The 72089-nt window shown below is 39.4% G+C and overlaps 1 protein-coding gene across 1 annotated transcript; it reads right to left on the bottom strand.

Moving 5' to 3' along the window:
- Positions 1-23264: 23264 nt before the first annotated feature.
- valopa (vertebrate ancient long opsin a) lies at positions 23265-46441 on the bottom strand. The gene is made up of 5 exons (XM_038299456.1): positions 46013-46441; positions 37508-37718; positions 30703-30820; positions 29442-29675; positions 23265-24642 (listed from the first exon to the last, which is right to left on the bottom strand). The coding sequence occupies exons 1-5, from the start codon at positions 46374-46376 to the stop codon at positions 24406-24408; spliced, it is 1164 nt and encodes a 387-aa protein (XP_038155384.1). The 5' UTR covers positions 46377-46441; the 3' UTR covers positions 23265-24405.
- Between the last annotated feature and the right edge of the window lie 25648 nt (positions 46442-72089).

The following is a 72089-nucleotide window of genomic DNA, read 5'->3' on the forward strand; positions in this document are numbered from 1 at the left end:
TTCACGGAGTCAGACTCACCTCTGTTGGCAGCTGAAATGTCAATCACTGCCTCACCGTTCTCTGACCGTCCGAGGTCAATGTCAGGGCGTTCGTCTTCGCTCTGGAGTGGCACATCCTCTTCGCTCTGGAGTGGCACATCCTCTTCGCTCTGGAGTGGCACATCCTCTTCGCTCTGGAGTGGCACATCCTCTTCTTGGACGTGAAGACCGGTTTCAGGCTGGAACGGCTCCGCCAAAGGGTTGAGTGGAGTCTGCCTCTGTCTCCCTGGGACATCCCTGAAGTACCACTGGTACGTGTCGCTGTAGTCATCATCTGATGTGTCACTATTTCCTGGATGTTGCTCTGCACATGGACGTCTCAGCTTTTTCTTTGTGACAGGTGAAGCATCTTTTCGGGGCTGAACAGTCTGTGTTGATGGCTTTTCAAGTGGTAGGAAGTCACAGGGCAGTAGGAGATTCCTGTGCACCACCTTGTCTCTCCCTTGTCCAAGTTCAGGGCAGATTCGATACACCGGGCTGTCATCTGCTTTTCTCTCCATCACTTTGTAGATCTGGTTCTCCCAATAAGACTGGATCTTCGCAGGTCCACCTCTGGGAGTGAGGTTTCGGAGGAGAACTCTGTCACCAGGCTGAAGATCTCTCCCTTTAACTCTCCTGTCATAGTATGCTTTTCCCCGAGCAGCTTCCTTGGTAGCCGTGTCGGAAGCTACTGTGTAAGCCTCCTGCATTCTCTTCTTCCAACAGTTAACATAGTCATCATAGTCCATATGAGTTTCATCTTTTCTCAGATTGAAGAGCAGATCGATGGGCAGGCGAGGGGAGCGTCCGAAGATCAGATAATATGGGGCGTAGCCTGTTGCCTCGCTCTTCGTACAGTTGTAAGCATGGACAACTTTAGCCAATGACTCTTTCCAATCCTCCTTTTCCTTGTCCTCCAGGGTCCGTAACATTGACAGCAGGGTACGGTTAAATCTCTCCACCTGTCCATTACCCTGTGGATGGTAGGGGGTCGTATGAGAACCCTGGATACCTGAGAGTTCTTTCAATCTTGCCATGAGTTTGTTGTCAAATTCTTTACCCATGTCATGGTGAAGTCTGGTGGGAAAGCCAAACTTGAGTGCAAAGTCATTAAAGAGCTTGTCAGCGACCGTTTTAGCTGCTTTGTTCTTCGTCGGGTAAGCTTGAGCGAACCTCGTGAAGTGATCCATGACAACCAGTATATACTCGTAGCCATGCTTGCACTTTTCCAGGTGGAGGAAGTCGATGGATACCAGCTGGAACGGGTAAGTTGACTGGATCGAGGTCAGAGGAGCACGGGTCTGCTTACTCGGCTTCTTCTTCTTGAGACACTCGCATTCCTCCATAACAAAGTGTTCAACATCCCTTGCCATCTGCGGCCAGTAAAACCTGTCTCTGATCAGGTCGAGTGTTCTTTCCACCCCTAAGTGGCCCATGTCTTTATGGAGCTCTTTAAAAACCAGGGGAAGATAGGCTTTCGGGACCAATAGCTGCTCTCGGTGGGCTGTTTTGCGGCGCAGGATACCATGTTGGTCGACATGCAGCTTCAACCACTGCCTGAGTAATGTAGCTACTACAGGAGTCTCCGACTTCACCTCGATCCTACTTGGTCTTCTACCCTGTGACTTGTACCAGAGCACTCTTGACAGGACCTCATCTGCTTCCTGGGCTGTACGGATCTCGTCTGGTGTAAAAGGCTGGTTGGTGTTAGAGTCTTTTATCAACTTCAGAGCACTAACATGGATAACACCAATGCCTTGACACGGGTAACTCTGCTCCACCACCACCGACTCCATAGAGGCGCTTATGGCCTCCTGTCCCACTTCAGCTGTACAGCTCTCCATGTAACTGTCAATGTCCAAAGGCATTCGCGACAGCCCGTCTGCGTCCGTGTTGGTCTTGCCTGGATGGTAGCGGATGGTGAAGTTATAGCTGGCCAGCTCCGCGACCCATCTGTGGCCCGTGGCGTTGAGCTTTGCAGTAGTGAGCACATATGTCAGCGGGTTATTATCAGTGTACACCACAAATGATGGTGCATGGTACAGATAATCCCGGAAACGTTCACAAATGGCCCACTTCATTGCCAAAAACTCTAATTTGCCAGAGTGCAGGTGGTACTTTTTCTCTGCTGGGCTCAAGGTGCGGGAGCCATATGCTATAACTCTCATCTTGCCTTGCTGTCGCTGGTACAGAACCGCTCCTAAACCCACTTGAGATGCATCACAATGTAACACAAAGGGCTCTGTAAAGTCGGGGTACCCAAGAACAGGAGGTTTGGTAAGTGCATCTATGAGCAGGCACAATGTGTCCTGGTGGACGCTAGTCCACTGAATGGGTGACCGTGAAGGTAAGTGGCCTCTACTTTTCTTCACCCCCTTCCTGGTCTTGTTGGCTGGTACTGGAACAGAGTTCTCAGAGGAGGGAGGACTAAGCAGGCTATAGAGTGGATGGGCTATGCGGGAGAAGTTGGCGATGAAAGGCCTATAATAAGAGAGAAAACCAAGCATTTGACGTACCTCTCCGACAGTTGCAGGGGTTCTTTCCTTTAAGGCCATCACTGGGGCCAGCTCTGCTGGGTCCATTGTGTAACCCTGGCCTGTAACTAGCTTGCCCAAAAACTTTACACTTCTCCTGAACAGGTCACATTTCTTTGGAGTCAGCTTAACACCATGCTCCCTGTAACGCTGGAGGACCAGGCGGATGTGCTCTAGGTGTTCTTCAAAATTGCTGCTGTGCACCAGATTGTCGTCCAGGTACGGAAGGCAAATGGTGTCTCTGAGACCTGCCATACAATGTTCCATGCTCCTCTGGAACTCAGCAGGTGCAGAGCTCAGGCCAAAGGGAATGCGCACCCATTGGTAGAGCCCCCAGGGTGTGATGAAGGCGGTTAAGGGGCGGCTCTCCTCATCCAAAAAACCCTGGTGGTACGCCTTGCCTTGGTCTAACACTGAAAACCAAGAGCTCCCGCCCAGTGCATCCAACATGTCCTGAATTCTTGGTATTGGATGACGGTCTGGAACTGACTTGCGGTTGAGCTCTCTGAAGTCACAACAAAGCCGAAGAGCACCATCTTTCTTACGGACACACACCACAGGTGATGAATAGGGAGACCTTGATGGTGTGATCCAGCCTTTGTTAAGCAGATCTTGCAAATACTCTTTCACTTCATTGTGAAGAGGCTTTGGGACTGACGTGTAGGTTTTCTTTACAGGACTTGTGTCATGAAGGGTTATATGCATTTTCAGGGAAGGGATGCAGCCCACATCATCGCTGTCATATGCAAATGCCTCACATTCCTCCCGTAACATGTTCTTCACGGCTGTTTGTTGATTTTCGGTCAAATGCTGGATATCCACTGGTGGATCCCATGACTTTGGTCTCTGCTGAATGTTGTCCGACTGTGTGTTATTCAGGATGTGTGACTTTAACTCTGAACTTTTTTTTTTCTCCTGTGTCCACTCATTTACTTTTGTCTGGATGTCTGCTGCATATGCAGTTTTTATTGGTTCAAGACGTCCGATCACTTTACGACTCATTATATAAATGGTGTGGTCTGTGGTGTTAGTCACTGGGATGGGCACATATGGCACTGTTCTGTCTGGAATTTGCACCAGTACATCACTGAACATGACGCCCTCTGGTGGTGAGTATACCGTGTCAGCTAAAAAAAGCATGTCTTGGCCCAGAGCATGTGGACTAACATGCGCCCGGGCATAGACTGTGGTAACTTCACGTGCTCTCAAAGGTACTCTCTTTACTCCAGTCCTTACCACACCTGCATCTGAATCCCGTTTGCTGTTCTGCACCAGTTTGACAACATTATGTGCAGTTTGTACCGTTATTTCAAATGCTTTACTTACATAGTGTGCAAGTTGTTTTCTTCCATCTTTGGTCTTTACTTCTCTTCTGTTGACAACAGCTTCAATAACATTGTAGCCGATGATGGGATCACTGGCCACGGCGGGGTCACTGGCTACCAATATTGGCACTTGCAACTCACTGGTTGGGAAACAATCACTGTCTAATCTGAAGCTGACCTCTATCCAGCCAGTGTAGGGGATCGTTGTGTCATTTGCAGCGAACACTATGAGCGTCTCATCGTTTAACAGTTCTGACACAGGTCTGACAACTGTGTGGGGGAGGTGGTCCTGCCGCCAGTTTTCATTTACAATGCTAGACTGTGCTCCCGTATCCCACAATACTTTGACTGGATGATTGTCCATAAAACAGTTAACAGTACAGCGGTCTCCCACCAGGCTCACTAACCTTGACTTGTGTTGAGGGGGTAGATAACGAACTTCAGTTAAAGCTGAAAAGGCAGCAACTGGCATTTCACTGGAAGATGGTGACGGGCTTGGCTGCTCATTATGGGACCGTGGATTCTGGACTACTGCTGGTCCCACCTCAGTAGCCCTTCCTCGTTTCCCATCAACGGTCTCAATGCTCGGCATCCACGAGAGTAGTGGCCCTCCCGTCCACACCTGAAACAGTGCATACAGTTGTCTCCTTTTCCCTCTTCTCTGCACTTCTTACAGCCTTTTTGTCTTTGTTTTGATGCCATGGTGTGGGAATTGGTTTCCATAGCAGCCACAAACATCTCTTTCATTTCTTTGCGAAGTTCTTCTATGATCTGCTGTGTGTCTGTTTTAGTCTCTTTATTTTTAACTGTTTTCACAGCCACTGTAGTGGGGGATTCTTTGGGTTTTGGGTGGCTTTGAACAGGGGTCAGGGCTGTCTGACTCGCTGTTTGGAGCTCTTGTACCTTGGGAACCTTGATTGCAGTGGACCTTCTTCGTTTCTCCAATCTTTCATTTTCTAGCTTGGAAGCTTCGTTAAGTCTCTCAATCAGTTCTTCATCTGTTATGGTCATCTTACTTAAGAGAGGCAGCAACTGATACTTAATGGAGTCACTGAGTAGCCCAGTTTCAATGGAGCGTAGGAACTTACGCTGAATTGTGGCTCTGCTGTACAGTTCATCAGTCTCCTCATTTGCTGCTTTCCATAGAAGTTTTTCTTTGAGCTCAATAGCACGAAATACAAAATTTAGGGCAGTTTCTTTGGGTTCTTGGGAGATATTGAGAAGCTGATGGTAAAGTTCAGTGGGGCTATCTACTCTGTAGTGTCCCTTTAGTATGGTGAGCAGTTTGCTTAGGGTTAACCCACGTTTTATCTCCAACATGTCTCTTAGGGGCATTCCTGGACTGATGGCCCTAATTACTGCTTCAACGATTTCAGTCCCTGGGTGTCCTTTTTCAATCCCATTTTCAATCTGGCGTACTAAACTGAGGTAGGACAGCTTATCCTTCTGCCCACTCTCTCCAATCTGCCCAGAGATTTTAAATTCCCTCCTCAATGTTACCTCCTGTAGAGTTTGTTTTGGCTCTGCTCGGGTTTTGAGTGGGTAATCTGTTGTCTGGACTGAAGTGGTGCATGGAACAGTATCCTCAAGGTCTATCTGTGGCCCAGACGCTTTAAATTGGGATTCCTCTTCTGACTGACCCAATACTTGACTTAGTCTCTGGATGTATGTGGCTGTTTCTCTATAAAACTGTTCCACCTGATCCCCTTCTTCATTTTTTTCTATCTCGTCAAACATGTCCTCTGCCAACCCGATGAGTGTCCTTTTGGTTTTACCTTGAGGCTCTCCGCTGTCCAGGCTGGAACACTTCAGTCGCCTGCAGACGTCCACCAGAGGCTCTCTTTCCAGCTGCCACAAGGCTGCACTCACTCGATCGCGCAGAAGCTGTGCTGCGTCCATTTTTTTTTTCTGGTTCGTCTCTTGGGAAGGAAGGTGGTTGGTGATGGTGTTAATTCACTAGCGCCACCTCCTGGCTGGCTCGCCAAAATATGTTACACTGCTTGAAATGATGGGCCGGTCACTTCTGGTGTAGCATATTTATTTTGTCCAACTGCAAACACAAAACACAGCGGTTACAGCAGCTGCTCTCAGTACTATCCGCTGTCTGCTCTGCAACGGCTGTCTTCTTCAGCTTGCCAGAACGCTAACCGTTATTGCATGCAGATCCAAGAGCGACACACCGTAAGCACACATTTTAACTATTAACATTACTCCAATACAACTTTCATTAAGTGAAATCAAACAGTACATTTAGCCAAATTACTCCAATACAACTTTCATATAGTGAAATCAAACAATACATTTAGCCAACATTTTCCAGCCCTAAATCAGCTGATCAACCTAACTAACCGAGTTTACATGAGCGCGAGCCGTTAGCCTTTTCACTTTAGCCTGATGCTACCGCCGGCTTCTTATTCAACTCGGTAACTTTGCTTCCCCGAAGCACCTCTCTCTGCCAGACGGTACCTAAAAGAGGCTACCAGCGCTATATCAACTACATCTTTTATTTATCACTTAGCTTACCTGCAAACACAAAACACAGCGGTTACAGCAGCTGCTCTCAGTACTATCCGCTGTCTGCTCTGCAACGGCTGTCTTCTTCAGCTTGCCAGAACGCTAACCGTTATTGCATGTAGCCTGAGCGCCCTCCGCTGGCGAGATTCAGATACTGTCCAAGATAATACATTCAAATTGATCTCTGGCTGTAATCAATCTTTAGCGTTAGAAAAATAAAATGGGGGGAGCTACTATTTTCATGCCTTGTTCTCTTTCATAGTGCCACAATTGCATTGTAAAATGTTCACTCTGAAATGTCGTAAGTGTATAATTTCAAGCTAACAGTTGGTCTATTTGAGAATTAAAACATTCTCATTGGCAGAGGTATCAAAAGCATTAATTATTATTGCTCAAGTAGAAGTATAAATCCTACTGTTTGAAAATCCTTTTGTAGAAGTTAATTCTCCAGCATAAGCTTTTTACCCAAGTCAAAGTGTGAAAGTACCATTTATAAAACTACTTAATATATAAAAGTAAAAGTAATACAGAAGAAAATGTTAAGGACAGATGCTTTACAGTGGTACCCTATTAGAAGGAAAATTTTTCTACCATTCTGGATGATGACTTCCTTACAGTTAATTTTCTTAGTTTATAACTAGTGGTTAGAGTCAAATTTAACTTTGCATCATCTTGAAAATCAATATAGTTTGCTGTGTAGTGAACAATTTGGTTCAGTAACGAGTTCAACCACAAACAAATTAATTGTCTGAACGAAACAAATTATGTTGATGATTTTTATTTTTCTAAATACCAACAGGTCATAACGAGAATGAGCTTAAATGAAACAAAACTAATGACTCAATTTTTAAAATGGAAGGACTAGAACTTAGAGTTAATTAAAAATAAATTTAAGGAGTAGAGGCAAAAATCAGTCTAAAAAAATTATTTCTCCAGTAAAGTATAGCCAAAATGTCTGAGTTAACAAAGTATTTGTACTTTACTTTGACACCTTTGTTCATTGGAAAATTGAAAACAGGAGTTTACTCACCAACATATGTTCTAACCTTTTCTGCATGTGCTAATAGTAAACTCCTGAATAACTTTTATACATGCCTTTGTGGAAATGAAAGGCTAGTCTGTATATTCAATTTGTCAAAATGACAAGAATGTAAACTGACATGTAATTAGAAGAACAAACCTTTTAGAAACATAATGGTAATCAATATTCACTGTTTAAAGATGTAATAAATGATGGGATTTATTCTTCATCACTTCCTTGGCATCTTCAATTTCTATTTCTTTCAAACTTCAGGTGCCAGAACATGCTTGAAAGTACCTAAACTTTGTACAGTGGAGCGGATGCGTATTATGCAATTATTGCACTCACATCAGATTGTGACATTTAAACTGTCATTTGAAACTGCTGCCTCTGTCTTTTTCATTTCTGACACTTCTTAGCTAGGCTCAGCTGTTTCTTGAATGGTATCCTATTTAAGACATGAGATTCAATGTGTTCTGTAAGACATTTACAAGATGCTGTCCCATAGTGCTGCCTGTAAAGGAACCATGGAGCAGAGCTAAATACATAGACACAAACCTGCCATGAAAGCACATATTATCAGACTCATACATGCAAAACTCCAGACAATCAACTAAGTATCCCAATTTGAAATCATGGAGGCAGAAAGACAGAATAAGAGAGAAGTTCCAGAATAAGAGCCTGTACAATTTATTGTTCTGTCATCCTGCTGGTGATTTTTAAGCAACAAGGATAGAGCTCATCTGAAATTAGCTGCAAACTGCTGCCTCAGAAAAAAAGGAAAAGCCTTCAGCTCAGGGTGTTGGAGCACAATTGCTCAGTGAGATCTCTGGGTTCCCAGTGCGAGCATAATGATACTCTCATCAGGAAGTAGTCCTTAAATACAGCTATCTATCTATTGTTAAGGAGGAGCCCTGTAATTAGAGATCAGATAGCCACAACTTGCCTCTAATGCTACGTTCAGACCGCAAGCAGCAAGAGCAGCAAAACGCGTGTGCTGCTTCATTTTTGATGCTTGAACAAGTTTGGTTCTGACGTGCGGCTGAAGCAGCTTTGCTGCTCGAGCTGCGCAGTGGAAAAAGTGGGTCTGATGCGCGTTGGGCGGAGCTACCCTATCCCTTCTTTACCTGTAACAATGGCCGCTATATTTGCTTTGATCATTGGGTAAAAAGTAGTTTTAATATGTTTTTAAGTGAGAAAGTTCACTTTGAAACTTCATCTGTGCAGTCAGTTCATCAAGATTACGATCCTGCCTTTAAATTTTATGTAGCTGTCGGAGCCGCTCAAACCCCACATACCGGCAGTGCGCTGTCACTAGGAATCCCATTCAACAGCAGCCTCAGGCCTGATCGCGTCTGGAAGTAGATGTTAGCGTTTTTCATGTACGTAATCCAAACTGCAGGGACCATCATAATAAAAGTGAACAAGTTTAGCCGGCAGATTTCGACATTAAAAGTTATTTAAATTTAATGCGCTGCTCCTGCTGCTTAAAACGCGCTGCGGGATGTTTTATTGTGCCTTGATGGGCGTCAAACATTGACTTTGCATGCATACTAGCTGCTCCGGCTGCCTCTGCTGCTTTAGGTGTGAACATAGCATCATATTTGAATTCTCCTCAGGCTCTGAGTAATCCACATATCAAAACTTTCCCATCTCCAAAAAATAACTGTCTCATTGGTTGCTCATTGATTTTATTGGCTATCTTCCAGGTTTGGCAGCATCATGTTCAAACCAAAGAATCATATCTAACTAATGTTGATCTCATAAGTCCATGTTATTCTTTACTGCTAGAACCAAACAAACAAATATACATCTTTATGTTCTTGTTAGTACAGAGATAAATCAAAAGATAGCATGATTAGGAAAGGAGATGATTGGGTTTCAAACTTTCTGACCTGCAAAGATTTCTCAAATTGTACAATACAAGACAAGTCGATAGAAGGCAGGGAAGCAAATGTGTGGAACAAGAATTCATGTCAAAATGAATTTTGGATCGAGTCCATTCATCCATCAATCCGATTTCAGTATGTGGGTGTTTCTTTATATATATATATTATATATATATAGAGACAGTCTAAATTAGGGTCGTAGTGGCCTAGTGGCTAGGGCATAGAGCTTTGAATTCTGAAGTTCTAAGTTCGAGCCCCACTCCCACAGACTGCCACTCTGGGTCTCTGAACAAGACCCTTAACCCCACACTGCTCCCCAGGTGCCGCAGAATAGCAGCCCGCTGCTCCCCAAGGGGATGGGTTAAATGCAGAGGTAAATTTCTCCAATGTGAAATCAGTAAAGTTCAATTATTATTATTAAATGCTGTAGATGTTATGTGTGTGTTAGTTGTCTTTAAACCCATTGTAGTAGTTGTGTAACCTTTATCTGACCTATGAAAATTTTTATTATATATAATTTCAGGGCTTTTTTGCATCACAACCACATCAAAACATGCCCAATTCAAAAACTACAGTACCATAATATAATAACAATCACAACAACAAAACTATTATATTCATTATTATTATTATTAAGGCACCGGCCCCACCGTGACCCTTACAAGGAGATAGTGGGAGAAAATTGATGGATGGATGATCATTATTAAATTTTACCCTAACAGCAATAAAAGAAAATGCATAATGCTAAAAGTGGTGTTGATTAGGGTTAAAGCTGAAGTCTGTAAGTTTTTAAAAATAACTTTTTTGTCATATTGGCTAAAACTGTCCCTATGCCCAGACAGCAGTACATGTGATATGTAACCTGTGAAAAAAACTGCTTCAATTGGTACCGCCTACTGCCTGTATTTCAATCTGGAAAGAATAATTCGGGACGAGTCAAAACAACCAATCACAGCCAGAGGGTCTGATGGAGTGTCAATCACAGCTCACACACGCTGAATCCCCCGCCCCCCCCCCCCCCCCCCCCCCCTTCTGGTCGCATGCGGTAGCCGCGCAGACGCTGTGAGAGGGGTGGAGCTTGGAGGTGGGGCATGAGTGAAGCAGAGAGGGTGGGGGAGTGGAGTGAAACCTGTTTTTCTTCAAATTTTCAGTCGAAGTCTGCTCTCTCCTCAATGTTACAGACTGCAGCTTTAAGGCTTAGGTACAAGTTATTAAAAAATGCAAGACTACAAATATTACAAATCTCAATATTACAGTTATTTTCAAACTTTTTTTTATGATGGCATTTCAAGGATTTTCTCAGCTCCTTTTTCGTTCACATGTGCATACAGTAATAGGCTCCTCTCTTGCTGCAAGAAAAGTCATTCAGACGAGTCATATTTGGAATTTTGTAGTTCCTGCTTTAACTGCTTTTACCTCCTTTTGCCTCAGGCACTTCTGCTTTCTAATTTTTAGTAAAAACCTGTTAGTGCTAAATATGCCCAAGGTAGTGAGAAAAGAGATGGAATAGCCCTTTAGCCATTTCCCAAATCGGAAGCTACAATCAGAAGCCAACTTCTAGTGGATAACCAGCCAGCGCATGAGAGTCACCAGCTTCTCTAAAGCTAACACAGGTAAGTACACTTCTTCTCATTTTCTAACTACAACTTCTCGTTTACCAGTGCCGGACCTTCAGTTATAGCCTCCATCTCCAAGGAATTAGGCACCACTGGGTGAGCATTGGTCTTAATCTTGGTGCTCATACCCTGCCATACTCACCAGCCAGAACTACAGGTTATGATCAAAAACTAAATCCTACAGCCATTCCTGATCTTTGCTGCATACCTGATTGCAGCGGTACCAGTGTTTCCCATGTGCTTGATCCCGGTTACCAAACTAACAATGTTATAACTGTTTTCCTGAGGCCGATAAGAGAATGTCTCGGCCACTTTACCAGACAAGACAGATGAGCTGAGGTTGCTGTCCAGAGCCTTCACCTTCATTCCACCCACTTCTTGTCACTATATTCACACAGATGATAAACGATTCCTGTCTATGTTTTTATTAAATGAGAGTTTAAGCACTCTCAGTGATTTATAAGGTTCAAAGTTCCCAATAGGTGAATTATATGCTTCAATGAGATTTTAGCATAAAGACAGAGGACCCTTTTTCCTCTTACACATATTCAATTTAAGTTAAGTATAACCCAGTTTGGGTCATTTTCCACCCATCTATGCTAATATAGCATTGGCCCAGCCTTTGATATTTGACCCAGCAAGTTGAGTTGGTCTAAATTGGTTATAATTTTCTACCCAATGTTTGGGTCATAATATCTGAAAATATGGGTTAGTTCAATCATGTATTTATTATATGCTCTACCAAAATGCTAGATTAGATAAATCCCAATACTGTTTTACCAACCAAATTAATTGGTTTAGTAATGTTTTCAATTATTGCTAAAAGTAATAACCATCCTAGATTAAAAATATAAATATCACAGAACAATATTTTAAAAAATAAATTGCAATACACTACCTAGATCTACAACACTATTCAACTACAAATATATAACAAATACATGCAAGATTTGGTCATTTAAGCATACAACATGCAATAAACACCCACAATACAGGAATCTTGAAATGTATTAATACTTAATATCCACAACTTAAACGTTAGTTGCAGTTAAGTTGATAATGAGGCAGTTTAAATTTAAAACTGTCATCAAAACAGTGTGCAAGCAAGTATGAAAAGCCAGAAGGGGAGTCTAAACTGGTAAAATTTCTTCAAACTATAATGGACTGCACTCCGAAGGAGTTCTTACACAAGTTCACACTCCATCAGTTATTAAATGTCTAAGATGAAGAGTGCCCTGAAACAAACATCCATGGCAGATGTTAGAAGGCATGCTGTAAGGTCGCTTAAAAAATCTTCTGCATAGAGCATTTGAGTGCACATGGATTCTAGTGAAGGTGGTCCTACAGATGTAGGACCAGATGTAGGAGAGGTAATGGTGGAGGGGAACAAATCCACTAAGAAGAAAGGCTGCTATCAATAATCAAATTTTGTGCACTTCTTTGATGTCCTTGATCTACAGAACAGAAATGCACATTATCTTTCACTTCTCCCAATGGCATAATGCTATAATTATAAACCCGGGAAATCATTTATATTAGTTTTTAAGGAAGAAAATGAAGGGAAACAAATAGCTTTCAAATAAGGTAAGAAAATTCATATCAGTCAAAAATTTCACATTAATATTTATCAATTTCTGAGAAAGGGATCACTCAAACTTTTAAAAATGTCTAATCAAGAAGATACAAAACTGGCATTTTAATAAGGTTTCTGTGTTAGAACTGCAAAGTCATGCATAGTGTGCGTGTGAAACTCAAGTAAAAGGATCCAATGTTGGATTTTTTTTACAAATAAAAATGTAATAATTCTTTATTGTCACTTGGCAGTGAAGACAGAAGCCTTTAGACCACCATAAGAATTCAAATCCCGACAAAATACAAAAGTTGCAGGTCTGAGCACAGTCTCATGGTTTTTTTTCCAAAATACAGAAGTTTAGTAGAAGTCAAATAACGTTAAGGGAATGCAGGGTAATCCACGCCACAGATTGTTAGGTGGTAGGTTGAGATCAAACAGGGGTTTGAATAGAAAGCTGGACATTATATAGCAATAAGTTTCATTAAGCTAGCAGAAAGCTGTTGCTAAAGAGTGCCCAAATACGGCTGTGAACAGATGTAAGGCATGAGCGCAATTGCATCAGTGGTGCTGGTAAGTATAGCAAACATGAACAGGCAGAGAGAAGTTGCAACATATGGTTTGTGCTTATATTAGATTTATGCAAGGTCTGGGATTTTATGAGATAACCCCTGATTGTATGCTTGATGGGAGAAAATTCTAGTGAAAACAGTAATTCAAGCCGTTTTCATGGGTATATGGTAGATGTAAGAAGTTTCTATATTTTCTTTCCTAAAGTTTCCTAAAGTAATCCTCATGTGTGTGGTTTAATTTATCCTCTAATCAGCTTAGAAATAGAAAGATGCTCCTCATGTCTTGCTGGGCTTCTCACCCATTACATCAACTTCTTTCATTTGAGACAGAGAGCTCGGGAACTGTGTTTTGTGTGTCCTGCTTTTTCTCCTTGTTTTGTCTTTGTCTATAGCTGACACTTTCATCTCAGCTGTCAGTTGGGTTTGACAGTCTTTGTAAATATTTATTATATCCTCCATGATTGATACGAAGCCACTGGAGTCATTGTTGCTTCAAAGGATAGATGGATATTTTCTAGTAGATAAAGAGGAAGAGAACCACTGAAATGCTGCTCAACAAAGAAAAGGCTGAATTTAAAACCTACAACTTCAACTTTTTACCCCTACTGGCCCATATTTCTCTTTTTTTCCTTTGCTTTTGTTAAGTCATTGATTCGGCAGGGTGTATTTTTTAATTTTGAGAGTTTAGGAGCATGCTTTAATGTTCTCCAGGAGAATTCACGATTTTGCATACATACTAAACATGAATTAATCTAAATGATCTAGTAAAATTGTTCTTAATTCACCTTCCTATGCTGCCACAATTCAGCAACTTTAAGCCCTTTTCGATTTTTAATTATAGTGCTGATGAACATCTGCAGAAATATATATTTCTTTTTTGAGAACAGGGTAGGGACCTTGAAAACATACATTTAAGACAAAATGTTATCAAAGAAAACAAATTAAGAAGCATTTGAAAAGCCCCGACTTTTGGAAAGCCTGGGACTTTTTAAAAGTTCAAATTTGCCCATCTAGTTTTTTTCTCCGGGCTTTACTTTGCCAGGACTTTGATTCCTCCTTAGAGGTATAGGAAAACTTTTACTGGGTCAAGGTTTCACTTATATCCTGCTGGGCTGTGTTTTCACTATAACTGTTGCTATAATATTTTCCAGCCAGTCAGTTCTTTCCCATCCAATAATTTGTCAGAGAAAATAGTTTACGTATTTATTTAAGTGGAATTTTAAGTACTGACCTGCAAAATCACTGTTAAAAATAATAAATAAGCATTCTATTTTGATACCTATTCTATTTTCTTTAATGAAATAGTTTTATATGAAAGTTAACAGATTCTGTCCCATTTAACGTACTGAAGCATTAAACACTTACAAGCCGGCAAGAAATAGAAGTTCTCATCAAATTGGTTCATTTTGTTGTTAAAAAGCGTTACCTAATGTAAGGATTTGTTTGTGGATTGTGGACCCAAATGTAGAGGCAGGTTGGTTGATTTAATGAAGAGAACTGAAAAACAATGTCCAAAACCACAGGCAACAGGAATCCAAAATCCAAATGAAACCAAAGTCCAAAAACAAACGAGAAAACAGGAGTCCAAAAATTCAAAGAAAGAAAACACAAGTGAAAACTTTACCAAAAACCTAGGAGTCATCAGGGGACGAACTGTAACCAGGAGGAAGGCTCAGAGAGACAAGTAGTAAGAAGACTGATGAGACTGAAACAAAGAGAGGGTTAACGAGGAGATTAGGAGCAGGTGTGAGCAGAGCAGAAACAAGGAGCAAGAGAAAAAAGGAGAACTCAAAAGGGCAGCAGAGGGCAACAAATAAAAACTTGAGAACTGAAAATAACTCGAAAGAACAAAATAAGAATTAAACCACCAAGACTATAAAACATGGAGTGAAGCAAAACTGAACACTAAAAAGAAAAACATAACAGAGCCAAGACTGATACAGAAACTAAGAATAAACAAGAGAACACAGCAAAATAAAAATAAAACCACTAACACTAGAAAACAAGGAGTAAAGCAAAGCTGAACACTAAAAAAGAAAATATAACAGAACCAAGACTGAGACAGCAATTGAGAAAAACCCAAGGAACACAACAAAATAGGAATTAAATCATAAAAACCCATAAAACAAAGAGAAAAGCAAAACTGAATAAATGACTACAGTATCAGAAATATCGAAATTTGGTGTCTGGTGTCCGCTGTCGCATTGTGGGGGCATTGTTTTTTTTTTTTTTTTTTTTTTTTTTTTCTTCTTCCTTTGGGGGGTTTGGCATGTCTGTTTTCTCGGGGGGCGGGCGGGCCTGCTGGGTGGGGGTCCTGCTGGCGGCGCGCCGCTGGTGTGTGGGGGGCCGGGCGGCTCCGGGGGGGGTGGTGTTGGGGGGCCGGTCTGGGCGGGCTGGCTGCGCTGGCTAGGTATTCGGGTGGGTTTTCCCTCCTGGAGGCATGGCGGGGCTGCTCTGTTCCCGCTGATCGCGGCGGGTGGGGCTGCGGGGCGGGTGGGGGCCTGGAGTGGCTATGGCCGGCGCGTGGTGGGGGGCCGGGGCGGCGGAGCTGCTCTGGCCGCGTGTCAGGGCCTGGTGCGGGCGGCGGGGGGGGCGGCGGACGTGGCTGGGCTGCTTTGGCTTCGTCCGGTGGGGGGGCGGCGCGGTTCGCTCCGCTCTGGCTTTGTGCTGCCCCTCGGGCTGCTGGGGGGGGTGGTTGCGCCGGCTGCGGTCTGCTCTTCTTGCGGTTTTGCGCCGGGCGGCTTTTCTGCTCTTGGGCTGATTCTGTGCGCGGTGTGTTTCGTTGCGCGCTGTTGGCATCGGTCTTGGTGGGGTGGGGCTGCGCTTTTGGCCGGGGGGGCGTTTTGGGGGGGTCCCGCGGCGCTCGTGGCCGGTTCGCGGCGGATGCGCATGGGCCCCGGCCGGGGGCGGGGCCGCCTGAGTGTTTTCCTGGGTGGTGCGGTCGCGGTGGGTGTTGCGGCCGGTCGCCGGGGCTTGGTGCTGGGGGGCGGGGCGTGTTTCGGTGCTCTGTGGGGCTGGGGCGTTTCGGTCGGCGCCGTGGGGGGGCTGGTGTTCGGTGCCCGGCCCTACTTCGGGGTGGCCGGCTGCCGGCGGGGCCCGCGGACTCGTCCCCGCGGCTCCCCGGGGCGCCGGCATGGCGGTGGCTGGGGGGCTTCTTCGTGGCTGTCTCTCCTCCTGCCTTGGTGGGGTCTGGTTTCCGGGGCTGGCCCGCCTTGGTGCCTTCGCTTCTGGGGTCCCCTTGGGCGCCTGGGGCTTTGGGTCTCCCGGCGCTGGACTCAGTGCTCTGGGGGGTGTGCCTCTCCGGCTCTCCACAACCACTATTGAGCATTTTTTCTATGGTTAAAACTTTACATGCACAAGTTCACCCTCACAAACAACTACAGGTGCTAGGCTTCAGGTACTTAGAGATTCACTTCCAAACAGAAACCCCACATTCATATCTTCAGGTAACACAGAGTACATGTCAGACTTAATAATATTACGTTAGCGATAGTTTCAAGGTGTTTGCTTTATTGTATATCTCGTACCATGTTTTTTGGTTGTGCTGTTCTTTTTTTTTTTTTTTTTTTTTTTTTTTTTCCATCTCATTACAGGTGTTGAAGCAGACTGAAAATGTTTTGTCATTGTCTCCTTCCTATCTCCTCTTTCTTTCATCTTTTGTCCTGTTTTTTTTCTTTTTCTTTTTCCTTCTTCTTCTTCTGTTTTTCTGCTCTACTTACATTGCAGTGTCCATATGAACTGTAAAACTCCCTGCATAATTATAATAAAGCAATTTATATACATGAAACAAGTGGAGCAGTATGGCAATTGCCATACCGCTACACTTGTGAAAGTAAAATCTGTTGGGCTCCTTTTGGCATCAAGACAATTATTCTTATTGCCACCACAGGACACTGTAGAAAAAAAAAAAAAAGAAATATCGAAATTTGAATTTGAAAATCGATTTTAGAGCCCAATGTTGTGGTATTTATCTATATTTTAGTATTGCTTCGCACATCACTAGTATGTGCATGCATTTGTTTAAGATTGAGAACATTTGACGTGCTGCTTGTGAGTCAGTCCACTTGATGAAATGCATGTGTCGCAGTCAATGCTTGAGAGTTGAGTTGCCCCATCGTTAAGCTAGAGAGAGAGCACCTCAAACCTTCATCCATGCGAGTTGTTCATCAAGATTATGAACCTACTTTTAAGTATGCCTTAAGAATTATATTAGAGCGGCAAAGATCAGCAGACAGGCCTGTCTGCCTGCTTATCCAGAAAGAACGAATCCTGAAAAGGCAATAATTCAAAGCAGTCAACTGGGTCTCGAGGGAAACCTTGTAGATTTTTGACCAGTCTGTCTTAATTGAATTGTCTTTGCAAAGTGCCTTTACTGTAGATGACATGTTGTGCATTACTGATTTATACATGATTACTTTTTTTATTTTTCATAGTTTTATGGTGACAGCTTGGTAAGACGAGAGACCACAATTTTAATAGAACCTCCCTACTGCCAAGATCCTCATTTTGAGTCTTGACATCTTTGACTCTCTGTTCTACAATTTCAACTTAGTAATATAATAATTTTTATAGAATTAGATAGTCATGGTATCAGTTAGTTTTTCCTCTGAAATGACACAAATAAACACAATTTTGACTAAAATATTTTCTGTTTCTGTACATATCTGATATGAGATTTACCTGATTGTTACTATAATGAAAGAAAATAAGTATTATTCCGTTTTTGCTATTTTGAATTAATCATGCAGGTATGAAACAAAAAATCCGGCCTGCTTTAGGATGATAAAAAAGTAGTAATTTTAAAATTTTCTGCTTATGGTTCCAGTGCAACCTTATAATGGAAAACATTGTTCAGCTGAATCACTCTATAGCTGGTCATCCACTGTTTATCAGCTGAAACGAGATCATCAAGGAAATAGGTTATTTTGAAGGGAGTATACAAAGTTTTATAATTAAACTGCACAATAATGGATGTAAAATGTGAAACCAGTTCTGCATTGTTATTACTTTCACTTGCTGAAATGAATGTGGAATGCATTTTTTCTCAAGCTAATTTAAACAAATATCCTGGGGCCTTTCAGAATAATAGGAACAGCCAGAATTCCCCGGGATTTGTTTTTTCCTTGTAAAGCAAATCCTGAGGTTTAAATTCCATGGCATTCAGGAGAAAATGGCTTTTGTAGCGCAAGAGACATGTCAACCTTTTTTTAATAAGTTACCTTTTTAGCTTTTCTTTTTTCGTTTCCAGAGGCTGAATAACTGTCAGATTCAATATTGAGTTTTGCATTTACCTCCATTACAAACATTGCCAAAGCCTTGGACCTTAATTCAAAACATACCACTAAGAAGCAAAAAGATCTTATTTAAATGGTGTACTACTTAAACTGACATTGATAATATTGTAATGCAGGACCTTGTTTTTCTTTGGAGGATCAGAAGCATGTTCAGAATTCTTGATACATGGTTATACTGTACATGGTAATGGTTGCTGCCTAAATTCATAGTTACAATATAGATCCTAATTGTGTGGTGTGGTTGTATCCAACCTAATGCCCATGGGCAAAATCTTACCCATCACAGCAATCATCACATCATGAAGGTGTACAAACTAACTTTACCTACAAAATTTATTAAATAAAAGTTTTAATACCAGAGCAGTATCCTCTTGAATGAGTAAATGAATAAAATGATAAAATCACAAATGTTAATTATACAGCTTCAACTGGTCCTTTTAAAGACTTAATGATGCCAAAGATGGGACGGTATAAAAATAAGTTTGTCAGCCCTGATCTAGAGTATGTGTGCTTATATAGGTAAAGATAGATATTTAACAAATTGTTAAAGTATACCGGAATGCAGAAAATCATCTACCTCTTTCTTTATTTATTTCATTTGTATCCTGTATTTCTGGAAATACATAGATCCAAGGATACCTGCAGCAACAATAAAAACAAAAGATATAGGATCAAAGCAGAACTCCCCCCTGCAAAGGTGGCGTTGGATGCAGGAGTTCAAGCTTCTCAAAGGCAAAACACTTTACCTGCATTGCCTACTGATGGTGATCAGAGGGCCCGGTGGTGCCTGTGTATTTTCACCTTTCCACCATCAGTGTGTCAGTGAATGTGTAAATTACTGAATGTAATGTAACGTACTTTGGTCAAATCTCCAAACTAGATAATGCATTATATAAATACAGGCCATTTACCATTTTACAATTTTGCAAGCAACATGAACGGTCGCAAGATTTGTGAATTTGCAAAATACATTTTGCCAGGAGCCAACAGATGCATTGGCCCTGATGCAGAAATGTTTTGGAACACTGAAATACAGTGACGTGTATGATGTCAATACATCAACCAGAAGTGGAAGGCCCAAGCAAAACAAACAGGGCTTCTAGCAAGAATCTCATCTAGTATTACTTACTATATTTTAAATGAGCTAAAGAATGGAATTTTTTCCTTCGTAGATGAGTGGTTGCATGTTTCTCCTGACTGGATTTGTTAAGAGTTGGAATTGTTTGTTAAATCCCATAGTTTTGAAAGTAAACTATGGGATACCGCTGATTGGCTAAAAGCTCGACATGGAGCTCCTTACTCAATAAGCTTTAAGAATTGCAATGAATGTCCCTCCCTTTAGTGAACACTTTCCCCCAAAGCCCTACTAGACTAATGGTCCATGTACGAGGTGGCCATTCAATTTCAGTTTTGTAATGAAAAATCCAAAATCAGAAAATAAACCATTTCAAATAAATGAAGAAAAAAAATAAATAGAAAAAACAAAAAGACGAGACCATTTTTGTGGTTTTATTTTGAGAACTCAAATCAGAAACAAAAACCTGACCTGTTACCTGTTTCTCAATTCCAAAATGAAATTAAAAATAATTAATGACTTCCTTTTCTCCTATTTCAGCTCCCTTCTTCCCTCTCTGTTTTTTTTTTTTTTTTGTGTATTTTCGTAGTGTCCCAGAGGAATAGAGCACCCTTGCACCATTTATTTTTGTAAAAACTATTTCATTTATAGTTTATATTGCTAGTTTGCGAATTACTTGTAAATACACAGTTTTCTTTCGTGAATTTGGATTTCCAATTTCAAATCAAACATGTACCGAGACCATTGATGCCGTGTAGAATTCAAATTGAACTACACGGATTAGTCTTGCTTTTGCCAGGTTAAAATAAATTTGAATAAAAACCATTACACTAAAGACCATAGGGTGGAGGTTTCAAACATGATCCAAACCTTATTGGTTATTTAAATGTAAAATTTTTATATTTCAATGTATTCCTCAGTCTTGGAATACATTAAGTTTTGTCTGCTTTTATTTACTAGTGCTTATGTTCCATAGAGTTTAGTGTCTGCATGGTTATTAGAATTAGTATTATTACAATAATACTGTGTGTGATTATGAGCAAAAAAGGTCTCATTGTGTTTTAACCTGTGGTATTTTTTGGTGATTTTATGCAGTGAAGGATTTATCACTCAGGTCAGATCCACCCTCCTTTTGGGTCACAACTGAATAAATAGAGACAATTTCTTAGGATGGTGATTAATAACTCTGCTGATAGCATTGGTTTAAATTAATAAATTGATGAAGGCAACTGGACCTTAAAAGCCAGTACAGCAGTCCAACATTTATGCAAAATACAAAGAACCCTGTGGTGTAAGCAAATTACAGTTATAATCATTTAACTAATAACCATTAATTGGTTTCACCCCAATTCTACTTATTTAATCCTTTCATAATATTCTGGTAAAATTGAACAAGGGCTTCAAGCTGGATGTACCCCGCTTGCTGTTAGATGTAATCAATACTTCTAAAGCTAGCTGGTCATTCTATGTAACTGGTTCTGAAATGGAAATAACCAAAATCCCTTTGAATGACTGTTTATAGTCAGTTATCAAATAGTGTTTATTTCCCTTTATTTCGTATAAACTAAACCCATTGCATAATTGTGTCCTGGGTTAATGTTACTTATAGTGAAACATGGAAACATACTGATATATTGTGCTTCTTGTGATGCTGCAGCTTGAGTGCAACTGGGTGTAGGATAATTTAAGTGTAATTTCAAAACCAACACAGAAACTCAGGCAGGCATCAAAAAGAGAGAAACAACTTACAGCATGACCAAATTGTTATTTAAGAATGTAAAACATGATGCCAACAGTGTATTTCCATATCGGTCTGTCTCTTAACATGAACATTATACAACATTTCTGTTGGGCAAACTGGTATTACCCTGTTACAAAGAGGTCCAGGAGGAAAACTCAGACATCTTGCTTTTTGGAAACATTTTTTTGCTCACTTTGGGAAATCCCAAGTGATTCCCTGACAAGAAAATATATATATACACATTTATCTGGTTAGGGATCTGAACAAACAGTTGGACATGTCTGGAAGATCTCCAAATGGAGAGGACCAAAATGCCTCCTAAAATCAAAATCTCCTCTGCTCACTTCTTTAAATACAAAGGAACAGCAGCTATACTCTGAGCCTTTCCTGGATGATGGAGTTCCTTCTCTTATTTCTAAATCTGACTCCAGCCATCCTAAGGAGGATGCTCATTTCAAACACTTACATATGATCACATATACAAAAATAAAATTTCATTAGTTAAAACATTGTATTGATGAGTGCTTTAACTCATTTTGAAAGAAAAAAAAAGTGACATTGCATTGATTATTTGAAATGTCATTAGAACTAACAGCTATGATCAACATTGCCCCATACTGTTATAACACCAATGTATCACAATTAATATGGCACAGATGTATGTTGTTATCCACATACAGTATTGGGACTTAATACAGAACAGCCAGGCTTGACTGAGACACACAGACACCACAGTGTTATATTGTTCATACATAGAGTATCATTGTGCAGCAAATAACAATGATTAGATGGATACCAAATAACAGTAAACAAACATGCAACACAAAGTCCAGCATTATGAAAATGTTAACACTTCACCTATTGCAGCTAAAGCTTCTGTGGTATATTGTTGGAAATTATGTAGCTTCCGTATTGCTATTTAGTTTTGTGTTACATGAAAATACACATTACTTTTGCACATGGTAAATTATCAAAGCCACCCTGGTCAACTACATTTAGTAATTTCAGCAGCTTATTTCAAGGTTCTTGTTCTTTTTGTCATGATCCTGTTTCTGTGGATGAGGGAAGGAACATAGACTGACCAATAAATCACAAGCTTTGCCTTGTGGTTCAGCAGGTTCTTCACCACTACATAATGGTGCAGGATCCACATTATTGCAGCAGCAGGCTGCTATGTCTAACCGTTCTGATTTTCAAAGCGATGGGTGTATAAAAATAATGCTCTGCACACTTGATTAGGACATTGTTCCACCAGGGTTCAAATTTTGCTATCTTAATCTCAACATGTTTTAATTCTGCAGTATTTGGTCTAAAACTATCATTGCTTCCCTCTGTATCTTAAAATGCAGCTGCATAAAATGGTACAGTTTGGTACATATCTATGTCCTGTGTTCAGGTACTATGGAACTTGGGCTTTATTTATGAAGTTGGACCTCTAAGTGACATAGTCTCCAAGGTGCTAGCATTTATGTTTTCCTGCTTGTAGACGTTTGTATTCTTCATTATTTGTATATCGCCTTTATGGTCACTCTTACAGCCATAACAATGACAAAAACACAGTTTGACATGGTATTCTGATTTCTGAATACAAATTATATGCAGCATCTCACTTTCCCTTGTCCTGTCCTTAGCCCTGCTTAACCCCCTCTGTTCATTTCCACAATTCCTCAATGTCTTGGAACTGTCCACCTTTTTAAAATTTGTTTCTGCCCAGGATTATGTTTTTACATCTAGATTACTCCATATCTTCCCGCCCTCCGATTCTCAGTTAGAGTTTCTGAAAGTTTTTGCACCCTATCCAAATGTTAAAATACACTGAGTTTTTTGGCTATTTTATTGGCTGAATGGCAGTTATTGTTAACACTGTTTGGGTAAAAAACTAAAAATTGTGTTCAAGTGTTAAGGATGGAGGGACTCACATCATAACAAATATTATGACACAGTGAGGAGATCAAAATGTCTTTTCCAGTGATAACTGGTCACACTACATAACCCAAGCTAAGTAGCTGTCTTAACTAAGTGAAATACACCCCTTTCTTTAGAGATCCTAATCTAGATCAGGTGTCAGGCAATCAATTTACTGCCTTAGTAGAAAAACATGAACCCAGATCTATACCCTACTGCTGGTTTCTGACTGTGTCTTAGTCGTGTTTCTTTCCCCTCTTTCCTCTCTTACTAATCCCAAAAAAAAAAGGACACAATTTTACCCAGAGAGTCCACTAGAGAGGCGTCCTGCTCGATGGTTCTTAAGCTAGTTGGCCAAAATACTATTTGGACATTTGTCCCTATTAAAGTGGCCAACAAGGTTAACTGCTTGTCCTATTTGACAAGCTGCTGTCTCTGTCTATATGTGGTTTTAAATATGTGCACAGCAGTCTTTACAATTGCCTTTGGTCCCCTGCTGACTGCTCATTAATACTTCCAATCCAAATCTGCAATGGAGACAGTGCTAGAATGCTGCCTCAGAAATAAACTTGACTATAGTCGCTAAAGATTAAAGTTTGACCCCACTCCAAACTAGTCTGTACAGGACAAACTAAAATCGAGAAAAAAAATCCCCAATTCAAAGATTGCTTTGTGCTTTTGACATGGAAAGTTGATGGAAGCTTGCTGCCAAAGAAAACACTGAAAACAGCATAGGAAAACAGTATTTCCTCTGCAGACACTATCATGGGGCTTCAAAGGAGAAGGCAAGGACAAGATGAAAGACTGGATTCATTGTGGTATTTGAAATACACTGACCAACCCCTAACTTCTGATGTCAAGATTTCACAATCCACTGATACACTGGGATTTGAAGGCAGGCAGTATAAAGTTGAAATGAAGCACCCTCTAATATGATTCACAACATGAAGCTCTTTAGGAGTAAGAAGAACAACTCAGACATTCTCGATTAACAAGATGGAGAAGTACTTAGTAGTTACAGATGACCTGCAGGGTTAAGGCTGAAGCATATCTATTGATTCTTTTTTCTTCCTCTATTATTAATCTATTTATTAAACACACATAAACAAACTAACAAAACAGGTGAAAGCACAAAACCTTTCCTCAGTTCTACACATAAATTTAATTTCCTCAAAAGTGCCCAATGCCTTCAAAGTGTTGCAAAGACTTTGATAATCATTCCATCTTCTCTTAAAGTCCACAAAGTTTCTGAAGCACACTGTAGCTGAATGAGGAAAGTTAATATTCACTCTCAAGGAGGAACATCACATCTATTGGAAGGAGGCTTGCAGTTACAGTGGACACACTTTGTTCTCTGGGATGGGAAGCTGAGCAAATGAGCCACAATCAGTTTGAGAGTCATCTGATTTGGGAGACATGGTGCTGCCTACAGGGATGCGCGCTGCAATGGCAGACAATTCTCCTGTTTGACTCTCAGCAGTAATTCCAGGTCGCTCTGAGGTCTGATTCAGGTTGCTTTCTGGGATTGTTCCCATGCCTGTAAAGTGCTGAATCAGGCACTTCCTGAACTGCAACAAAAGCACATGGGAAAAAAAGTAAAAATATAGTTAGATAAAAACTGTTTTCAAATTATAATAATTAAACTACATATACATATATATATACATATATATATATATATATATATATATATATATATATATATATATATGTATGTATGTATACAAAGGATATGTTTTAGACCAAGTATTTTATCATACAACCAACTGGGTGTAGCAGTCTCTCTAGAAGGACGTTGTTTTACTATTCAGAGAAATATCAGCAATACCTACCGCACTTTGAAATTAGGAATAGCAGCAAAGCTGGAAACCAATATTTAAGACTTTAGAAGATGTTCCAGTCATGGTAAAATAGATTCATCCTCTCTAGCTCTTTTTTAGGTTTTATACAAATATGTATTTCAAATTTCAAACAAACCATCAGACTTTAAGTAATTTCCCTCTGCGATTATTAAAGTATTTCTGATTCTGAAACTTCAATCTTCCATTATTTGTGGTACATTGATGAAGAAGGAAATGGAAAACCTGTGAAAGAAATATGTATATCCCATGATTCTGTAGCATATTGAATGGTCATTAGCAGTAATATCTGTTAGTAATGGTTTTAGAAATTCACTTTAGCACAGCTATATGAAAGACCCACCATAATACATATTTGTGGTCTAAACTTAAAATATTACAACTTTAGGCAATCTTTCCAAACATCCTATACTTATTAACAGATGTCTCAAAAGTATTAATGTTTATTATTTAAGTAGAAGTATAAATCCTACTGTTTAAAACACTTTTGTAGAAATGAGATTATTAACTTAAGCTTTTTACTCAAGTAAAAGTATAAAAGTAACATTTTTAAAACCACTTAAAGTATAAAAGTAATGCAGGAAAAAATGTGATGGACAAATGCTTTACACCTCATACTGGTTACTGCACTACCCTAAAGAAACAGTCTTCTACAATTCTGGATTATAATTTCCATTTACTTAATTTTCTGCAGCGTCAAGTTTAACTTTGCATCATCTTGAAAAGCTATTTATTTTGGTATGTGGTAAACAACAAGCTGGTGCAGTACCGAGTCCAACCACAGATAAATTAATTGTCTGGATGAAAAAATTATTTGTTTGGTTTTTATTTTGTTTAATACCAACAGGCCGAAACGAAAATGAGCTAAAATGAAATAAAACAAACAGTATTTTTAAATGTATGTATGATATAGAAAGGAGAGATAATTGTAAAAAAAAAAAAATTAAAAGTAGAGGCAAAAATAAAAAAAAGTCTAAAAAATAATTACACTAGTAAAGTGTAGATACTGTAGATAAAATTTCTAGATTATTTGTACTTTGTTACTTGACACCTCTGCTTATTGACTCATTTTTTAATAATACATTAAGTTATAACAACTAACAAGCTAGGTTGGACTGCTATATTACTTCCTGGCATTGTTTTAACACACACTTCAGTACTAAATTAGCAAACTGCAAAATGTTCTTCTTTAAACAGTTAATACCAACTATGCAGTGTCATGAATATGCAGAAAAAAATAGTAAATAAAAATGACAAAAGCTTTAGGCTCTAAACCCTCCTGTTGACTGTTTTTGGACTAACTGCTTGTCAAGGTTAAAAACCTGAAGAATTTTAGATAATTTCTCCAATAGTCAACCTCTTAATATGACATCAAGGATTTTTTTTTAATAAAAAGGTAACTTTAATAATGCAGACTTGCCCAAAAAACAGAGGAATCAGCTTTTGAAGATTTCACTTATGCTTTAAAAACACATTTTTAGATTTGTTTCTACTATCTTTGAATCTTATCTCTAGAGTAAAAACACAAGCTGCAGAACCTCTTCTTTTATTTCAATATAAAAAATTTCTTCCAGTAAAAATCTGCCATTTTTCTGCTATTCTTACATTGCTTGTTGTGCCAGTAATGCCCTGCAAATGCAGCTTATTGGAAAAATATGAGTAATTGTATAATAATTTAAAAACCCCTTTTGCACATGAATTTAAATTAAAAAAAAGTCTAGTATTCAGGATCTAAGCTCTTATACCAAAAGCAGGAAGATGTTCTGCTGTGGTATACCACATGTATACATGGAAAGAAGGTAAGGCAGTACAGTGCTTACTGCACACTAACCCTTGATCTAAAAGTAAAACTATATTTTAAGTTTTATATTTACTTAAGAAATTAAATCGATGGAGGTCTATGCGACCTTGATTGTGTTCATGTTTGTCTGAGAATGTAGATGGGAATTGTATTAGCATGCAGTTTTCTAGTGTAAAACTCGTTGTTGCATAACATATTTTTCAAAGTTGCTGAACAGTATAAACTAAAAATACTACTACCATAACACGCTTGAGGGAGTGAGGTCATCAAATGTCCCCTTAAAGGCAAGCAAGTATATAATTCTGACCAAAATCACATGTCTTCTCATGCAATAAAGATAAACTAATTAAAACATCTAAACGTTAAAAATATTTGGGGTTTTTTTTGTTTTGTTTTTTGCCAGATAGGAATTATTTGATTAGCAATCTAAAAAAAATAATTGCTGACTGACTTGACAAGAGATCTTGTCATCTTATGTGAAATGGATTTGCCTCATTTGAAAGTGATACGGTTGATGGATGTTTTGTGGTAAAAGACTTTTGACCTTTGAGTTGGCTTGAGGCATTTAAACTACAAGCAGTTAGTCATGCATTATAGAAATCCCGAGTCTGTGTTTGAGCTCTCTTTATTTACCTCTGTGAGAGTAAAAAAAACTAGCCCTTTGAGGTCAGCTGGATTTAAATACAGTCAATAAAAAAAAACTACAACAACTTGTATCCTTTTAATATGTTTGAAAAAATTAAATTGAATATCAGTGTGAAAGACAGTGTGAAAAGAAGAAGACATTATTAAAGATCCAAAGATGAGGATTCAGAGGGTCATTCTGGAAAATGTGAAACCATCAGTGAAATAAATCCAAGCTGAGGGAAACGTTAAACTTTAAAATATGAACATATATATATTAATTCTACAAAGGTCCAGCTGAGAATTTGTAAGTGGAAAGTCCTAAGATGATTGAAAGTGATCTTGTCTCACTGAGACCCTGTTGAAACAAACTGTACGTTGAAGAAAACCTCTCGAACATGTCAAAGCTGAGGGTCAGGACTATGAGAAACTCTCCTCAGACCAAAGTTCAAGGCTGGTAGATGGCTAGCACAGGCTTCTTTTTTAACCCTATAACTTTTAGTGTATCATATATGTTGCATCTTTTTTTGAAAGACCATACAATCAAAAACGTAGTGAAAAGAAAATACATAATGAATAACCCTGAAATGCTTAATGTATCACAAATGATGCAAATTGCAGATTGTAACTAAATTATTGTAACTCTTAAAATGTGGTATTTTTGTTTTCTCATCTGTCAGAATGTTCAGGGATATATAATTTACTGACTGATTCTATGGTTGGCTGTGCAGAGCTGTTTCAGCTAAAGGAAGTAATACCGTTCTTAATAGTTCTTACTTAGAGGTAATGAGACCTTAGCTAATCACACAACCATCCAGATGTGTTGTTGTTATTTAGCAAGAGATGCTTGGATTAGTATCTTTAAAACTGTTAGTAGAAGGGTAATTCAGTTTCAATTCAGTTTATTTATACAGTGCTAATTCACAACACATGTCATCTCAAGGCACTTTTCAGTTCACCAGATCATACAGTAAAATTGACTCTAAAGAGACTGTTATTTTAAACTTCAACAATACTACATAACAATAAATAACCTTCCAATTTATTTCTGATTAATTGTTTCAGATTGCTCTAGTTGTTACACAAAATGTGCCTTGTCAACTTTAAAGTCAAAGCGAATTTCTGAATTCTCCTGAGTGGTGCCCGACTTTACACGAGTGAATAAAGTGAATGTGATTTGTCATTTATCAAGGGGGCGGGATTTTTGTGGCAGAAGGTTGGCAAGCAAGTTTGGTTGTGGCCGGTTTGTCGGAAGCATCTTGCTAACCAGTTAGCGACTTTCCCAATGGGAAATTACATTGGGACCAAGTAGCATTTAGGAACGACACTGTCAAGGAACTCTATGGACAGTGAAAACACGCAAGAGGAGGAGAGTATTGTGTCGGAGGTCGTGGATGAGTCTCCTCCGTCATACATTTTTTGTGTAGAGGAGGAGAGTGGGGACAAAGTTATTGTGGAAGAAGACGCCAGGGTAGCAGAAGCTTGGTTTGGTGTAGAAGTCTTACAGCCGTACATGTTTGAGCCCTTGCCTCGCAACTCTGACATTTCTGTTAGCTGTACGCCTGCTGAAGACACAGACGTCCATCCCCGTGAACACTGGGACGTAACTCATTGGTAAAGTAAATGATTCTTATTTCAACCGTTGCTATATAAGCTGCGACATATGAATAAGATGCTATGACCGAAAAAATTTACTGACAGACGACCTTTGATATATAATTGACAGAGTTTAGGTGTACAACCTGACGTATAACTGACTGGCCTGCATAAGATAACGGAAAAAAAAAAACCCACAGAATTTTAAACCGGTTTTCTTTTAAAATATACATTTTTTAACTTCTGATTAAAAGTAAATTTCTACATGTTTAAGCAAGAATGATTGGACATTTAAATATGACTTCCCTACAACCTTAACATTCTTGTGAGGTGACCCACAGATTTAAACTTCCCGTTGAGTTAAATGTACCTTAAAGATACCTAGCCAAGGAAACTGTATAAAAAAAGACCTCAGTGTGGATCATGTTTTCATGAAGACAAGCTAAGAGGAATCCCATGAAGCTTTGGCTCTAAACATCAGCCTTACCTTTTTGTTCATAAAGACGTAGATGATTGGATTGTACACAGCCGCTGTCTTGGAGAAGAAAGCCGGGATGGCAGCCGCCCTTGGATCAAGTTCAATGGTGGGATAAGCTGTGACCAGTATAGAGAAGGCTGCGTAAGGGGTCCAACCCACCATGAATGCCACAATCATTACTACAACCATACGGGTCACCTGCCGCTCTGGCTTTCTGGCAGTTGCAAGACGACCATGAGATACCTCAAGGAAACAGAAAGAGAAAACATCAATGCACTGGTAAATGACATTGCCAACATACTATAAAAGTTAGGTATTTTCTTTATTTTATATGCAAAATATCAGTAAAAACTATGAGAAATACTTTCTGGCCTTAGAGGGAAGTAATCTTAAAGAGTAATTAAATCTGGCACTTCCTGGCATTAAGATATTAATCTGGCAGTAGCCAGATTGATATGTGTAGAACTGAGTTGAGTTATACGTTATCAATCTGGGATGGCTGACGTTCAGTCTGTCCATGAAAAGGAGGGACTTTAGTACAATACTTGACCTGATAGGGTGATGTACCAGCAAGTACCCGCTTTCCATGATACACTTTTTGCAAATCGTAGCAGTTAATCCTGATTTTTTAGACTTAATAGCTTCTGCAACTTGGTCGTCCATGAGAGCCACCAACGGACATACACAAAGACATCTTTCCCATCTACAAATGTAAAAAGTGCTTCTCTTTGCTCCTTTTTTAGACAAGAAATTGTCGCTATTTTAACTAAAATCAAGTCCATTGTGGTATTGACAGGTGAGTCCTCCAGCGTAGCCATGTTCGTAATGCCCCGACAAGGCCCTTCTGACTGGCGTCATTCCCACATGTCCCGCCCCAAAAAACAATGCTGGTATGTGATTGGTCCAACCTGCTAGTGGTTACGAGGCGGACGTATTATCGGAAGTCTTTCAAGATGGTTTTGTTGTGACTGAAAACTCATATGTCGCGACACTCTAGCTTGCAGCGCAAAGTTACCTGAGGCCAGGGCTACAACCCTATTATGATGACAATGTGCTAGCATGCTAGAGGCATAATCATGTATTGATGACAATTCCACTAAAGGTTTTCCAAAATTGTTTAAAAGAAACATCAGAATACATTTTTATTCACTTTATGACTGCATATTTGCCATCCAGCCATAAAGCTGGAAATCATACAAACACAAATGCATTAAACAGCATAAATGTCCAGAATGATTCCTCGTGCGTTTAGTGCTGTGAAGTAACTGACCTTTCTCAGCTTCCTGAGGAGCTTTCCATAGCAGAAGAATATCACTCCGAGTGGGAAAATAAAACAGGTAGTGAAGAAAGTGATAATATAGCTGTGGTCTGTTATGTTGGTTGAGTACCTGTTGAAAGGTAGATAAAACAAACCATCAATAATCAATATGAACAATAACCATTACTCAACTTCCTGTAAGGTAATAAGCTTGTGATTGGATCAGCTGTTACACTAAGTTATTGTCACTTTAAGACCAAATAGACAAACAAACAATTCCCAGCTATGAGGCGACGTGAAAATCAGGACCTTTTATACGACTCAAGAGAAACAACATAGTTTGGTTCCTCATTTGAGCTTTAGTTAAATGGAAATTTCACAGCTGAGACAAACCTCGGTGAACACTTAGGGGCCTCAGGACACCTATTTAGACTAATTAAGCTGTTTCCATAAGAACATCTACAATTCTCTAATGAAACAACCTTCAGATTAATTACTGGGGAGCCACCTGACAGATAAGGCAGAAAGACCAGGTACCTGTGTGTGGGTGTGATGTGTTTGTGGTGGTTCCTGCACATTTACGCTTAATCTGAACTGAACAAAAGAAGGGTTGTAAGGCCCAGATTTGCTTAACTAATGATATAACTGTAAGAATTCACAATGTACTAAATTGAGCTGAAAGCTCACATTTACTGTAGACCAGGGGTGTCAAACTGGTTCTAGAAAGGGCCATGTGGCTGCAGGTTTTCTTTCCAACCAAACAATAGCACACCAGACTCCAGTCATCTCATCAAGGGAGTCAAATCTGAACAAGATGACTTGATGAGATGAATGGAGTCTGGTATGCTATTGTTTGGTTGGAAAGAAAACCTGCAGCCACATGGCCCTTTCTGGAACCGTTTGACACCTGTGCTGTAGACAAACCACTGTAGGAGAGGTATTTAAATGCAGCGAAAAGATGCAGCTGTTGACAGTATGACAACACCTTAAAGATAGCTATCTTTGACTAGCTGGGATACACAACTATTAGTTTTATTTTTCATTATTATATTTAAGTAAAACAAACATTGCTTGTTCTTTGTCCATGTGCTGCATGTAATGCTGCAAACAAAAGTACCTTTACTTTACCTACTTTTAATGCAGTAAACGGTAGGAAATAGTCTTTAGAGAAAGCAGTAATTCTTTAAAATTATTTACTTATTGAATTGTGGTTCAAATTCTTAAGAGCAAAAACTTCTTTACCATAGGTTGACATTTCCTCATAAATCATTTTGTCCAACTTTTGGATGATATTTTCAAAAGATTAGATCACAAATAAATAAAGAAGCAAGATGATACATTTTAAACATTTCATTAACTACTAATATAAGTTTAAAAGAGTATATGATTATTTGAAATTATAACTGCACTGTACTTTTAACTTCTGCTGAAGTAATATATTTTGATGTAATGCCTATCTTTAGTACAGTCTCTGGCCTCTCTACCCACCTCTGGCAGTGTGCAACCAAGAGGTGAGCCTGGTAATCCATGTGCCTGGAATCTCCAATGTGAGATCTATTAATCATCTGGAATGAACCATTTTTTTCTCCCCATGTCTTGGTTTCAGAAATGATTCTCCTTCTGGGCTTAAGGTCAACACTCAGTTTTTATATCCGCATGCCTTTGATCAAAACAGCTAAACAGCCTTATCCAGATGGCTCCCTGAGGGCTGAGGTTACAGCAGACATGCTTTTTGGCCTCCTTTAGAAAAATGCACTCATGTGAGCTCATATGGCTGAGGAAACCCTGCAGACTTGAGCCTCTGGGCAGTAGGTAGAATGTCTATGATCTTTATCTGTTTGTTTGTCAAGAGTATGTTGTAGAAGGTATGTTGTTTAAAAAAAATTGACAGATTACGCTGATGTTTCGTTTCCCCTATAAATAAACAATTGTTTATTTGTTACTATCTACGTATGAATGTAGATGCTGTTCATTTAAAAAAAAATACACAAAATGAGAAACTGTTTCTTTTTGTGAGCAATCACCGGGAATATAGTATATAATATACTCTTGTATGTAAAGCTGATACAATATATAATGTGCAATAATATCACTGCCACTGCTGCAGATCTGATCTACTCTACTTCAATGCTAGTGGCGGCAGCTGCTCTCTGAAACAACAAAGGCTTAATGGTGTTAATTAAATACAAACGTCATGTATTGCATTACCAATTTTGAAACACTTATCTCTTATCCTGTACACATTGTATATGTTATGGTTCCAGTTTGTGGGGGTTGTTTTTGTTCTCTTTCAGTTTTTCCTTGCATCCACCAGATGGAGCCATTGGTTCTCTGTTGGCCTGGAGGGCCTCTTCCTTCTCTCAACTACTCACACCTGCAGCTCGTTGGTCATCGCCGTCTGAGGGGTATATGAGCAGCAGACTGTCATCATCTCCTCGCCAGAGTGTTTGACAGTATTGGGTACTCTAGCCCCTCTGAGTTTTGCTGAGTCAATACTTTGAGTTTTTGTTTTTCTAAGAACTCAAGTTCTTACCCAGTTTTTCTCTTGTGAATCTTTGGCACGATTTCTACAGATCCACTAGATAAAGCTGGTCCTTCAAGCCTTGGAAGGAATCCTCTCCTCTCGCTGAGAAAGAAACGTTTCACTTTATTAGAATGCCACCCTTTTCAGGAAAACTAGTGACAGTCTGCTCCGCTGCTCCTCAGGACCACCATAAGTCTGCCTGTCCGCCCTCCAGCTAAGAAATCTCCAAAACAGTTGAAGCTTCCGCAAACAGGAACCCTGGAGCAACCTCAAAACCACAACAATGAGTCCAAGCCAGTTTATATTAAAGTCATTGGCTTGTTTTCCCACCGACCTTGAACTCACCATTTGTTATCTCTTCCTAGAGCTTCCGCTTCCGGGTTACCAGACTGCTGGATCCCCTCCTAGCTGAGAAACCAGTTGTTTTGTTGTTTTGCTTTGTTCAACTTTGTTCAAATAAACTGTGAATCTTCTTTCTGACTCTGAGTGTTTCTGCATGTGGGCAAAACATATAAGACCCACCGTGACAGTATATTGAAAATAGTTGGTATTTAACCTAAATATTTCTTTGATTCAATAAATTGGGATTTTATGTGGTAGACGCATTCCTCATCACAGATTGCAACTGTTTATATTTGAGGACAGGAAAGAAAGACATGAAGTCTTCAATTTTTTGTAAATATATACAAAAATAAAATGAAAAGTGTGGTGGTATTTGTGTTACTATACTCTGATAACCATAAAAATCTAAAATGTAACTAAGTAAAGGTCTGCACAGCTGGTAGAGACACACACCAGAAGACTTTCAGCTAAGATTGCAGCGAAGTTGGATTTACAGATTATTGCTGATGAAGTCAGATACGTGCAACACTTCAGATCTCTACAAGCTTAAAAATTCTGAAAGCCCATTAATCCTTTTTCTACCACTTCACAATCTCCCACTATGGTCTTTTGCACAAAATCCAGTTTAAATACAATAAAGTTGGTCATTGGGACAAAGAAAAAATGTTGAGGGTTTGAATATAAGTGTATGATAATACATTAATGGGTTTAGTCATAAAAAATATGTTTTTTTGTTTGTGTGAATAATGACTAAAGGGCAAACACAGCCAGCATGGCAAGCAATTATATTTAAGGCTTTTGTTTAGCTCAGATTTGCAAAAAAAAACTTAATCTCAATATGATAACTTTGATTTAACACTAGACGCACTGAAAACTGGTATTTTTATAGGGTTTTATCAAACCTTTGACAAGAAAGTCAAATTGGAATTTTATCCTCATGGGTTTTGTATAACTTTATGAGGGGAATGTAATGCTTGTTTGTCTTTGTTTTTTGACAATAAAAAGAACCACCAACTTTTCTTTTAGAGATGTACAAAGTCACACTTTTTAGTAGGAATACCATAAAAAGTTTGAAATGCATAGCAGATCCAGAATATACCACAGACAGATTATTTGCAGAGATATTGGACCTTGTTCCATTTACCATCTGGCAGGTAATATCGCCAGGTTTCATTGTAAGAGAAAATTTTCTACTTAAATCAAGTAAGTATAAAACTGATGGGTTTTACAGAAGCATTTCTCAGCTTCCTGATGCAGTGGTCTTGTGAAACTGCCCTGAAATATATTTTGCTCACATGCAAGAGATTAGCCGAGATGAAACACAAACTGTTAGACCTGCAAACTAAAAAATCATGGCTTTCTAATGACTCAGTGCTGCATTTGATGATACTTAATTCAAAATCTACAATATGTAAACCTTTGAGAGATAGAACAGATTGTTGTCGACTGATAACAGGTTAATAAAACCACAATTTCAGTCTTTTAAAATCTTGATTATATTAGATAATACAGAATACAAGTGTTAAAGTTTTAAGTACAACCAAGACTCATTGATCTGTCAAAACTACAATAAATAGAGGGATTAAGCCTAGACTACATTATTTTGCATCGAATCATGTTTGTGAATTTCTTACTAAACTTTTATTTTTTAAATCATAGAAAGAATTGAAAAATACTCATTCTATGTGGCATTAGAAAATTATGAATTTGCAATCATGTTACTTTCAACTCTCTGTGTTATCGGTAACAACTAGGGCTTTATTATCTATCTCAGGTTTGGTGATGTACTGCACCCTTTCTGAATATATTACGGCAAAGAAAACTCGGATATCCAAATACATTGGACTTTATATCTCACAATGGTATTTTGAACAGTCCTTTTCAATATTGATAATGCACACACCTCTATTTTGTTACAATACAACTGAATTTTAATTAGAATTAAATTTGATAAATAAACTGGAAGACACACAGAGCGGTAAAGAGGAAGGAAAATGTATGAGGTTTATAATTTATTTTACAACTAAAGATCTAAAAATAAGATAGGCATTTAAGTTCAGGGTGTTTTTCCTTCCCTAAAGAAAATTGATTTCTGTTAGAAATCACAGTTAGTAGTTAAACTTTGTGGATTTCAAGTTCAGTTTAAAGCAAAATGTTTTCCGAAGGCCTCTAAGGTTTGTTGTCAGTAGACGCACAGCATTACAAAGAACAAAGAACTCAGAGAGGTCAGGAAGAACATTTTCAAGCAGTGAAGCTTTCAAACAGCATTCTAGGCTCTTAACATCCTATGGAGCACGCCAACTCAATCATATCAAAATGAAAAGAGTATGGCACAACTCCAAAGCTACTAATACCTTTTCAAGTTTAGAGTGACTTTGTAACAAGAATTGGCCAAAAAGAAAAAAAAAATGTTGCAGCCATTATCTTAGAAAATGGAATGATCCATTCTAGTAGGATGGATTGAAAAAATGCATGTCACAGCTTTCAGATTTCTAATTGTACATTCTGAGAATATATTAGATGAAAAAACTACTCATCTGTTACAATGGTAACAGAAGGTTTACTGATCTTTACTGTATGGCTGTAGTCAAGTCTAGTGTGTTATTTTGGACCTAGAGAATATTTACAATGATGTGTATACATATACAGCATTCAACCCTTTGTCATCATCTGGCCTGTTTGCTCTCCCTTAATTGGTAATTTCTTTCACCTGCCGTTTTCCCTCCCTGCCTCAATTATAATTTATTCCTCTCACCTGTTTCTCCTGGGTTATATTCAGTTCAGCCTGAGCATTTCTGTAACAATCTTGGTTCTGTTGTTTTTCTCTAAGTTTTCAGTTTCAAGTTCATCCAGGTTTTTCCTTGTTTTCCAGCTTAATTGGTGTGTCTGGATTAATTCTGTCAAGAATTGGTTTTAAGGTTTTTGTCAGGACCCAAAAGCAGAAGCTGAGAGGCAGGGGTGAGATCTTTGAAGGTTTAATTAAGGATGACAGGAAGCCAAACAGTAATCCAAAAATCCAACTTAAAAATGTAAATCAAAACAGGAATCCAAAAAACCAACATAAGAATTTAACACAAACCAGGACCATGGAGACATCAGGGGAAACAGTCATGAGGAGCCAGGGTAGGATGAAGTAAGGCGAGAAACCAGCAAAGAGGGACTGCAGAGGGAGTGTATTTATGGCTGACTGAACAAAGGCAGGACTAACGAGCTGATAAGGAGCAGGTGTGAGTAGAGCTGATGAGGAAGCCAAGGGAAAAGAAAACACAAGGGGGCAACAGAGGACAGACAAAGAAAAACCTAGGAAACTTAAATGAATCCAGACACACCAATAAAGCTAGAAAACAAGGAAAAACCTGGATGAACTTGACACTGAAAACTTAGAGAAAAAAAACAGAGCCAAGATCATTACATCCTTGGTAGTTGACCTTGGTTGTGACATAACTTCATTGCAAATACTAGTATTGCATTCCAAGCCTTGTTAGGTGTAACAGTGTTGTTGAATGACAGTGTTTCCCCTGCACCTGAAGGGTTGCTGGTTCAAGTCCTTGCACTAGTTTTCAATGTTATTTCACAAATTGACCAATATTTTCGTGAAATTTACCAAATAGTATTTCTTTTCCCTCTCACCAATAAAGATTGGTTAAAAAACACTGCCATATTAGATTGGTTGTTTAAACCAAAAAGTGTGGTTGGACTCATAACTACCAACCAGTTTGGTAAAATCAACCAATAGTGACCAATCTTTTTTAGGCGTTATATTAAAAGCCATATATTTTTTGTGTACTAATAAATTTTGGTTTATCACAACAAATCCAAATAGAATACTTGAAGTTTTTTCTGGGTTTCAAAATGTAAAATTTCTGAAGATGAGTACTTTGTTTTACTAGTTGTTCATATAGAAATGTTCATACAGCTGCCACTGCCTGCAGCGGCATCATAATGTCTTACCAGTCAGGCTCGCAGGTGGTTCCGATCTTGCTCACAGTGTATCTATTCCAGCCCAGAACAGGAGGGAAGGTCCAGATGAAGGAAAACGTCCACACGAATAGCAGACCCAGGATGGCATGCTTGGCTTGCAATCTAATGTTCCCCAGGGGCCGGCAGATCACAAAGAAGCGCTCAAAGGACAGGACAGCCAGGGACCACAGTGCCACAATACCTGAGGAAATCAGTAGGAAGCAGTGGAGGCTGGTGAAAAATATTTTTGGTGGGGCTGATATAGCCTAGTGTATGTCTCCAACTAATCCGGAATAAGAATTCAAATAAACAATTGGACAATACATACAATTTAACAGTAATGATTTAATTTACTATATAATAACAGTAACAGTGATGATTTGGGTCACTGTGACGGGGTTCTTTGGCCTCCAAGAATCCAGTCTCAGTCGGGTTACCGGTGTTGGTGATTTATTGACCTCAAAAACTCAAAACAGGGTGCAAAAGAAACTAAACATACAAGATACTCTGGGCCTCAGCCTCCCTCCGGTTACCAGCAATGTAACAAAGAAACAGAAAACAAAAATTGCCGCTTTTCTTCCCACAGCCCTCATTAAATAGTTTAAGCCCCTCACATCAGGCTCTCTTATTTCTGATTTCTTCTCATTAATCAGTTTTGTCCATATATTACCTCCACAAACAATTGATGTACAAAAACAAATAATTTTTACAACTTAATTCTGTTACACAGATTCATTGACTTATTCAATTACACCAAACTGGGTTTGAACCCAGCAAAGACGCAGCCAGACTGAAGATGACAAGTCCCCGTAGCATAAACACGTACACCCCCCCCCCCACACACACACACACACACACGGCTAACCCCACTGAAATATTAAGTGTGCACCCTCAATATGCCAGCAGGTAACCAGGAACAGCTTGTGTGTTTTAAGTTCATGGAGCTACTGGTCTCAGCGCGAGTGTATTGGTCCTCACAAACACAGTATAACAGGAATGTGTGTGTGGCGCGCAAAGTTAGAGAGGTTGTTTTAAGCGACGAGGTGGATTCGTCACAGTCACAATAACCATGACATGAAATGTTCATATCCTACAACAGGGATATTCTTCTGGCAAACGGGTAGATAAATAAGGATCTCACCGAATTTGGTGGAAGCTGCATCTCGGTCGTTACATTCGCCATCCTTCCTCTAACTGTCTGCACCTGCGCTTGGGTTCAGAAGCCTGTTAAAGCGCAGTATTTTCAGCGCCCCAAGACCATAAAGTTCCGAGACGCTGATTGGCCATTAAATTCACCTAGCAATAGTACATGATGATGGTGATATATTAGAACTGGAGCATCATCACCATCTTCACTTAATGCTTTCACTACCTGCCTGGAGGAGATAAGGAAGTGGATGACTCAGAATTTCCTTCAGTTGAACTGCTCCAAAACTGAGGCCATGCTGATCGGAACACCTCACCAGGTTCAATCTTCAACTATGACGACTGTTTCCTTTTCTGGACAAGACATCCCATTTTCCACCATAGTTACAAATCTTGGAGTTAGAATGGATTCTCAATTTACTTTTGAAAATCACATTAAGCATCTGTCTAAAATCTGTTTCCTTCATCTTCGTAATATCTCCAAAATTCGTCCGTTCCTTTCTTTTTCTGATGCTGAGACTCTCGTTCATGCATTTGTCTCCTCCAGGTTAGACTACTGCAACTCTCTGTTTGTTGGAATCCATAAAAAACATCTTCAGAAGCTCCAATACATTCAAAACAGCGCAGCCAGGATTCTCTTGAGGGCCCGCAAATTTGCCCATATTACACCTATTCTGCATGACCTTCACTGGCGTCCCATCACCTGCAGAGTTCAATACAAAATCGCGCTCATCACCCATCAGTGTTTAAACGGATCCTCACCGGATTATCTGAAGGACCTTCTCACTCCACATTCATCCACCAGATCTCTTCGATCACAAGACTGCAACTTCCTTCACCTTCCTCGCTCCAGATTAAGGTCCATGGGAGATCGGGCCTTCGCTGTCGCTGCCCCCCGTCTCTGGAACTCTCTCCCAGATCATCTGAGAGCTCCACAACCATTGAATGATTTTAAAAGAGGCTTGAAGACTTTTTTATTTAAGCAAGCCTATTCTGCCTCCACATGATTTTTATGTTGTTTATTTTTATCTTTGATTTTATTGACCACATGATTTTTATGTTGTTTATTTTTATCTTTGATTTTATTGACCACATGATTTTTATGGTTGATTTTTATCTTTGATTTTATTTGCACTGTGTAGCACTTTGAGATTTTTCTTAATGAAAAGTGCGGTACAAAATTGGATTTATTATTATTATTATTACATGATTGACAGATTCTCTGCAAATGTGGGTCAGTCTGATCAACGCCCCCAGAACAGAGACGGTAGGAGTCTGTCTGTGGAAATCCACAAATTAATGACAGTAGATAGGGAAATGTAGTTTATATAATTTGTTTTGCTTATAGGTACACAGTCTAGTCTAGAGAGTAAAACTGACATTTGTGAGTTAATTTCTAAAAATATATTTTACGTTTCTCTCTTCTTATCAGGGAGGGCGGTGCCCCAGCGCCCCCTATGGGCCGGCCGCCACTGGTAGGAAGCACAGGACTGATAAATGTGTATAATTCACATTTAGAAGTATTTTTTCTAGGGTTTTGTTAGTCCCTAACACACACGCTTGTGAATGTTTAAGCACACATCCAAGGGGTCAGCATAATTATGCTGTTGCTGGAAATACTGTAATGATCTGGATTGGGTGCGTTCAGTTGCCTGCTAATGGGACTAAAAAAGGAACCCTCTAATTGTGGTAATAAGTCACTCTCACAGACTGGAGTTAATTACTTATCCCTGCATAGTCAGTTACTCTTTTGTGTGTGCCTGATAGACTTACTGCAAAGGAAAAGGAAGACAGGTGGAAACAGGCTGTTTAATTACCCCCGTCTTTTTAACAAGAAGATCTGGCATAAAGATTCCCACTTAGACCGACCACCACAACCACCCAGTGCTGGTTTTACAGCTCCAATACATTTAAAACTGACCACTTACAAGGAGTTTCATTAAACTGTGAAACCTGTTTCAAGTTTTTACTTTTTCACAGCTCTGTGCTCAGTTCTTGCTAATTCAAAATTACCTAAGTTATATACGAACCACATTTTTGTCAAAGACCAAATATGTCAGATTAAATCAGAATCTTATTTGGATTTTGATATCTTTCTGACATAACAAGGAGTAATTTGATGAAATTTAGAGTAGGAGTTCTATTTCTGTGAACACTAAGTGGGGTTATCAAAAAATGTGTTTTAATTCCCCCACAGTATAAGAAAGAAAAGACTTTTGCATGAACCTTTCAGTTTCCCCCATTACTCCTGACTGCACATATTCTCATCACATTCCCATGATTCTCGTTTTGGAGCTCCGTAAAGTATTCAGAACAAAACCGTTGAATTAAATAACCTGGTGATCTCGGGGATGGTAACCTACTTATGGCAAGTCATGCAATGCAGTGTGTGAGGAAGCTCCTGTAGGACACTGCAACTGCTGCTAAAATAAAATCAGCATAGCTGTGACTCCCTCAAAGGAGAATTATGAATCTGATCCCATTTCTGTTTTCCTAGACCCATGTACAAAGGAAAATACTTCACAGGTATATCAAAAATGAAGAAAGGTGATGTACTGATACTAACAAAAATAGCTTATTCAGCATTTCACACACTGCTTGTATAGCAACAAACAGCATGTGTGGAATCCTACAATTAAGAACCTCACAAAATAATGTTTTTAAAACATTACATAATAACTTTATAAAAATTGGATGTTGAAATTGCATTGATGCCATACACTCTCCAATAATCAAAACCATATTTTTTTTTACCAATTTTACATTTTTAACACAAAATGTGAAAATACATTTTAAAAACATTTTAAGCCGATGCACTTTTTTTTTTGGGAGAAATAAGTCCCTTCTGTCGGCTTCTACATTCTACCACAGGAAAACCACATTGGCTGTGTTTCTATAGACCAACAAATTACAAAATTTCTAATTACAAAAATAAATTTAAATGAAACCGCAGCAGCTTTCACAATGGAACAATGGAAACACTTTTTTTGCAACACACAAGTCACTTGATTTGCAACTGGACCTTACTGTCTTGGAGAAAATGAAGACCTAGTTGGATGATAATGGTGCCCTCTAAAGCCATGTCTGAAATATGGACATTTGTCCAGCATGCTTACCCCAGCTGGGGTCGCGCGGGGTGCTGGTGCCTATCTCCAGCTGTCACCCTGGACATGTCACTAGACCAGGCATCCCCAAACTCGGTCCTCAAGGCCCCTTGTCCTGCAGGTTTTAGAGGTTTCCTTGCTCCAGCACAGCTGATTTTAATTGAAAGCTGATTAACAGGCTTTTGGTCTACTGCAATCATTATAACCAGCTGTGCTGAAGCAGAGAAACCTCTAAAACCTGCAGGACAGGGAGCCTTGAGGACCGAGTGTGGGGATGCCTGCACTAGACTATCTGAGGGCAACACAGAGACAAACAGCACAAACATCCATTCATGCACACACTCACACCTAAGGAGAAATTAGAGAAGCCAATTAACCTCAGAGTCATGTTTTTGGACTGTGGGAGGAAGCCGGAGGACCTGGAGAGAACCCACACATACACAGGGAGAAAGTGCAAACTCCATGCAGAAAGACTCTGGGCCAGAAATCCAAACCAGAATCTTCTTGCTGCGAGGCAACAGTGCTACCCACTGCACCACTGAAATATGGACATATTAATTGATTGATTGATGGACTTTATTGATCTCACAGTAGAGTAATTTACTCGTTTACATCAGCTCAAATAGTCAGAAAGAAGAAGGAATCAGAAATAGACATATCACACGTATGGAGCTTCCATGTGGTTTTCATGACTTATCGCTTGAACAAACATATTCACAGGCAATTTTTATTGTATTTCTTATTTAATGGAAATACAGCAATTGCCAAAATTTGTATTTAGGAGAATATTGACATAGTATTTTGCACATTTGTTAATTACTTACTAGCCATGAGAGTCTGGTGGGTTTTTTTGTCTTAGAAATAGACCAATGATTTAGCCAGATTTTTTCCTCTTTAAAGGTATAGTGGAGGATATGGTGGAGCATTATGGGATTTGCTGGCACAGTGGCCCTCTGTCGCCATAGGCTGCTGCTACCTGACAACGGCGCCTAATAACAAAGATGGCGCAGGCAGCGCACAGTGGAGGAGCTGTCCGAATGGTCAGTTCGCTGAGTTCGCTATGAAGTCCACTATATAGTCCTCGCTCTATAAAGTGATTGGGGGATTTAGGGTGGATGTTCTGACACAGTAAGCATGTATGAGTTATGAGAACAGCAACTTCTAAACAGAGCGTGCATGAGAAGAAATGGGCTTGTGCATGCTCTCGCACACATTTAATAGGTGTTCCCACTCGGGAGTGGTTACTGGGTTGTGCATGTGAATTTTGAAGAAGCTAAATGGCCTTTTTAACAACTTGATAAAGGATGGTAACACAATTTTGATGCATAAATAAACAAATATTCAAATATTTCAATATATGTTGTATTAATGACTAATATCTATATAAAAGAACCTTAGTACTTTGTTTTTTCTTGTTTTGTTGAGATAATTCTTAACAAACAATAGACACAGCAGGTAGGACTTTACCAAAAACTAGAAATCCTGGAAACACCTTACTGGTGCATCTCTAATCCCTCCGATGTGACTCAATTCAGATTTTCATATTTAAACGATAACCTTTTCAAAGCTGAGTAAAGTTGCTGCATTTAGAAGGTCAATGTTATTATTATGACATTTGTCACAGACATTTTTTTTCTCTTTAGATTCTCTTCCAAGAACTGCCTATTCATTACCAGGTGTAGAAGTCAGATTTAATTGAATTCTTGGAATCTGTGGAGTTGTTAAAGTAATCACACTCATCTATTGTTCATAAAGAGTGAAAGAAATCTCAGGTTTTGAGACTATTGTAGAGTGTGTTTATTTATCTTTATGGTTCATGTAGCCAAAATAAACTATTTTCAAGAAACTTGCAGCATATTTATTTCCATTGTGTTGTGCAATATACCACATGCATTTACTAACCATCAAGAAAATGTATCTTTATTCCTGTATCTCTTTATTATAAAGAAACCAGAATCAAATCAACTTCCTTTTAAATACTTGGTCAAGATTTAATGTGATTTTATTTTCCTTATTAAGATCTCCTACAATTTAAGTCTACAAACTATAGTGGCAGATAGATGAAAATGCAAATCAAACATAGAGATGCGCCAGAAACTGCAAACCTGCCTTAAACACATGAATGATGTAAATGCAAAACCACAAAGAGGTGCATTAAAAAAATGCTTCAATCACAGAAAATTAGAGGTGCGCCAAACCTCTAGGGGTAGTTAAAACACCAAGTGATGTCGGAGGAAACCGTCAGTAAGGACATCAACAGGATGCCCAGAAGAAGGTTGGAGGGAAGGTAGAAAGGGGAATCTTTTTTCTACATTATTTTTCAAATTGTGACTGTATCTGTTTCAGTATAAATCAGTAGCAAAATACCAGCTGACATGTTGCTTGACTCCCCCTAGTGGTCTGGTGATGCGTTTTGTGGAACTATAGTTTTCCCCTTATTTACTATTGTTGTTTTTTAATTTGCATTTTCCTTTGACCCTGTAAATTGTTGTTGTTTTTTATGCTGGATTATTTCTTAGCTTTTTTGTTCAGGATTTTGCATCCTTAATGTCTTTGGAGGAGTTTTCCTCTTTGCAAAGCATTTGGCACCTTTCAGCAACCATCACAAATCCATTAACAGCATGCACAATGGGGAACTTTTTTGGTAAAAGTCAGAAGGGCTCGGACTAAAGGCACTTTTTAATACATGGGGGTCATCTTGTAATACCTTTATTTTAAGTTGACAATTAAAAATAAACAACTACCATTATTGATACTTTTGCTCTCTTTTATTGTTGTTGGTATAAAAACAACAATAAAGTTATGACAATGTTATAAATCTTCGATAAGTGGGATCAATCAGCGATTAAATCAACATGTCTCAAAGAAACAGAAAATCAGTATCAAGTAAAAAAATGAAAAAACCTGATTTTCATCTGATCTTTGGAGCTAGATGTAATAGGAACAAAAGATTCTATATTTAAGACATTCATCTGTTCAATTCATGACTGCTCTAAGGCTGTATAGAAAATTTCAGTTGCATTAACTGATTTCTCTTTTAACCTTTTTCCACAAATTCCATATTCACTAGAAGTGCTACATTAGTATTTAAAGGATTTCTGGCCATTTACATAGATATAGCAAACTAACCAAAGTTATTTATTTGGTATTCTGACACCTATACATTGGATGAATTTATTTATCAATCTCCTCAGTAGCTCTTAAATACTTAATCTTGCACATGGTAACATAGATCCTTTCACTGTTCTCCCTGAACTCCCTTAAATTTTAGTTTTTCAAACAATAAAACAATTGATTAAAACAACTTTAGCTATTTGTTTACACATTAAAAACTTCAAAATCAGTCAGTTATTTTTTTTACTTTATTAATGGGAATCACCACTCAATCAACCAGACATCAGAATTGTCAAAATGTCCTTTGATCAGCAGGCCAAATTTAGTCAAACCTAATTCTTTTCCACTCATTAAAAACTCAAAACTCAGACATCCCATCATTTCTGTTCTTTAAATGCCTTTGCACAAAATATCTACTCTAATGCACTTTTTTACACCTTAAAGGTTACAGGAATATTCTATGATGAACACGTGAGGAATGTTGCTCTAAATTCATTAGTTGAGGTGAATCTAAACATTATAAGTGAAGCATGTTGGATACACCTAAAATATGTGCCAACTTTACTCAACAACATATAATACTTCTTAATTCTTTTACTCTTTATCATACAGATGCACCAGTTAATTCTATTTCTAGTAAAAAGCACATTTTAGGGTTATATGTTTGGGGTTTTTTTGTATGCATAAATGTTATTATACTATAACCTAATTCCTTTATTTGGGATAAATCAATAACTTATTCAGATGAAGAAATCCTCAACATTTCAATTTTTTTATGAATAGGGACCAAATAAAAAATAGAAAATTGGTATAATCCAGAAAACCCTTATCAGTGCTTCATTAGTGTGTTATTTGTAAAGTTTTGTATGATTTCCAAAGTTTTCAGTGCATGCCTGTTAAAAAGGGGCTGTGCATACTTCCCTAAAATATTAATTTTATTACTCTGTCATTCTATCACGGTAATGTATGTCTTGGTCTAAAGGAAATCTGCGCTTCTTGGCATCTGTAGTTTTTTAATCAACCATTCTCATCTGAAAACTATGCGTATATTCTGATAGCTACAGCTGTAGAGCTTTCCATTAGCTTGTCTATTCAAAAACTCCATAAGTCCAAGACAGAAACTTAAACCTACCAAAGAAAGTGACGGCAAAGCCTTCCAAGACACAAGCCCACCGCCCCAGGAAGAAGTAGCCCCGGGCGTTTGTCAGGAAACTTATCAGCCCTCCGGTGAGGGACACCAGAAAGTCTGCGATGGCCAGATTAACTATGATGTAGTTCAGGGGCTGTCTAAGTTGCTTGAATTTGAAAGTGACAAACATGACCAAGAGATTTTCGGTCAGAGACAGCGAGGTAACCACGAACATGACGACAGCCAGGACCGTGAAGTTCCACGGCGCGATGTTTCTGATGGGTCCGCTGAACGGGTCGTCGGTGGTGGGGATCTCCGCTGCCACGGTGTAGGACACCGCGTTCACTGACAGGCTCAGGGTGTCCATTGTGCACGCCCGGGGATGTGAAACTTTAAAGGAGAAAAAATCCTAATTGCTCTCTTTTTCCCGTAGTCAAAAAAAAAAAAATCCCCCCGGGATTACCCCTGGAGACTCTGGCTGCGCCGCGCGTCCTGTGCGCCCTGGCGCTCCATCTCCACAAAGTTCTTCTGGGGAAATCCGAACATCGCAAATGCTCTAGAGAAATCTGCAGGACTTGTTCGACTTCTGTAGCGGCGGCTGTAAAAGTGAGGCTTTATACATGAAGGTGCGAGGTGCAGTCAATGGCGATGAGGATGCGCGAAGAAACAATCAGGGAGGCATCTTGGAGGCTCTTATATATGCAGCTCCCGCATCACTGCTGCTGCCCTGAGGAGAAGCGACAAGGCAGCTGCTTCCAGCCCATGCGCGCTTCTGAAACTCCTGGCAAAATCCTACATATAGAACCTAAGTATATATTTTTTTTATTGGTTGTCTAACACCTGAAAAATGAAATATATTACATTTATTCATCAGAAATATTTTAACAATATATATTTTAAAACAAAGACTTGTATAACAAAGTTTGACCCTCCTGTTAATCTGTAAAAGAGCAACAATTTTTCACACTTTTTTTCCAAAAATCTTTTTTGTTTTGTGTTTGTAAATACAAATAAAAAGAAAAGCAAAAGTCTTTTGTTGATCCTCTTTGCATTTTGGACTGCTTGAATGCTTTGTGGTTATACATTTATGAATAAAATCAATATCAGTTATGCGTCAGTATTCTTCAATGGTAGGTGAGGAGTTCTGCATGATGGACTCTTGTCATTGCACCATTTATTTTTATTGTCTGTGAAACATGGGTTGATATTTTGGTCTCTAATTATCTGTTCCTGTCACAAGTCGGCAGCAATGCAATATTCCTGAGGGGAATTTGTGAACTGGGGCTATGGCCATGCAGTTTGATCTAGTTGCATCAAGGGCTTTGTATAATAGAACAAGGCTCTTCTGATATAAATGGATGCCAGTACAGAGCTGCTTTATCTGAACTCATGCTTTTCCTGTTATGTAGAAGTAACAAGAAGATTTGGAAAAGAGACAATGTACACTGCATAGGAAGAGACTGTTAATGGGTTAGGGTTACCAGCTAGCCTAAGAAACGTAGAGACGTGATAGAAATGTGGAAAAAGAAAACAATATTTACCAGATTGAAGTGATGCTTTGCTGCCAATTAGTCTGTAGAACGGTTGATACATTTATAAGTGATGTTGATGTCCCTACTATCATGGCGAAGGTTATTGATGTTCAAAAACTTTTTCCAAACCTGGGATGTGGAGTTGGGAAGTTGCATCAGAATAACTTATGATATATCAGAGATAACCCTTAAAAAATAAATAAATAAATAAATAAAACTAAAGTACATACATATTCCCAAAATCCACATCTCTATGTTTAGAAAAACAAAACAGCTCACATACACTGACAAGCATGGCAGAAGAGGCCACAGGACCGCAAACAATACTCTGTCACTAGGTCTAATACTTACATTTTAGTTTAGAGCCTTTCAGATATTTTGCCAAAAAAAAGGGTCAAAACACAGGAAATAGAATCCTTGAATCATTTTGATTAACCAACATATAGATTTGTGTCTTATGCATATATCTGGAAAGACCTTTGTGCATTTGCATAACATTTTTTAGAGAGGAAGTGTTTATACTAAAAATATTAATGGACCAAGCTAATTCCAAGTGCAGCCCCAAACAACCTAACAGTGTGTATGTGAGACGTCTCCCAGACTGAAACTAACCCTATTCCTTTCTGTTTCAGTTCTTCTCAGTAACTGAATAATTTTTCTCACGAGAAGTGAATGTTGTTATAGAAAATGTCTTTGCTATCTGCATATTACCATAATGACTGGGAGACTAGTTGTTCATACTGCTGCAGGCTCACGGTATTTCCAGGCTTCAATAAGGATTTTTAAAAATTGGCTAGCGATGTTTCTCCCATAGCTGTGCTCCATTTTTTATTGTCTTTTTGGTAAGCAATATATTATTCATGGGTAATTAAGCACCTCTGCAGACCAATTGGTCACACTGGACATGTAGTATTAATCCAAATTAGGTCCATTTGGACCTATACTCTCATACTCTGTTATGGACCCAACACACATAAACACTAAAATGATGTGAGTGATGAGTGAAATATTCAGTGGCATTCAGTTCTATCCTCTCATCATAAGCACGAATCTCATACTTGCATAATGTCTTTTTTAACCGTTCCGATTTCATACAACACGGATAGACCAAGGCACAGACTGGAAACTGGGTGGAAACTTTTGAACCAGATGAACATCGAGCTGTGAATTAACAAAGCAAACATGAAAAAAGCAACTTAAATACGAGGTGAAGTGAAATGCTATATGGAAAACAAATGAGTGCCAAGCCGTCCACTTTTAAAACTCTTCTAAATAGGCATCTTTTCCCTTGGCGTTTTTATTACACTTATATTGTTTCCTTATTGTAGCTTTAATACATTCTGCTGAGTTTTTTTCCTTTTATTTTATGTTTTAGGTGTACCTTTTTCAGAGATGGGAAGTAACGAAGTAAAAATACTTCGTTACTGTACTCAAGTAGATTTTTCTGATATTTTTACTTTACTTTACTACTTATTTTTATGGTGACTTTTTACTTCTACTCCTTACATTTTTACACGAATATCTGTACTTTCTACTCCTTACATTTTTAAAAATTGGCTCGTTACTTTAGTCTTGAATCATTTCAGTGGAGTTACCGTTATTATTTTTCACGTCATCAATACCAAATTCAGTCTAATTGGATGCGAATCTACGTTGCATTTGACGCAGCACTACAAGATGAATCGACAGATTCGACGGTATTCATTCGCGGCAAATCATTGCGGCTTGGTGGCGGTGGCGTTAGCATAGTAGTATGGACGACGAGATGATTGAAAATGAACACAACGGAGATCTAGTCCTATTGGCAGACATCCATTTAAAATGTAGGCAACGGCATGAAAAAAGTGGTTTCTACTTTTACTTTTATACTTTAAGTAAATTTACAAGCCTGTACTTTGTTACTTTTACTTGAGTAAAGAAGTTTAATCAGTACTTCCACTTTTACCAGAGTATTTTTTAACACAAGTATCTGTACTTTTACTCAAGTACGGAAAGTGAGTACTTTTGCCATCTCTGACCTTTTTTAAAGGCACACTATGCAACATTTTTCAGTTAATTAATGTGTTCCATAACGTTTTGGATGATTAAATGAGTCATTTCAGGTTGAACAAAGGTATTCTCTGCCGCCCTGGTGGTCTGTGGGGGAAATACTGCACTTGCAATTGCAGGAGCACCGACCCGCACCCACAGGCTCAGAAGTCTCGTGAGAGTCAGTCTTGCTTTACGGCCGAGAACTGCTACAACCCCCAGTTAAAAGCATTCTCGTTGCTAGCACAGTGGCGATCCTTGTGCAGTTATGCTACTTTCACGCAGCAAAACCAGCAAAATCGTGTCTGCTGCTTCATTTTTGCTGCTTGAACCAGTTAGTTCTGACGCTCTGTCTGTGCAGTGCAAAAGTGTGTCTGACGCGCGTTGGGCGGAGCTTCACTATCCTTTCTCTGCCTTGCAGCTATATTTGCTGTGATCATTTGGAATAAAGTAGTTTTAATATGTATTTAAATGAGAAAATACACCTGAAAACGTAATCAGTGCCGTCAGTTCATTCAGATTATTATCCTGCCTTCAATATTTTTTCTGTCGGAGCCGCTCAGACCCCCACATACCAGCGGTGCGCCGACAGAAGGAACCCCTTCATCAGCAGCCTCTGGCCAGGTCACGTCCTCGCGGTTCACCGCGGCAGCTGGTTGGTGTTTTTCATCTAAATAATCCAAACTGCTTATTCTGCCGGCAGATTTCTGCATTTTAAGTTAATTTAGGCGTCAATAAACTGTTTAAGAGGAGAGAGATCATAGCCTCTGATCATCAGCGCTGTGTCTCTCTCCCTGCTTCAGCTGCTCAGACGCGCTGGGCCTGCTGCTCCTTTGCTGCGCCTTGACGCGCGTCAACCATTGACTTTGCATGTAAACTCGCTGCTTCTGTCGCGCCAGCTGCGGTGTGAACGCAGCATTAGTCATTCGTTGCGTTCGCCTGTCTGCTAAGCTCAAAACAACCGCGCCTGGCTTGACGGAGAAACCAGGAGAACAGCTGTGCATATTTACGACAGTGCACTTTTACTTTCGCCCTCTGGGGGGAGTCTCGCTGGAAAATCAACACCGGTTGCATAGTGTACCTTTAATGTGTAGCCCTTTGTTGGAGCTGTGGTTGAAAATTTCTCTAAATAAAGGAAGTTGTAGTTGGTTTATAATGTGTTTTACTTCTTGAATCAAGCAAGTAAATTAACTTTCCCATATTGAATATGACCCCACTTAGCAAAATTTTCCATCACAAGGTTTTTTTTTCTAATTTTGACTAATTAACCCTATAATGCCAAATGTATCGTATTTGATACATAAGGTTTCTGAAATGTTTTGCATCTGACACCTTTGCATGATTTAATGGTAAAAAGCTCAAAATCCTATTGTACACAATCAGATATGCCTGATAACTGTTGGGATCTGGAGGCTTTGTCCACTTTCTCCACCAGAGGGCGCACCAGATCTCCTGGGGGCATGAGCTGACTGCAACACCTGTCTTCCATCTGCTCATCAGGAAGCCCTATTTAAGGAGGAGGAGGCTAACACTTCCCTGCCAGAGTGTTTGCCAGTAATGGTAGAGCTAAACCTGAGCCAAACAACCAGATCTGAATCTCTCACTTTGTGAACCTGCCTGACCCTGTTTCTCTTGAGTCCTGTCTGAAGACCTGAAATCCTGGAGAGTAATCTCTGTCTGGAATCTGCCTGCCTGCACTCAGTTAAGCCTCTGCCCTCAGCCCTCTGCCTGCCGACTAGCCTCTGGACCCTCAAGGTTCCCCCCCTGCAGCTCCGTTCCACCCTTGAGAAAGTATTAACTCCAACATCAGAAAACCTGCAGTTAACCTGGATCAACACTAACCTCTCTGTCCTCCTCAGTGGTCTTCCCCTCGTGACCTGTCTGCCGAACCAAGGACCAGTTCATACTTATAGTATATTTTGTAAATAAACCTTTGAACTTTTTCCCTGTCTCACGAGTGTTTCTGCATGTGGGTTAGACGCCTTGAACCCAACATGACAATAACAGCCAGTAGAAGACTACACAAAAAATAATCTTGACTTAAGGCATAGTAATAAATTATTAACATCAAAAATGTATTTCTGTTTTTTCTTGTTACATATTTTGTTAAATGGGCAAATAAGGAATTCAAACCAAAAAAAAAGTAATTTTCTGTTTTGTTTTATTCTTGGATCGGGCTTTAAAGGGTTAAAGTTTCAACATAGGTTTAGGCCTTAGTTATTCAATTCTAAAAACTTAATGTTAACCCGCTCTATCCATTCCAAAACCATCTTGTTGTATATGTTTGGGTTTAATCCCACTTGAAATGCCTATATTCATCTACAGCAGCTTATTTGAGAAGAACAAGCAATTTTGAGCTGGGTTTGTCTCTGTTACTCCATCTGCTTTTTCTGATGCACCGCTGGTTGTGAAACAGCCCCACAATATGATGCCTGCTATTTAGTTTACCTATATCACTGTGGCTCATAACAGATGTTTACCCTCTATCTCACCAATCGCCCACTGAGATGCTGTAGGCCCCAGGACTCCATTTACAGTAGATTCAGAAGACTAGAAAAAGAAGAGGAATCGCAGGCTCAGAGATGCAGCAGGCATAACATCTGCAGAGGCTACCATCCTCACTGCACTTGTCCCCAAGTTTAAATCCCGCCCTTTGACAAATTGCTGCAAATATTCTGCGTCTTTCTCTACCCTTTTTCCTGTCCAGCTATGATTTAATAAGGGCCACTAGTGCAATAAAACCCTTAAAAAATAATGGGTGATGGATGGATGTATTCAAGTCAAAGAAAAATCTGTTGCATAGGTAGATTTGACTTTATTTACAAACTAACTTGTACCCAGTTATAGTGCATTCAAAATGAAAACAAAACTTCCAAAAAGTGGCCAGTCTTGTATGCTTTTGCTTGCCTGGCTAGCAAAAGTAATTTGCATGGCGAGAAGCTCCACTATGTCATCGAGTCACCTGGTTTTTGGCTTCACCTCAACATGGCAGACATAGATTTTACTGATCAAGTTGCTTTGCTTTTTATTAAATTGGAAAGCCCAACAAAGGAGGTGGTGATATCACCTCTGAGACGTGGTAATATTCTCCCCACTGATATACCAGTAGGTATTCTCCTTACTGGTAGATTAGAGAAGCCTGCTGGGCACATAGGGCGCTACATCGGGATAGAGGCGGTGGCTTGCTGGTGCAAGCCCAGGAGGGGCTTGCACCAGGAGAAGTCCACCAGGCAGACATAGCGCCAGAGCAAGGGAGAGGTAGAAGCTGCCACGTGCCAGCCAACCCTAAACCTGCCGAGCAGACAAAGCGCCAGGGCAGAATGAAGGTAGCAGCTAGCCTAGTCTGCGCTGGAGCTAAAGGAGGATGCCCAAAATCTCCTTCAACATTACTTTCTCCTTCTTTTTCTTTTATTGAAAAAGCTTGTCCCTGCTATGCTCCTCTGTACATAAATGCTGCTCTCCCGCCACTGAATTTGCAAAAAACTACATACTGTTAGTAGAAGCAGTGGCTCTTTCAATAGCTGTGTTCAATAATAACAAGATTAAACAAAAGAAACAAAAAAAAAGACAAAAGGTTACATTTATCATATATTTTAAGAGAGAATGTGGAGATATTTGCAGCAATGATCTAACTAATGGATCCCTTCAGTAAGATGTATTATCCAAACAAAAGCTGGGTGTCCATCCAAAGTATTTTGAGAAATCTTTTAAAATATTGAAAATAAAGTGCCAATTAGTCTTTCCATTCACTGAAGGCAATGGAAATCACTTAGCCAAGGTAGCACTGACCACATTGATGGACTGAGCTTTTTATTAATATGTTGCAATCATGTAAGTTTTGTCATAGTTTTGGTTCTGTTCAAGTTTTTAAGTTTAAAGTTTTCATTGGTCTTATTTCCTTTTGTATTCTATTTATTTTTGATTGTATATGAGTTCTCAGATATTTCTTGTTTGCCCTCTTGTGTCAGTCTCCCTTTCCCTAGCTCCCTTCTTGTCTCCTCTATTCACACCTGCTCCCAATCTGCTAATTAGCCTGGTCTTTGTTTCTCTCTCCCATATATTCTCCTCCTGTTCAGTCACTCTTTGCTGGTTTGTTGTCATTTCTTTGCCCCCTTGTTGTAAGTATTCCTGGTTCTCTATTTTTGTCGATTCTGAGGATTTCAGATTTTTGGTTTTTGCTTCTGTTACCCTTTGTTATTAAACCTTAGAGTAACCACCTCAAGCTTTTGTGTCTGCATTTGGGTCCTGTCAAACCTCCACCCCCACTTGACAAGTTGTACTTACTTGATCATATTAGCTAGTATTAGCAATGGTTAAAAACCACCTGAAAACATAGAAAAAGAAGTGCAATTTCGGTGCTTGCATTCAGGAACACCTGTTGAATCAGTTGATTCAAATATTGATGTTTTCATTGAGCTATTCTAATGCAACCTTTCAATGCATATCGGAAAACCTTAAGAGAATACATCAAACCAAATAGGAGTAAGAATATTAGGTAAACCAAAGCAACATTTGCATATAATTCATTAATGGAGAGTAGCAGGAGAGAGTAGAAGAGTGAAGAAAATTGCTTTGTTTGTACTCTAGCAGCCATGGTCCATAAAATCATGACTACAGAAGTAACAGTGAATAACCAAAGCTGGATGTGTTGCCAAACAATTAAGTCTCATTTATAGTGATACTAGCAGACTGGATGCCTGCATGGTGTGAGGCATGGTTTCACAGGAAAGGAATTTAACAACTAAAATAATAGATGTTAATATGGCAATAACAAACTTGCGAGTTTTAGTCAGTCATCAGTGTCAAACAAATTATTTTGTTTCATTCGGATATGGTTATAGATTAGTCATCAATAGGTTTTTGTTACAACAGATCCTTAAAGTAATACATTTTAAAAGATTTAAAACACGCTAGTACTGCAAACCTTTGATGTCTTTGTCAGATTTACAAGCTTGTGAAATTTGTTTAACACTCATCTCTATAAAATTATTCTGCAACTTAAATAATTAATTTGGTTGGTGATGATTAGTGTCCATAATCAGTCTTGAGGAATAATTTCCCCGAGTAATTTGTTGGAAAAACTCAGATCCAAAAGTAGCTCCAAATCATTCCAAAACTTTAACAAAAATAAAGATTTCACTTTGGTTTCCACCTTAAGATGAAGAACTTCAAGGTCAACTCTGCAAAGAACCTTTCCACTGAGGTGAATCTCCATCCCGCCTTCTCCATCTCTGCCCAGTCTTTGATCTAGTTCCCCTTGTGGAAGCCAGCTTGTCACACCTCAGTGACCATCACGTAAATGAGGATTTATTGCCTGTTCTGTCTGTCAAGACCTCTGTATGAGAGCTTTTGTTTGGCAGCTGTTTTAAAGCACCGCTGCCAAGTTCAACCTTGTGCTTTTCTCAAAGAGTCAAAAAAGGAGTTGCTTCAATTAGTCAAACTTTCACTAAAACACTTTCCATGACTTTTTATAAAACTTCCAAGATGTTCTCTAAGGCACTACTGATTGGATTATAGCTGCTTTGGGGATGTAATACAAACACCTGCCTAAACTCATCTCATCATTCCTCTTTATCACATGTTTTCAAGCCCAACATTAGGGCAGCAGCTCTTTAAAGTAGTAGGCTACTGTTTGAGATGCATTTATTTGTAAAATAGTAAGGATTCTCTACCTGTTCCCTGTGAGCTGAGTATATCTTTAAACCCCTGCCTATTGCATATGATATTTCAGCCGTGGTGGCACATAAAGACAGTTGCCTAAATCTAATGTAAATCTTTGGCCCTGAAGGGAGACCCCTGTTAAGGGCAATTGCTTAAGTTAGCATGCTAAATGTTAAAATACAACAGTAAAATTACAATAAATAGGACTTGTCTAGAAAGGTAAAAGGAGAAATAAGTTTATATCTTAATGAACCACAAGGTTAAAATACAAAAATATTTGTTGCACAGACCAGAAATATTATATCAACTTATATCAAAGGATTTGGGGGGCCTACTTTTCCGCCACAGGACCTTGATCTTTTGCAAAAGCTAAACCACCTATAAGCGCCTTTGTATATCAAATTATTCGACATTCAAATGTGAAGTCATTAGTCCAACAGAGGAAGGTTCACTTAATCTAGTTAATCAACAGAACAACAATCTAAAAAAACACTACAGCTAATCTAAAATGCCTACAAATTTATCAAAGCTTTAGAAGATCTAAAGGAGTTTACCTTAGAAAAGCAGCACAATGACAAATTAATTTAGATGCCTCGGAACAACCGTCTGTCAGTTTCTTAACATCTGGTTGTGCCTTTTATTAGATGCAGTTTTACAGTTTGGAGAAACACAAACTCCTCATATAAGTGACCCCAATCAAAGGCCATGCAAGGTGGCAGAAGGGTGTTGATTGGGGTCTATTTTTCCCTGGGCATCTTTCATTGACTGACCATAGATTCATGCAGGGCAGGGTTATTGCTGCTAAAGCTGTCTCCAAGCTTTTGAGACAGAGCTTACTTTTACACAGCGTAAGACGAATATGCTTTCTGTCTTTGGAAGATACAATCTGAATTGTACTCAACAAGAAAAGGCAGGTTTTCTTTTCTAATTTGCATGCTAGGTAATGATGCAGTTGGAGTTTCCATAGTGGCCTCCACTTACCTTACTTCAGATTACCCAAAGTGTAAAGAAACGCAGACTTTTTTTTTTTTTTGGTGCACCAGTCTGTGCAAGTAAATTTGTGATTACAGTTGTTGGATAGGTTGTTTTTCAGATTTCTCTCACAGAGCCGTACGCTTATCCAAAATGAAATAAGTCAAATGGATTTTGTGTTCAGTAGTTTTAAAGCCAGTATGTGATAACCATCAAAGAAAAACTTCAGGCTTCACTCAGAGCCAACCTCCACACCTACCACAGTTACTGCATAAAGAAAAAAGAAAAGAAAAACAATACAAGATGTGATTGTTGAATAAGGATTACGGCTCAAATGTAACTCAAGGTTGTATTTTTCTCATTTTGAATCAAATATAGAAGAGAGGTACTGTGTTTGGTTTACATGGTGGCTCTTTCAACCACTAGGAAATGACATTTTTCACACAACAGCTCAAGCGGGAAACAGTGGAGCTATAGAAACTCAATATTATTTAATTCTCTGATTTTCTTTCTTTATTTAGCACCAGCACTGAAGTTTAAGAAAATAAATGTTAATAATGAGAACTATTTACATCCATTCTGAAGACGCTCCTTAACTCAAAGATACTTCTGACTGCTTGTGCTTACTGCATCTAATTGGTGGTTTTAAGAAGATAGAAAGCCAAAGTAACTTCCCTATTACCTGTTGTTGTCAGGTATGAACAGATTAGAGGTTTGGTATCACAGAGTGGGGAAATGTTCTGCTCTGAGGTCTGGGCTCATGGGTTCACAAGGGAAATGATCAGATAAATGCTCTGCTTTGTCAGTAGGGTTCATTGCTGGCCGTTGAAAACGAAATTAGTTGGCTTCTGGTAAATCAAAATGAAATTCTTCCAAAAGGTGCAAAGATTAGCCATATGTTTGTTTTCTCCTCTTATTTTGTTACTTTTTGATACAATGAACAACAACATATCATAGTGCATAACTTAAATGCACTACGGTATAGTATTCATCCATTACTCATTACAATACAGCTCAAAACCAGCATTGGATAAAAGGATCTGTCAACATGAGTGTTTAGGTTTTAGAACAGGTTCTCAGTTAGATCCAGGTCTGGAATTTTATTGATTTGATTGGTTCATTATAACAATTTAATATATTCAATTTAATTCAAAGATACTTTATTAATCACAAAAGGAAATCAGATATTATAGCATCTCATCTACTTTTTCAAATAGTTGTTGTAGAGCTTGAGATCTATATATCTGCCGTAGCACTCTGTCTTGCACCAGATTGGGAAAAATGTAACTGAAGACATTCTGCAGCTGATTAACAGTCTGCTTAAGAGAATTCTCACAGTTTTTATAATGTTCTTCAATTTGTGAAGAATTTTATGAATACTGTGACATAAGACACTTAACTAAAGTTCTGTATGTTAAATTTGTATTACTTTATTCTTATTATTATATTGTTATTTCACTTTAAGTCCGTTTATTTATTGTGTGCCAATTTATAACACATCTCAAGGCACTTTGCAAAATCGGTTCAGTCAAATCCTACCTACAACGGTATTTAACTTCCCTTTGGAGAAAGGTGGTTGATTTTTGGTCTTCATGAAACTGTTGGTCATTAATGTTCTTTAACAAATTCATTTTCAATTCAACTTATTTATATAGCGGCAATTCAAAACAGATGTAATCTCAAGGTACTTTAAAGAGACAAATACCCGCGCCGGCCACCTGGTTGGGTGGCCGGCGCGGGATGGGTGGGCCCCGGTCCCGGGGGGGGCTCTTGCTGGGGGTGGTCCGGTCCGTGTGCGGGGTGGGGGGCCGGGCTTGAAGCAGGAAAGAGATGGGTTGGTGTGGCGGTGTCGCCGCTCCCCTCCCCTCACATCCGGATTTTAGGTTCACTTATGGGGTCATCCGATAGTCCCGGGACCGACCACCGGTGTCACCGGGTTTTTGGTCCTGGTATTATTGGATGTGAGTGTTATGTGTGAATGTGTGTCCGCGTTGTTATTTTCTTTATTTATTATTATTATTATTTTATTCAATTTTTTTTTTTTTTTTTTTTTTTTTTTTTCCTGTGGTACGAGTGGGGGCACTAGGGAGGGAAGGCATGATTGAGATGGTGTGTTTTTTTTTTTTTTTTTTTTCTCCCAGGTTGGGGTCTCAACCGCACCCTCTCCCAAATACATCTCAAGTCTCCGCTAAGTGCGGAGCCCATTCCCCCCGTCCTGCTCTCCCTCCGCACATACAGTTAGTCACAGCTAAAGCAGAGCCATAGCTATGTCTAGGAGAGAAACAGGACTATACACTAAAAATACATGCCCAACTCTACCATCTATGATCAAAGATGTTGATGGCAGTAGCCCAGCCAGTAAACCTTCTGTGATGAGAAAAGACGAGAGAAGGAAACTTCAAATATCACAGAGTGAGAGAAAAAAAAAATTAAACACAGAAATTAAATGACTTCTGAAAGCAAATATGTTTAGGGGCATTAAAGTAAATGGGGGATTATTATTTTTCTCCTAGTTAATAAATACAGCATATGATGGCTGTTGTTGGTTCATAAAGCATAAAAAAGTGTAGTGAATAATTTTGTGGGAAATAATCTCATTTGCAGGCATAAATGTTCTACTAGAAGGTCACTTGGGTCTGGCTGAGGGCCGTGACCTGTTTAAAACATGCTGGAGGCAGGATATGAAGCAGTGTTTTGGGATTGTGATGTTGTGACTCATATTTTAGATGTGAATAACCAGGTCATCCTCAAATGTTCTTAGATGTCCCTAATTATAGAGACAGTGGTGTCTGTTCAAACATTTCGCCAACTTTAATGAGATCTGTGAATTTAAGTCTTACATGTTTGTGTTCTTTCCTATGAAGTATCAGCAGGGATATGGGCTGTTCTCATGTTGCTTTCAACTAGTGGTGTTATGAGATGAGACAAAACTTCGAGGCCAAAAGATTGGTTGAACACAACTTCCAACCGGATTAAACCAAAAAATGTGGAAAAACTATTATGTTTGAATAAAAAGGACTAACACGTTTCATTTTGCTCATCACTGCCCAATTTACACAAACACTTTCACCGTCTGCTTGAGTTTATTTCACTACAATGGCAAACTGTAGTTCTGCACTACACCAGTAGGTGGTGACATGTTCAAGTGGAGCTTCATGAACTGTGGGGATCATTGAAGCAATTTGGCCAAATGGTTCAATGCCTCATGAGGCCTCCTCTCACCATCACTACTTTAAACATTTTTCCCTTTAACATACTGCTATAACTTGTTACCAAAACATTTCAGACTTTAAGAAATCTTATTATAAAATTGAACTTGGAATAAAACATTTTCTTGTCTTCTAATTCATTTCCCAAAAAGTCAGAGGCTCTGTCAAGTTGAGTGGAGGTTTGAAGACGATCCAAATGCAGAGATAGGAGGCAGAGATGAGTTTTTGTTGATTTAATCTAGATCCAAGGGCAACAGAAAGTAAAGTCCAAAAACGAAATAGAGCAACACTAAAAAGCGGGTGACAGCAGGGAAAACACACAAGGAACAAGGAATGATTAGAAACCAGCAGTAACTGAAGAGGAGGATTATATATGCCAAACAGAACAAGGACTGGAGTAATCAACTGATTGGGAGCATGTGTGGACCGAAGGATCTAGAAGGGAGCTAGGGGAAGGAGACTGCCCCAAAGGGCAACAGAGGATAAACAAAAAATAAATAAGAAACAAACACAATCAGAAAACAACACAAAATTGAAATGATAAAAACTCAAAAAAGAAAACTTAAACAAAATAAAAAAGTGCAAAACTGTGATTGGCACCCACTTATATGGTCCAGTTGCTCACTTAAAAAGTAAAAAATAATCCCCAACTTCTATGATAGTTTCAATCTGAGAACACCAGAAATCCTGACTTTGCATAGTTAAAATAACTTAAAATAAACCGACATGGCACTGAGTAAAATTCAGTCGCTAAAATTGAGGGAGTAGAATCTGAATTATGCATTTTATAAACTGTTTTTTTTTCCTGTTTTTGCAAAAACACATAACAAACAATGTTGACCTGTGTGTATTAAGATACCTGTTCATAGAATCACTTTCACTCCAGTCTTGGAAAGAGGATGATCACAACTACTCAGTGGAGCAGTGGGTAGCACTGCTGGCTTGCAGCAAGAAGGTACCGGGTTTAATTCCCGGGTCTAGGGGGTGGCGGCCAAGTGGATAGGGCATAGAGCTTGAAATCCTGAAGTTCTGAGTTTGTGCCCCATTCCAACAGACTGCGCCACTGGGTCCCTGAGCACAGACCCTTAACCCCAGACAGCTCCCTGGGCCCACTGCTACCTAAGGGGATGGATAAATGCAAAGAGTCAATTTTGTTGCTCTGTACTTGTGACAGTGTAAAAAAAATAAAATAAAAGTGTAAGTGTGTGGAACTTGTAAATGACCTGAATGCAGACTACAAATCACAAGATTTGATTAAATGATAAACAATGAATTGAAGTCCTCTACTCTCTTGCTGTAATAAGCACAAATCTGTTTGTTAGACAAGAGCTGAAAGATGCTGTTGTGAACAAGGGAGCAAAAAAAAAAAAAAAATACGTATTTTGCTATCAATCACAGTGAACACTGTGCTTGGAAAAACATAAATGTTGAACAAAGGCCCAAAGGATACCCTCCCTATAGTCATACACAGAGGTGGAATATATTTTTAGTTTTTTGTTTTTTTTTCTGGGTGAACAGGGTAACTAAAGGGGTAGTATGTATAGTAAAAACCTGTAGAAAAAGATAAGGAATAACCACAAAACAGTCTCATGGCATCTGAAGCTCACAAATATTTTCCAAAGTACTAAAGGTCATGGACTGATGGAAGCACAGACAAGAAAAGAAGAAACTTGGCGTACATCACAACTGCCAGTGTTTACCAGTATTATCGCCATCACAGGTTTATATCATGCAGCTCTTCTCACTAACGTCTTTCTACATGACTATGGAAACCAAGTAGAAGAGTATTAAAGCTAAGCAGTTTTTGAGAACATGGTAGCACATTCATTTTGAGCAAATCTTCTTTTTACACATCTGCCAGTAAAGTATGAAGCACAACATTTCGCAATGACAAACTAGAGAAGAGATGGCATGCAACATGAGAATTCATAGATGACCATTTAAGCTATGGATTCTGACATAATTTAATGAAAAAGAGAATGCTTTCACACACCTCTTTTACATATTCTCTCTTCTATGACTTGCTATGTGAAGCAGCCAATCTAATGGTCTGTTTAACAGATCAAGTTTGATGTATCAAGTTTACAGTTTGATTACCTAATGATGAGACTTCTGCATGGGAGCCCTTGATTAAATAAAAGTAAAGTGAAAATGTTGGAGGCATTGTTAATTAGATCTGTTTTATAAATGCACTTTGATGATACCATTATCTATCCATCCATCTTCTCTCACATGCCATTCATGTAATTGGGCATTTATTCATTTATTTAATTTTGTTCCTAATGCTTAACCCTATGTTTTTTTACAATCATGAAATGTCTAATGAAATAAGCTAAAGTTTGAGTGTTTAACATGGAGAGGGCTATAGATACCTTTGCCTTATTTTTGACTTTATCTAAAAACATACGTAATATATGGGGAAAAAAATACCTTACCTTTATCTTTTGTTTACATCTTTTCTAAGAAGACAGCTCTTAACCAATCCCAGAGAAATCCTTTAGCAACCCTCAGCAAGTCCTTCTGGCAATTCTGTTTTCTGCAGACATAAATGTGATTAGCTGCATTTAATGACACTGGATGAAGGAGGTTTTTCGCTCCTTGTTGGAAAAACACCCCATGAACCTTTGTAATATTGTAAATGATGGTAAATGTTTAATAGAAGAATATAAATAAACACCAGGCCACCATAAAAAACGAAACCAACAATCTAATATCAGTCAACTGCAGATAAGAATCTGTCCATTTGGTTTTTAATAAGTGACCATTATAAAAGCTGTCAGCTACATTTCTCCTTTACGGTTCTTGTGCTATTATACAACAACTATTATACTAGTTTTCAAAAATCCACAAAAGACACGCAGGGACTGAAGGAGAAAATGGGAGTGACGTATGCAGGAGAATGACAGACAGTTGGAACAGTGGTTTTGTTATGGGAAGTGGTTGAAGTTTTTATGGATTAAGATACAATTATGCATTCATGCTTTGCTGGAGCTTTTTGCTTAGGCGCCTATAAGGATGCTGTCGGTTGCAGTTTCCTAAGGTTCTGCAGCTGCTTTTGACAGGAAAGACAATTGGGAAAAGTTGGAGCACTCCACGGCACTGTGTGATATTTTCAATGGTTGCACACAGCTACAACTCAAACTGTAAGACAAAAACGCAGCGTATAGAAGTTCACAGCTCACAATGTATGTTCTCACACTGTGCGACCCGACGCTCTGATGCGATCTATCTGCTCATACTGCACGTCCAAAAATCACAGGTCAAACTCAACGCCGAGAGATGGCACTGGTCTAGTCAATCTGGAAGAAGAAGAGGTATTCCCTTGTTTTCACATGCGCTGTGCTTGAAGTTCTGGTAAATCGGCACCTCACGACGGCCGACTGAATTTCAAACATGTTTGATTTTCTCTTGACCTTAAGATTCCTGCTCGGGAGCTTATTATGAGAGGCTATTCACCCCTATATACTGTATACTACACGATGCAGGACACACAATAAGGTTGAAAGTTGGCCCGATCGAAAAAAGTCTCACACGACTGGAGAATCGACCCAAAAAGGACAAAAAAAATCGTACAGTGTATGCCCAGCTTTAGTCTGTGTTTGACACTGATAAGGTCAGATTGTAACCTGCCGATTCAGCTCCCAGACCATCCAGATCCACATCCGAGCAGAGATCATGTTGAGGTAAGAGAAATCTTAGAAATATAAAGCAAAAAACTTAAGGCTGGTGTGGCACAAGCTGTGCTTCATCACTGTGCTTTCTACCGGGGCTGCTGTGATTTTATTAACCGTCACCCTCTCACTCAGAGTCTGACTCTGTAGGCTAGAGGTCCTTTTTGGGTGATTCTAATCTGTAAGGTGTGATGCAACCACACCAACCATTTCATCATCCATGTTTCCATATCCTTTATAGCATGTTGCTCTAGCTCCAAAAGGGTTCTCCCTCTGATGTCTACACAAAGAGAGTTTTTTTTTTTTTTTTTGCTAGCTATTAATCAGAGTGCTGCTGTGGAACTAGTCAAAGTAGGAAATTTGAGTTAAAAATAAGCCTTTATTCATAATAACTAGTGCTGCCACAATACCAATACCAGTATCGGGTGGGGCCCCAATTCCAGCACTAAAATGGTGGTATCGGTATCGGCGAGTACCAGCAAAAAGGGCACCGATACCATTTTGAGAGCCAAAAGTTTATTCCTATTCCAGGTAGGCAATAAAAAGTTCTACTGGATTCACTTTGTATTATTATTTTTCCTGCTTCACCAAGGTAGGCAGCAGCTTGACAAAGCCATGATAGCAATTATTTTACATCCAAGTAGTATGCAGTTCTTAATATTGTAATGATCTGGCATGTTTGCTCTCCCCTAATTAGTAATTCCCCTCACCTGCCCTCTTCCTTCCCAGCCTCAATTATAATTTATTCCTCTCACCTGTTTCCTCTGGTTTATATTCAGTTCAGCCTGAGCATTCAGTGCCAGATCATTGCTTGTCTTTCTGTTAGTCTGTCTGTTCACTTTTATTTGATGCTTCATGTCCTGGATCCTAGCTGCCAGTGGAAAGAGGGTTTTAGTGTTTGTCTCGTCTCCTGATCGTCCACTGTTCCTCCCCTGTGGAGTCCTCTGGGTTTTTGGCTCACTATGGGGGGAGGTTCAGTTTTTATCAAAGTAAGCCTGGCTCCAGGGAGGAGACCAGTTTAAAGTCTGCATCAAGTTCCGGTTCCTACGTCCTGTCTCGGCTACCCTCTTCCACTGAGCCTGCCTGTCTGCACCTGATCCTGTCTGCTCCTGTGCGTGACCACCTGGTCATGCTTCTGATCCCAGTCTGACTCTGCACCCTCCTGGGAGCCTGTGGATGCATGGAAGTCTGGATCCTGCCACCTGTTCCTGTTCCTGCCTGATCTGGATCCTGCCTGTTCCTGTCTGTTCCTGTTTGTTCTGGATCCCTCACCAGGATCAGCTTCCAGCATAACCTCTGGGACTGCAGCACTGGGGACACTCGTAGTCTGGACTGTTAAACCAGAGTGTCTGAGATTGGGCGGTGCCCCGCCCCCCCGCCTGCAGTGTCCGCGAGCCACAGCTCCGCTTTTGTTTTGTTTTTATTTTAATAAATCTTTTGAACTTTCCTACTGACTGTCTCTCCTGAATACTGGGTCCATCTGTCCTCGGTTCATGACAAATATATACTGTATACACACATCGATTTCAAACAGATGGTATCGGTTTGGTATTGGCCATTACTGCACAGCCAGGTATCCGACATCGGTATTGTGGCAAAAAATGGCATCAGTGCAACACTAATAACAACCAACTGATATGTCCTACTTCATGATTTTTATGCAAAATTGAATGAACTCTATATCGCATCATCAACACTTGACATGGAACTTGAAGTTCCATCTCCGAATACTGCATGTGCATTCATTTGGAGGATGTGATTGTGGAAGAATTAAATTTTATGTTTAAGGATGAATTGACTTGAAATGATGTTTCAGTACTGTAGCTGTATTTCCATTTTAATAACCATTTTCCTATTAACCAGAGTTTCTCACCCTCTTCAAAGGTCTCTGGATTATTAAATAATCTTTTTTTTGTTTGTTTGTTTTTTTTTCTTTGCAATTTTAATTCTTTGTAATTAGATTTCTTTAAAATGCCAATAAGTTAATGATTTTAGGATAGCAGGCTGTAATTCCAGTTTTTGAGCTCAGGTCCACCAGCTCTTTTAAAATCTATTACACATATTTCCATACAGTCTGTAGTGTACTGGGACATGACCACTATGAAAAAAAAAGAAAATAGAAATCCTGCTTAATAGCTAAATTCTTAGTGTTTCAATATACAATTTAGGCCCAGCTGACACAACACAGCCAGCTCTGTTTTGATTACTTGGGCCATATTTCCTCTAAACGAGCAAGATACTGTAGAACAACATGTCATGGTCTGTAATTTTTCTATGTTGCACGCAGACTCATGCATTTATATATATATATATATATATATATATAGATTACCTATTGATTTTTTTTTCTTCCTCATTTGACCTGAAAAAAATATGTGCCTGTGCTTACAAAAATGATATGTTATAGCAATAATGTAATCTCCTTATAGCCAGTGGAGCACTTGCTTATGCACTCTCATTCTGTACAGTTTGTCAGCCAATTATCAGGTATATAATAATATTAATTGGCAAATATATAACTCACCTATACATAAGAGAAGTTCCAAACTCCCAGGGCCTCTGAGTCCCTTGCTTCCTTAAATCTGCACCGACACAAAAGCTTAACAAATGTTGACCTTTGCTTTGCCTCCATTTATTTTGTTTTTTGAGCTTGAACCTGAGAAATGTAACCCTTTCACAGAGCTTTGTGTCATGTGGTTTCCGCCTGATATTCCCATTGGTGCCAAATCTTTTGATATGCACATTGCCATTTGAACCCAAAGTAAAATATTTGGACCCTTCAAAATTTGTGAGGCAGTTGTTCATTGTGCATCTATTTTTTCACATTAAAATTCATACTTCAATCCTGCACAACATAGAAATCCTTTGGATGTATTTCTTTTTTTTTTATTATTTATCTTTTTGAGAAAAAAGGCTGTAGACACAAGCTTTAATATCCTTTAGTTAAGTTTTGAAAAGCACCAATGCTGAGCTTTTATAGTGATATGTGTGATTTTATTAAAAGACAAAAAAACAGATGACTCATGCTGCGTTCACACCGGGGGCAGCAAAAGCAGCAAAATCGCGTCTGCTGCTTCATTTTTGCTGCTTGTACCAGTGAATTCTGACGCGCGTCTGAAGCAGCTTTGCTGCTCTCGCTGCGCGGTCCAAAAGTGGCTCTGACGCGCGTTGGGCGGAGCTTCACTATCCTTTCTCTGCCTTGCAGCTATATTTGCTGTGATCAGTGGGAATAAAGTAGTTTTAATATGTTTTTAAGTGAGAAAATACACCTGAAAACTTCATCAGTGGAGTCAGTTCATCCAGATTACAATCCTGCCTCCCACTGTTATTTCTGTCGGAGCCGCTCAGACCCCCACATACCGGCGGTGCGCCGACAGAAGGAATCCATTAATCAGCAGCCTCTGGTCGGGTCGCCTCCTCGCGGTTTACCGCGGTGGCTGGTAGGTGTTTTTCATCTAAATAATCCGATCTGCAGGCACCAGAATAATAAAAGCGAACATATTCTGCCGGCAGATGTATATATTTTAAATTAATTATGCTTTAATAAACTGTTTAAGAGAAGTGATCAGAGCAGTCTGTGTCATCAGCGCTGTGTCTCTCTCCCAGCCAGCTCCCAGATCAGCTTCTCTGATTGGTTGACGCGGCGCGTCGAGCAGCAAAAATTCAATTTTTCCATCTCGAGCAGCAACGCGTTTGCGGCGCGTCACGCGCGTCAGATGCCAAAACGCGCCCGACGCGCTGCTTCAGCTGCTCAGACGCGCTGCGCTTGCTGCTCGAAACGCGCCGCGGGACCTTTTGCTGCGCCTTGACGCGCGTCAACCATTGACTTTGCATGTAAACTCGCTGCTTCTGTCGCGCCAGCTGCCCCCGGTGTGAACGCAGCATTATGAGTGGATACTTCATATTATTCCAGAGGGGTGGAGGAGCTTGTTATTGCATTTGTGAAATTTAGAGTTACAAAACTTGAACCAGAATTATGTCTTAATCATGCTTTTCAATCGGCAGGTTTGGTTGATCTCTAATTAACTCAATCTTACCTCAAAGCAACTTTCAGAATCGTTTGCTTTGTACCCCTGCTTCTGATTTTCCTCACCTATGAACAAACGCTTGCTGACTGTAGGTCTACCTCTCAGAGATGGCCTATTACAGTGTCAGAAACATCCCTTCACCCTCTGCTGCAGGAAAACATTTTAAGATCAGACAGCAATGACCTCAACTTTGTATCAGTTCTTAGAAAAGGGACAGTTGATGGTACGTAAAAAGATTTTTTGGCGACTCATCTGGGACCTTTCTTCAGATGCCAGTCTGCCAAAATGACATTACACGTCTTCCTTCCTAGTTTATATCACCTGCTCTCTTATCTATCACATGAAAGGCCCAGACAACTACCCCCCATCAGGCGACCAATGATAATTATCAGTTTCTTCGAAGCAACATACAGGAAAAGGAAATGGACTGGCATTTATTCACATTAGTCTACTGGTCAATTGGGAGTAAAATGATAGCGAGGTCACAGACAGCTGGATGCAATCTTCTTAAAGAGCACACAACTGTAGAACAGAAATGAAAGCTGCAAAAGTTCAGACTCTATCCCTCATCTTGATATTACAAACCTACTATTTGGATAAAACGTCGCGGTACAGAAAACACCATTACGTGTTAATATATCATTAAGGGGAAGCAGTGCAACTACAAAGTGGATCAAAGTAAAATGTTCTCATTAAAGTATACATGTCACACCTCCACATTTACCCTTTCTGTAGTTATCTTAACCAGTTTTGCCTTGAAACCTATATAAATGCTAATTGTTCCTTTGTGAGTGTGCACAAGGCCAAACATTCACTGTACATGCTAATGATATGCAACATTTAACATGAAGCTGCAGCAACCTTTGTGATCACAGATAAATGACTTGATGCTGTTTTAACCTTTTAGCATTGTGCGGAGTCAAAGTGAAAGGCATTATGCTGTACATTAGGTGTATTGTGATGAGAATCATACAAGCTGGGCCTCAAATGTTGCTGCATAGCTTCGACCTTTTCCCACTACTCTGTAAATGTCGGACCGCTTCTGCTTAGCGTTGAAAACTTTTCCACATCTGGGTTTTTGAGACTTTGCGTTTTTTTACAGTGGGTGATCCTCATGCCAATGTGTCTTTTGAGCTGACTTCCCACCAGTTCAACCTTCACCATTTCTTCACAACCATTTAGCTGTGGGTGAGTTGTTGCTGATTTGGAAAACCTAATTTCGGTATGAAGGCAGTCACGAGGCAGCATTGCTCTAGGTAATCACCAGATATCTTTTTCTGTGCTGCAAAAATGTTATTTCCTTAGGTATTATAACATCATTAGCATATTTGATTCTAGTGGCAACTTTTTGTTTTTGAGGGATACATTTCTTTATGTGAACAAAGTAAAAAAAAAAGTCAGAAATATGGCGGGGAAGGTGAGAGCAGTCATTAGATTAATGTTAGCTTTCCATGTGGCTGTCATGAGCATCTCTGTGTTTCTAAATGAGCGCGGTGGCCTGAGGTGAGGAGGGTGATGGAGCAGCTGGCTGTCTGTCGGGACCTTAACTGCCTCTGGAAATTCAGACTGGATGCGCCTTGATGCATGTCTCCGGTTCCAATCATTTCCAAGAAAATCAGTCTCCCCTGCTAAGTGCCTAATAGTAATAAGTTTTTTCAGGATGTGTATCCATTAATTCTGCAAGGGAGAAAAAAAACATAGAAATTTTCCTATGAATTTGATTGAACCCTTTTTCGAGATTTTTGTTTTGTTGATTAATACATTTGTCTTTAAATCTTTTTTTTAGATAACAGTAGTGGAAACATGAGGGAATAACAAGACAAAGCAAGCTCTCCACAGAAACCTGTCAAAGAAATAAATGTTCAGCTCTTTATGTAAACAAAATGCACCTGGGACACAGTTATAACCCAATATAAGCAAGATCATAACATCTTCCCCTTCCTGCATTCAGACGAGCCGCAAGTTTAAGATCAAGCTCTATTCATGTCAGAGGGCAAAGCGAAGGGCGAGATAGAGGAAGACAGAACTTCTGGAATGAGGCCAGTCTCAGCTGTTTGCCTGAAGACTTGTGAGAGAAGAGAGATGTTTATCTGTCAGTGCTGAGAAAAAACTAAGTGTCACCTCCACCCAGCCATCTTTGCTCTTCATCTCACTGCAGCCACATGGGGACCAAGAAGACAAGCTGCTCTTCACCTCTTTCTTCTGTTTTACACAACCTGACCTACTTTGTTAAGGTTGTTTGAAAGAGGGAATCTGATTGCTTGCAACAGGTAACTCTGGATGCTCAACTGAAAACTAAAATGGGAGGGATACATGTACAGCATATGGAGTTTCATTTGTCCATGTGTTGTACATTAATAACTTTCTAGAGGGTTCCCACTGATCTTTAAAATCCTGTAAAGTTTTTTTAATTTGGAAAAACGATTTCAAGGCCTGGAAAGTTTTGAAAATGATGATAAGAGGACAGTCATCCTTGAAACTCTTGGACTGCTTTTTTTTTAGGTCTTTATTGTCACACATACTGGATAGTGGATGCACACTAATTAAGAACCCCAACTCCATATTCCTGGACATGCCCGAATGCCGTTTTAAGGTCCACAAAACACATGTAGCCCAAATGGACAAAATCGAACCGTCAAGCACCCCGCAGAGGGTTCAAATGTGGTCAGGTGTTGTGCAGCCATGACAAAATTAGCCAGACTTTTCTCTTCATCACTCTGGCATAGGCCTTCCCTGGGAGGCTGAAAAGTGTGATCCCTTTAAATCTGGAACTATTAACATATTCCCCTTCATATGGAGGGGAACCACCACCGCAATCTCCCAGTCCAGTGCAACTGTCCCGACCACCATGCAAAGTTAAAGATGCATGTCCGCCACGACAGCCCAACAACAGCAAGAGACCTGAGGTACTCAGGGCGAACCTTCTCCACCAAGAAATACTGCCACAGTGGAGTTTTCTAACCCCCATGGTGACTATGGCCTACAAGTCCAGCCCGAAGCAGCCAGCAAATTCTTATTCGACCATAGAAGACATGTCAGCTGGGTTAAGGATATCCTCAAAGTATTCCTTCCACTATCAGAAAATATCCTTATTCAACATCTGCAGCTCCCCACTTCAATATTAAAACTGTATAAGTGAAGCATTGCTTGACAGGCAAAAGGGATTGACTAAAGGCTACTTAATAAAAGTCATTTTTGTGATTCTCACTTCACCTTTTAGTTCTCAATGTGTTGGTTTGGAGTTATGGACCACTAGCATATTTGAATAAGAGCTGTAGGCTTCTGACTACTGGCCACAAAACTTAATAAACTTGTGAGATGCTATGCTTATCATCCATCCATCCATCCATCCATCCATCCATCCATCCATCCATCCATCCATCCATCCATCCATCCATCCATCCATCCATCCATCCATCCATCCATCCATTAAATCCATCCATCCATCCAGATATACATACACTAGTTTTATTTCTTGATTTCTTCTAATTATGACCTTTATCCCACACTCTGTGAAACCACTGTAATGGACAACACAAACATGAGCAGCCTGACAGATTGGTAACATGGGCAAAGATCAAAATCAGAGCTGGAAGTCTAATGAGGCAGTCAGGTGGATATCCCCTAGAAAAATATGTCATGAGCTTCTCTCATCTCAGTGATCTGTGTAACCTAAATCTGGTTTAATTCCTCTTTAGACGCACATCCTGCCTGGATTGTGTAGACTTATCAGGCATGATCTAATTGATTGGACATGTTGTAAAACATCTCACATAACACAATTAGAAATCATATAATTTCAGGTGAATCCATGGGAAAACACAGCAATGAATTTTAGATGAGCTACATTAAGCTTACATATATTTTTCTGTCATTGATTTTTACATTATAGAGCTTTATGGTACCTACAGTAAAAAAATGTTTGTCTCTTATTCAGTCGTTTCCCGGGTCAGATCTTAAAAAAGAAAGATTTAAACTATCCATAGTTCCTTTTGTGTTCATGTTTGGACTCAACAGAGGATACAACCTGTGTAACAGAAAAAGACAGGAAGTCCAGCTGATAACCATGCGGGGCGACTTTAATAAAACATTGCTGAGTCACACTTGATTGCAGCTTACACATGCATTTGAAAACATCTATTTTTTATTTTTATATCACTGTTTCCGCACAGGAATGCAAATACTTTCTCAGAATCCACCTTCTCTACATGGCTCTGTAAGTCCCTTTGATGGACAGATGTCCTACAGAGGATGTGCCCCCCACCCCTCAACAAGGCTGGAGAGGGCTACGGGTAAATTGCCAAGGGGCTTGGTAAAAAAAGGTCCTCTGTTGGAGCAATCGTTAGAAAATGGAAGAAGCTAAACATGACTGTCAATCTCCTTTGGACTGGGGCTCCATGAAATATCTCTCCTCGTGGGGTCTCAATAATCCTAAGAAAGGTAAAAAATTAGCCCACAACTGCACAGGAAGAGCTGGTCAATGACATGAAAAGAGCTGAGACCTCCGTTTCCAGGGGTACTATTGGTAATACAATAAGATGCCATGGTTTGAAATCATGCATGGCACGGAAGTTTCCCCTGCTTAAACCAGCACATTTCAAGGCCTGTCTTAAGATTGCTAATGTTCATTTGGATGATCCAGAGGTGGTTTTCTGCACATCGAACAGAGGTATTGAACTGTTATAAGAAGAGGATGACAGGGGCCATGTATTGCAAGCGTTTGGGAACAACCTCCTTTTCTCAGTTCGAGCATTGAAGATGAGCTAAGGCTGGATCTTCCATCATGACCCGACGCACACAGCCGGGATAACCAAGGAATGGCTCTGTAAAAAGAAATTATTAAGGTTCTGGCTTGGCCTAGCTATTGTCTAGGGAACTAAACCCAATAGAGGATCTTTAGAGGTAGCTCAAACTCTGTGTTTCTCAGCAATCTCCCAGAAACCTGAAGATCTAGAGAAGATCTATGTGAAGGAGTGGGC

Source organism: Cyprinodon tularosa, unplaced genomic scaffold (assembly GCF_016077235.1).
Source record: "Cyprinodon tularosa strain WSP-4 unplaced genomic scaffold, ASM1607723v1 ctg43, whole genome shotgun sequence".
Lineage (NCBI taxonomy): Eukaryota > Metazoa > Chordata > Actinopteri > Cyprinodontiformes > Cyprinodontidae > Cyprinodon > Cyprinodon tularosa.

Bases quoted from the DNA above. Each gene is read 5' to 3' on its own strand.
- valopa (XM_038299456.1), bottom strand. From the start codon at position 46,376: ATGGACACCCTGAGCCTGTCAGTGAACGCGGTGTCCTACACCGTGGCA. The intron at 30,821-37,507 runs GTAAGACATTAT...ACCTTTCAACAG, and splicing joins ACCACCTGCGAGCCTGACTG to GTACTCAACCAACATAACAG. The intron at 24,643-29,441 runs GTAAGGCTGATG...CTTTTGTTGCAG, and splicing joins ACGTCTTTATGAACAAAAAG to TTCAGGAAGTGCCTGATTCA.